Here is a 72,089-nt window from a genome sequence, read left to right on the forward strand (position 1 = left end):
TGATGAAAACACAGACCAAGCTGAGAATGTCACTGAGCTTTGAACGGCGCAGACTGAGCAGGTAGGTAAATAGCTGATACTATCTTGCGAGCGCTGAGCAGAGAAATGGCCTGCAGTGAAAGGAGCGAACAACAAAAAACAAACAACAGACAAGGATGCGGAAATAGTGCTGGGTTAAAGTAGAAAAAAGAGAGATAGACAGGAGGGACAGGCAATAACATACGTGGAGCAGCGCTGGCCATGCCCTAATAATTGACGAGGCGAGCGCTGCATTGTGTGGTTGGCTGGAAATACTAAATGAGGCTGAACTGGGATAAGCTTCCACCCGGAAGAGATCGACGGACGCTACCGGGCAGGACGCCACGGAGGGAAGGTAAGACTTAAAGAAAAGGATTTAGTTAGGATAAGAAAAAAGCAGCGCAAAGCGGGAGAGAGCCCTTTACGTCATCCCCCGGATTACGCCTAAAGGCTAATATATAATCTAAAGTTTCAAGGACATAAACAGAATTTAAGTTTATAAACGGAATTGATTCTATTTAAGTATATTTATAATACTATTATACATAAAAATTATGATAAATAAAAAATAGTAGTAGTAATAGTAGTGGTAGTTAATAACAATATAGAAGATCCAGATATCATAGGGTTGTTTATGCTAAATTACATAGTAATGAACAATTTTAGGTAAATTATATGCAGTGATTATAACAATTATTCAGACAGTGCCACGTTTGCTGTTTTTTGTTGTTGCAATTTTTCATATTAACATCTAAATATTGCATAGAAAAAACTACTAATTTGTATTTAGTATACACAGGGTGTCTCAAAAAATGTATAGACAATTTAATCATCAGAAATACAGACATGTTATCTACTGTACTGATTCTTATTTTATTGGAAAGCAAGAAGCATAACTTACGATGTACACTACTGTAGATGTTCAAAGTGGCCACCATTGATATCGAGGTACTTATTATAGTGGCCAGCAACAGAGCAACACACGTGTGCACATGTGTCGGGTGAGATGGCAGCGCAGGCATCAACAACTCTCAGGCACATGGCATTACTGTTGGCTTTCTAAGGAAACAACAGTCAACACTGTCAAGCAATATCTCTGAATTCTTGATGATTGAATTGTGTATAATTTTGTTTTGAGACATGCTGTATTTAGGCAACCTGCAAAGCAAATATTAACACTTTTTCTCCCATATTAAAGTTTTTAGACAAAGATTTTATGTCCGATGATTTCAAACAATTATTTAGGCAGAAACAGAAAAGTGAGTGCTTCAGATATTGTGCAGGAGCTAGTTGAGGAATATGGTGTTAAGGTGTCAAACAAACAGTAAGAATAGAGTGTAGAGAAGGGATTTAATGGATGGATTGCTAAAAAGAAGCCCTTCATCAGTTCAATCAACAAGAAGAAAATATTTTGCCCAAAGGTATTTTCAGAAGCCAGAAGCTTTTCCAAGCAAAGTAATTCGGTCAGATTAATCCAAATGTAACTTGTATAGAGGAGTATCTGCAACCCACCATGAAACATGGAGCACACAGAATTAACGTTTGGTGTGTACTTGTAATAATAGAAGGCAACATGAATATAGAAATGTACAGGGAAAGTCTACAGAGGAATTTGAAGAAGTCAGCTAGGAATTTAAATGTAAGAAACTTTCTGTTCCAGCAAGACTGGTGTATGAAGCAGAGCAAACTACTGCCACATCTGGCATAACATCTTTGTTTAAACACTTTTTTTTTTTAGGAGAAAGTGTTTATATTGTCTTTACAAGTTGCCTGAATATGTACTAAATACAAATATGTATCTTTTTCTGTGAGGGAGGGGCACCAAGTTATTATTTATTTATTTATTTTTGGGAGTACGTTATGGAAAATGTCCCCCACATCAACCGTTCGCCACTATTACTAGTTACATGAGTGCAAACAAACCAACCAACCAAATAAATACTATTTGCGCGATACTATGAAACACCCACACAGCACGGCTTACTAAGTACATGTATCACATATACTGAATGCTGTTGCCAGAAACGTTTTTCTTATTATCTTAATTTTGAATGAATGAATGAATACAATGAATACAGAGAGAATGCCCTCTGCAGTAAATGCAGTGCAATAAACAAATATCGGCACACCAAACTACTGTAAAGTAACGAATGTGCACATACATTAATGCTTACTTTCAACTGACTGGACAATCTTGTACCAATTCGTATATACCAAATATATATATATATATATATATATATATATTCACCCATAAACAGAAACTTAGACGGTTAGTCCTATACGCTTTTGTGCTCCGTGTATTTACGATCTGTGACATACACATACCAGATCTACAGGGATCGAACGCATTTACAAAAAGCTGCAACTACTGCCTGAACTACAGACGCAAAACTACAATAACGACTCTACAAAGCTGTTAATTGCGAAGACTTCAATAAAGATACCAGTATTCATCATGGGTCACTGTCACATGGCTGGCTGAGTGGTGATGTCAGAACCAGAAGATAAATAACACAGACAGGACAGATGAGGTGAAATGATGAAGGCGCTTGCTTGCGCCGGTTTATTATAAATAAAAAGGTTTGAACAAAACACAGGACGCGGCACTTTAGCCAAAATAAACAGACAAACAAAACGAACAGACACTAACAAACAGGGACGAACAAACACGGTGAGTCCAAACACCACTTCTTCTTCTTATTATTATTCTTTTTTTATCGTTTACCTCCTCTCCACACCCGTTCTCCACTCACCGAACACACAACCCCGAGTGAGTAAAACGTGCATCTATATATACTGTTGTGCCGGGATTCAATTACTAATTAATTATTCACTTGAATCCCAGCACGTGAATTAATTATGTGCAACCTCGTGCTCACATATTATATACTTTAAATGCACGTGAAGTGATGTGCAATCCCGTGCCTAAATACAATTATACATTTTAAATAACTCGTGCTGCACACACCCATTTATATCCCATGCAGCCATATTTATACACCAACATTAACACACCACACGCAACATACAACACAGAATTGCACACAGGGGCGGAGCACATTGCCACAGTCACCCATACATAATACAGAAACAAATGTGTGTTATGAGAAAACCCTAACAAAACCATTTCGGGAATACAGCACATTAAATATCAATAGCAATATGACGAATCATAAGCTTAATTATTATAATAAACACAGTGAATATAATACTATACTATACGTTATTAAAATATATATATATACATCTCAATTTACCCTATGCACCAAGCACGCCTTTAGGAAGGTCTGGGTCAAGATTAGTTACATTATGACGCACTGTATCGAAATCCGTCATGGTTTTAGAGATTATCAGGTACGTGAAATTTATCACGTACGTACGTGAAATTTATCTATTACGTACGTGAAACTATATCGTACGTAGTGAAACTTATCACATACGTACGAGATAATCTGTGTTTTTTTTTTTTCATCTGCGGTTCAGGGCTTCCGTACTTTTTATATAGGTATATAAATGTCAATTGCTGTGGATAAATGCATCAGCCAAATGAATTAATATGACATGTAGTTTTCTAGCTTGCTATTTATTAATTTATTTATACATGTTTATAATATAAACATGTATTCATTTCTAAATTTATTTATTTCTAAATGTATTTATTCCTCTATGCATTTGTTTAAATCATTTATTTATGAATACCAAATAAATTATTCCTTTATTTATTTTTAATTAATTGAGGAACTACAATTTATTAGATAATGAAGCTACATGCCACTCTTGTGTACAATTCCATTCTATGGTATCTACCAAACAAACAGGAAACTAGAAATTTTCAAACAGGAAATCGAAAATTTCTAGAATCAAGCAGAACCTTCAGGTTTTCAGCGAAAGCTGGTCAGGGTTGGATGTAAGCTTAAAAAATGAACGTATTTCAACAACTGCGCAGTGGCGCAGCTGGCTAAGGTCATGTGCTCTTCAAGAACGTTACGTTGCAAGTTCAAACCATGGTATTTTTTTTCCTGCGATACAGACGTGCTCAAATTTGTTGGTACCCCTACACAAAAAACGAAGAATGCACAATCTTCTCTGAAATAACTTGAAACTGACAAAAGTAATTGGCATCCACCATTGTTTATTCCATATTTAATAGAAATCAGACTTTGCTTTTGATTTTTTATTCAATATAATATTGTAAATAAGAAAACAAATGAAAATGGCATGGACAAAAATGATGGGACCGCTAACCTAATATTTTGTTGCACAACCTTTAGAGGCAATCACTGCAATCAAACGTTTTCTGTAGCTCTCAATGAGACTTCTGCACCTGTTAACAGGTAGTTTGGCCCACTCTTCCTGAGCAAACTGCTCCAGCTGTCTCAGGTTTGATGGGTGCCTTCTCCAGACTGCAAGTTTCAGCTCTTTCCATAGATGTTCGATAGGATTCAGATCAGGACTCATAGAAGGCCACTTCAGAATAGTCCAATGTTTTGTTCTTATCCATTCTTGGGTGCTTTTAGCTGTGTGTTTTGGGTCATTATCCTGTTGGAGGACCCATGACCTGCGACTGAGACAGAGCTTTCTGACACTGGGCAGTACGTTTCGCTCCAGAATGCCTTGATAGTCTTGAGATTTCATTGTGCCCTGCACAGATTCAAGGCACCCTGTGCCAGGCGCAGCAAAGCAGCCCCAAAACATAACCGAGCCTCCTCCATGTTTCACTGTAGGTATGGTGTTCTTTTCTTTGAAAGCTTCATTTTTTCGTCTGTGAACATAGAGCTGATATGACTTGCCAAAAAGCTCCAGTTTTGACTCATCTGTCCAAAGGACATTCTCCCAGAAGGATTGTGGCTTGTCAATATACATTTTAGCAAATTCCAGTCTGGCTTTTTTATGTTTTTCTTTCAAAAGTGGAGTCCTCCTGGGTCTTCTTCCATGGAGCCCACTTTCGCTCAAAAAGCGACGGATGGTGCGATCAGAAACTGACGTACCTTCACCTTGGAGTTCAGCTTGTATCTCTTTGGCAGTTACCCTTGGTTCTTTTTCTACCATTCGCACTATCCTTCTGTTCACTCTGGGGTCGATTTTCCTCTTGCGGCCGCGCCCAGGGAGGTTGGCTACAGTTCCATGGACCTTAAACTTCTTAATAATATTTGCAACTGTTGTCACAGGAACATCAAGCTGCTTGGAGATGGTCTGTAGCCTTTACCTTTACCATGCTTGTCTATTATTTTCTTTCTGATCTCCTCAGACAACTCTCTCCTTTGCTTTCTCTGGTCCATGTTCAGTGTGGTGCATACAATGATACCAAACAGCACAGTGACTACTTTTCCCCATTTAAATAGGCTGAATGACTGATTACAAGATTGGAGACATGTGTGATACTAATTAAAGAAACTAATTAGTTTGAAATATCACTATAATTCAATTATTTATTACCTTTTCTAAGGGGTACCAACAAATGTGTCCAGGCCATTTTAGAATATCTTTGTAGAATAAGCAATAATTAATCTCTTTTCACAGCTTCTTTGCTTTATTCTATGACATACCAAAGGCATGCAAGTATACATGATAAAATAGCTTTTAATTTCATCACTTTTCAGGAGGAATGAAGCATTATTTCAATGAGCTGTAAGGGTACCAACAAATTTGAGCACGTCTGTATGTGCTGTTTTAAAACATAAATAAATTGTTTAATATAAATGGTGTGGATATCAAACTGCTTGCATACCCTGGTTTGTTTTGACGTCGATCAACATGTGGAATCACATGATTGGTAGATGTCCAGTTATTTAGCTTTTGTGTTTGAATAGTCGCTACACACCCTTAAAAAGTAGACGGAAGAGGAAGAAGAAGAACAACAACAACAACAATTTTACCTTAGTTTTACAACTTCTATCTCATTGTGTATAAGAGGTATGTACGTTTTTTTTTCACATTTGATGCAAGAAAGTTTCAGACTTTTGATACTGGTACAGAAGGTAATTCTAAGTGATTTAGTTTTGCCGCTGCAACATGGTAAAAACAGCTAAACTCTTTGAGCTGTATAGAGACTCTTGGTAGTTTTTCTCTTTTGTACAAGGAACTACCGTTCCTCTCAATACCGTCAAGCAAGGGTCGCCAACCTGTGACTCCCGGGCCACAGCTGGCTCTTCGAATGAGCAAATAAGACTGTCACTTTCACTAACACACACCAAAAACAATATATATATATACTGAATATATAGACTGAACACGATTATGCCAGCAGGACTCAACAGAAAAGAATGAACTAATTAACTTCAATAAATATATAACATTTAAATAAATAAACAAAATTCATTCAAAAGTTGTGCATACTGATGCGCTGGGGAGGCCAAATCTAGACTGATCCTCAGAGCCAGCATTGCATGATATAATAAAAATATAAGTTTATATAAAGTAGTGTTAATTAGAATTAATACAGATTCAAAGATAGAAGTTAAAATGATGTCACAATATATAGAACACCATTACATCATGTAATAATAAATCATGGATTTGAATGTAAACAATAACAAGTAGTTGTCATGCCGTCAAAAACCTGTAAATACCTCCAATGTTTTGATTCAACATATCGACACGTTGGGCAGCTGGCTCTTTGAGCTAATATATATATATATATATATATATATATATATATATATATATATATATAATATTTTTTTTTTTTTTTTAAGATTGTACTGGTAGCATCCACACAAATTTACCACTGCTTGACTCTGTCATCACATACTACCTCACTGTTCTTTTAGGTCCACTTTGCTCTTACTGGTGTTTCTATTCCTGGAGTCTGTTTTACTGGGTATAGGGTTTGATTTGGTGTAACAAATGGCTCTTCGCAAACCACTTGCTCTAAATTTCTATTCAGTTTGGCTCTCTTGCACTAAAAGATTGGCGACCACTGGTGTAGAGGATCCCTCATAGAAACAAGACACCAAGCTCCCCTATAAACAGAGATGCCAACTTATGAAAGTAGAAAATAGTAGCGGAAATATCGTTTTTAAGGCCAGGGGCTGCTAGCCCTAGAAATTAAAAGGTTCTTAGGGTCTGGCAAGCCAATTACCTCATTTTTGCTGTTCAATCTATAAATTTTGATAATTGTAAACACATGGCATTTAGAAATTAACAACCCCAATATTATTCTGGATTTCAATACTAGAAATGAAGAGTAAGTGCTATCAAACCTGGACTGAAATACTCAACCTCAAAACTTTATAATAACAACACCAAGAAAGATTTAACATCGTTTTTTATTTACATTTTTACTACTCAGCAAATATCAAAACACAAAATGCTGTGTAGTGTACAATAATTAATTAATTATTTAAAGCAAGTTAAACCTCAAAACCCATTTGCGCAAACATACAGTAATGGGAAGTGTCCGATTTTGCTTATTGCTGGTGTTTCTTCGTACCTATGTGAGTGATACAGTCATGACGTCCACCATGTTTCACAGAGAAGTCTGTCCGGCAGTATTCACAGCAGGCGTGAGATTGAGACACTCCACTTCTTTTAATGCATGACCATTCTGTGGTAGATTCCTCTCGATATTTCTGACAAGCCAACCTTGGTCTTTTTAAATGGAGAGTGACATTTTTTTGTACTAAAAATTACGGTGCAGTCATGATAAATTTGTTCAAAATCATGGAGGAAGGGGGAAATGTGTGAAGTCACGGGGATGAAAATTCAACTATGTTTATTTTTTTAATACAATATACATTACCTACATAAACATTCAATTAGTCTGTGTAGAAGTAGGAAAAAGGGAAAATTAATCTAAACATTTATTTATTATGGTTTTCACAACATCAGGTTAAATCCTGTAAATCTTAAGATTCACAGCATACACAACTATAACAAAAACTGTAGGTTTTACATACCTTTAAAAAAAATAACGTTTGAAGTTCAAAAAGACTGTCTCTGCGTGCATCTGTTACTTCTGCTGTGGTAGTTTGCGGTTATTTTATGTTTTGTTTGTTTACATATTCTGATACAGCATGTTGTACATTTGATGTCTTTCCAGAGCGCCGGTCATCCATAAGTACATTTTTGTATGCAGAAAACAATTACAGCAAGAGTTGGGAATCTCGTTTCCATGTTTTTCCAGAACTGGTAAACATTGCATTTCATTTCACTGACAATTTCGTATTAAGCACGGTATTCACGCTGTGCTACACAGTTGTCTTCAAACAATAGAATGGCCTCAAACACTTCTCAGCTATGCTGAGATACTTGGCTTGATTTGAGTCAAAGACCTACAGGCATTGAAAAATGCAGCTGCAGGTTGACAAAAATTGGGCAGTATAGTTGCACCTGCATATATGTTTAAATCAACTGACAGCGCTGACAAAATTGTGAATGGCTACATTGCAAAGCAAGGCAACACCAGCTATAAGCGTTTTACACACATCACAGGATTCCGATATTGCGGATTGGTTTCTATACAGCTGCGGTCAGCCTGCATTTCATTGTAATAGATGCAGGGTTCAGATTAGGTCACAGGGTTGGAAAGACTCCAATTGCAAAGCATTCATTATGAAGGGATTAGCTCAAACTTGACTCTTACTTCAGTTCTGCTACTAAAATGTTTAACCACACTGCTGAAAGTTTAAACTTGAATTCAGATGGCTTTCACCCTGTAGCAGCAGCTCCAATGTCTCCTCTTTCAAAGCAGCCTCTGCAGAATAGAAATGACTAGAAAGACAAACAGATAGATTTGTAAGACACAACAGCTACAATTATGACTGGAACTGTACTTAAGTTTGAGTAACTGAAACTGCCTTTACTAGGTAATAAGATTCCTTTGGCAAAGCAGCTTCACCCATGCCAGACTTTAATCCGAGCTTGATTAGCCACAGTGTATAGGTAACAAGCTCAGGTGTGACTTACTCCTAGTAAAACCAGGAATGGATCTAACTGTGCAACAGGAGTCTTGCTCTCTTTCTATCCCTGATCTGCAAAGAATACCGCAGATAAGATATTGCTTTTAAATAAAGCATATCAAGCAGACAGGATGCCCTCAGACTTCCAGAATAGTGAGCTCACTCCAGACTGGTGTGCAGAGTTTGGGCAGTGTCATTGCAACTCCCCCCCCATGCCCCCCCTCCCCCCGGTGGTCAGACTGCTGATACTTACACAGTAGACCTCCAGGGGGTGCTGTTCACTTTTGGCCTGCCCTTATAGCAAACGAGCCACACTGTGCACCACCTGCCAAGATTTCAGGCCTGTTAGAGAGGGTCACGTGAGAGCTGCCGATACACAGAGCCAATCAGGTCACATTCGCCTTGGAATCAACACCGGGCATGGCTAACATTAACAGGTTACTAGGGGTGCAACGATACACTCATGTCTCAATATGCATCATGACATGTGATGATCCTAATGGGCTACTTGTATGATGCATACTACAATCAAATCCATTTAATGATGGACTATTTTGTTAGAAGACTATTAAATGAGTTAGGGAGGGTATGTATTCATACCAACCATATATATAAAAAAAACTTCATTCAAGAACAACTTGGTGGTCTACAATGAGCCCTGTTCTGCTTTTGGTTTTGTATAAATATACTTTATATCAGGAGACACTGCAGGCTCAACAAGAGACCAACCAACTACTGAGAGGAAATAATGAGAAGCCTGAAAAAGAAGTGAGGGAGAGTCTGAAAACCCTCGCTGAGAACATGGGAACAGCCCGTCCTGCAGAGACCAACGCCATCCGAACAAACCATTATTTGCAGAAGATGAATAAACAAGATGATGTGGAAGCATATTTGACAACCTTTGAAAGAACCGCAGAAAGGGAAAAATGGCCGAAAGCACAACGGGCTGGGTTGCACGCACCATACTTGACGGGCGACACTCAGAAAGCCTATTTTGATCTAGAGTTGATTGAATCCAATGACTATGATAAATTGAAAAATGAGATTCTGACCAGACTCTGTGTTACTCCAGCTGTGAGGGCTCATCGCTTCCACAACTGGATGTACCAACCTGGATTACCACCCCGGACCCAGATGTTCGATCTGATCCACCTCGCCCGGAAGTGGCTACAACCAGAGACCAACACCGCTGCAGGTATTGTGGAGACAGTAGTACTGGACCACTTCCAACGCAGTCTACCCCGAGAAGTTCGACGCTGGGTAGGCCAGAATGAAGCACTTACCGCAGACAGCTTGGTCGGCCTTGTGGAGCGATACTTCACAGCGGAATCAGTCGATCGACTACAAGGTGCCAGTTCCCCAGGGCTTGGCAAGTCAGCGGACAGGGTAAGACTGTTCCGAAGCATATTGGGGTAGTTGAGCAGCCTAGGGCTGTAAAAACATCAAGAGACTGGGGATTTGACAAAAAAACAGCAGTAGAAAGTCCGGGACAATGGCAGAGATATAACTCTTCCCCCCCCCCCCGACCAGTCATTTGCTATAACTGTGATAAACCGGGACATATTGCTGCCCACTGTCTGCTGTTCTGTATTCCTGTCCTGTAATAACTGCTTTTTCAGTGGGGGAGACTCCTGTAAACAAACATATGTGTAAAGTAAGGATTGATGGGACTGAGGTAATGGCTTTACTTGATTCGGGTAGCATGATCACTCTGGTTGCTGCGAAATTAGTGCCGACCTCCAAGTTGGATGAGTCTCCGGGAATCAATATTACGTGCATCCACGGGGACACACGTCAGTACCCAACGGCTATGGTAAACATACATACAGAAGCAGGAACACTTAATTACCAAGTTGCTGTTGTGTCAACATTACCATATGATGTAATATTGGGCCGGTACTTCCCTAATTTCTCGAAGTTAGGTGCAAAATTGGGTAGTTTGGAACCACCCATTCAAACGATAGAGGGAGTAGTCGCCCCTCAAAGTGAAGAGTGTGCTTCCTCAGTCTCATCATCAGGTGTAAAATAGGGTGGGGTTATTGGTGAATCACTTCTGAAGGTTTTACTGGGTGAGGATAATAAACTACAAATGGAAGTGGTGAGGGAGTATCCCCAACCCAGTGTCAGTCAAGAGCCAGAGTTAGAAAACGGTATAACCAATGAGAAACCCAGACCTAGTACTAGTACCGAATGGGTTGAACCAGCTGAGTCTGTAAACCCAGAGTAGACTTGCCTGATTTAGAGGTTTTCCCCACTAATTTCGGAACGGCACAAGTCCAAGACTCCACATTGTATCACGCACGAGAAAACGTAAAAATGATTAACGGGAACCCTGTTCAGAGTGATAACATGCCAGTAGGTTTTCCCTACTTCATGATGAAAAATGATTTACTGTATCGGGTTGATAAGTTGGGGGTAGACGTGATAGAGCAGTTGTTGGTGCCCACCAGTTTTAAACGGACAGTATTGGACTTAGCTCACGGTCATATTTTAGGGGGCCATCTAGGCATGGAAAAGACTCGAGAGAGGGTGTTATGGAGGTTTTACTGGCCAGGCGTATATGCTGATACTACTAACCATTGTAATTCATGTCCTGAATGCCAACACACTGCCCCCAAACCAGCCTTTCAAAATCCCCTAGTTCCCCTACCTAATAGAAATTTCTTTTGAAAGGCTTGCGATGGATTTAGTGGGACTCCTACCTAAGTCTGCGAGGGGGCATCAATACATTTTAGTAGTGCTTGATTATGCCACGAGATATCCTAAAGCCGTTCCGCTATGGACCATGGCATCTAAGGGGATTGCAAAGGAACTTATGCTTATGTTTAGCCGGGTTGGCTTCCCAAAGGAATTACTCACTGACCAGGGAACCCCTTTTATGTCCAGGGTAACGGCAGACTTATGTCGCCTTTTGAAAATTAAACATTTACGAACCTCTGTATACCACCCTCAGATGGACGGTCTTGTTGAGAGGTTCAACAAGACGCTCAAATCTATGCTCAGGAAAGCCATCGACAAAGATGGGAAAAACTTGGACTTTATGCTACCTTATTTAATGTTTGCCATATGTGAGGTACCACAGACATCACTTGGTTTTTCACCTTTTGAGTTACTGTATGGTAGGCACCATCGGGGAATCCTTGACATTGCACGGGAATCCTGGGAACATGAAGCCACCCCCTTCAAAAGTGTAATTGAACATATCACACAGATGCACGATAGGATAGCGGCAGTAATTCCCATAGTGACGGAGCACCTAAGAAAGGCACAAGAACACCAAAGGTTCACTTATAACAGGTCAGCCACTCTACGAATCTTCCAGCCAGGCGATAGGGTGTTGGTGTTAGTACCCACGGTGGAATGTAAGCGAGATAGAGAAGCCTTAGTGTCCATTGAAACCTACCTTACTTCCCCAATAGGGGCTCCAGAGGTGCACATCCCAGACACACTGTCACCCACACAAAAACACGAAGTGACCGAGTTTGTACAGAAGAATAAGAAGGTATTTTCAGGACACAGATGATAACACATGACATTGTCACAGCACCAGGAAAGAGGGTAAACATGAGACCGTATAGGGTTCCTGAGGCATGTAGGGCAGCCATTAAGGAAGAGGATGAGAAGATGTTGAGACTAGGGGTCATAGAAGAGTCCTCAAGTGAGTGGTCCAGCCCCTAGTTTTAGTACCGAAACCTGATGGGTCGTGGAGATTTTGCAACGACTTTTGAAAGTTAAATGAAGTGTCAAAATTTGATGCCTACCCTATGCCCAGGGTAGATGAACTTTTAGAGAAAATAGGGAAGGCCAGGTATATTACCACCCTAGACCTAACATGCAGGCAATAAAAATGTGCATTATAAATATCATATGGGAGATAGTGAAATTGAAGAAGGGAACTATGAAAAAGACCTAGGAGTTTTATGTTGACTCAGAAATGTCTTCATCTAGACAACGTGGGGAAGCTATAAAAAAGGCCAACAAGATGCTCAGATATATTGTGAGAAGTGTTGAATTTAAATCAAGGGAAGTAATGTTAAAACTCTACAATGCAGTAGTAAGACCTCACCTAGAATATTGTGTTCAGTTCTGGTCACCTCGTTACAAAAAGGATATTGCTGCTCTAGAAAGAGTGCAAAGAAGAGCAACCAGAATTATCCCGGGTTTAAAAGGCATGTCATATACAGACAGGCTAAAAGAATTGAATCTATTCAGTCTTGAACAAAGAAGACTACGCGGCGATCTGATTCAAACATTCAAAATCCTAAAAGGTATAGACAATGTCAACCCAGGGGACTTCTTTGACCTGAAAAAAGAAACAAGGACCAGGGGTCACAAATGGAGATTAGATAAAGGGCGTTCAGAACAGAAAATAGGAGGCACTTTTTTACACAGAGAATTGTGAGGGTCTGGAACCAACTCCCCAGTAATGTTGTTGAAGCTGACACCTGGGATCCTTCAAGAAGCTGCTTGATGAGATTCTGGGATCAATAAGCTACTAACAACCAAACGAGCAAGATGGGCTGAATGGCCTCCTCTCGTTTGTAAACTTTCTTATGTTCTTCTTATGTTCTTACTGGCAGAAACCCCTTACCCCTAGAGCCCGGGAGAGAACTGCCTTCTCAACTCCCAATGGTTTGTTCCAATATACAGTGCTACCTTTCGGTCTCCATGGTGCCCCAGCCACATTCCAAAGACTAATGGACAAGATCCTGAGACCCCACCAAAGGTATGCAGCAGCATATCTGGATGATGTGGTGATCCATAGCCCTGATTGTGAAATGCATCTACAGAGAGTTCAGGCTGTCCTCAATAGTATCAGGGAAGCAGGGTTAACAGCCAATCCGGCCAAATGTAGTATTGGTTTGGAAGAGGCAAACTACTTGGGGTACAATATAGGGAGAGGATTGGTAAAACCCCAGATCTCAAAGATGGAAGCTATCAGAAACTGGCCAAAACCAGTTAATAAAAAACAAGTCAGGGCATTTCTGGGTATTACAGGGTACTATCGCAGATTTATCCCTGGTTTTGCCATGATAGCTGCTCCTCTGACAGACATGACCAAGGGTAGAGGGCCGAATATGGTGAGGTGGACTGAAAGTGCTGAGGCCGCTTTCACGACCTTACAAGGGATGCTGTGTAGTGACCCTGTTCTAGTGGTCCCAGATTTCGGTAAGGAATTTATAGTGCAAACGGATGCTTCCGAGGTTGGGCTAGGGGCCGTTTTGTCACAACAAGTGGATGGTGTTGAACACCCGGTTTTGTTTTTGAGCAGGAAGCTGAAAGACAGAGAAAAGAATTATGCAATTGTTGAGAAAGAGTGCCTTGCGATAAAGTGGGCGCTCGAAACTTTGAAATATTATTTGTTGGGTAGGTCTTTCACCATGGTGAGTGATCATGCCCCACTCACCTGGATGCATCGTACAAAAGAGAAAAATGCCCGGGTGATGCGATGGTTCCTCAGCTTCCAGCCTTTTCACTTTAACAGGGAAAGGACTACATATCACAAAATGGCCACCCACAGCACACTACAATTCCCACAATGCAAGGTGCCCAGGGTGTGGTAGCCACACCTGCCCCGAATTAGACATAATCATCCACCTATAAAAGGGCTGGGTCACAGCACAAGGAAAGAGGAGTACAGGGTGTTAGAGAGAGAGAGAGAGAGAGAGAGAGAGAGAGAGAGAGAGAGAGAGAGAGAGAAAAAAAAGTGCTGGTAAGAGTTATTGCTTTAAAACTAAAAGGAAAAAAAAAGAAGACAAAAATTCTGTGTATGACTTGGACTGTTTTGACCACCCTTCTGGCGGATTAACCTGGATTGTATGAGAACCTGAACTGTGTTTGAACCCTATATTGATTATCACCTAAGGATTGTCCAATAAAAATACAGGCACCGCCCTGCTAAATCAAACTGATAGTCTTGTGGTTACTGTTGATCTGGAAGAGGAAGGGAAACAGAGTAAAATATACTACAGCTGAGTGTATTTGTTACTATATATATATATATATATATATATATATATATATATATATATATATATATATATATATATATATATAGTATAGCTAGTATATATATAATATATAGTAACGAAACAGGGTTAATGGACAGACCTTACAAGGACTCCCTGGAAGCAATCACACTACAATGATTTGGCAATAGAGAGAAGAAGCAAACTGACACACTGAAATACTGTTTTATTTGAGATTTTACATAATTTACATTTACACCCATTCATGCATACAGACATACATTTAGTTTTAAAAGCATTTGAAATACATTTAGAAACACCAAGACAATTGTGCTTTGTACAAGGTTAAAAGAGACATAGATTACAATCAACATGATAAAACCTGTGCTGCTTTAAAAGTGACTGGGAAAAAAAGAACCATCTATAAAAAAACAGTGCTTGTGAGGGCCGGGGAGTGCTCCCTTAAAAAGGTTCAAAAGGTGAACATAAAACAGAACAATAAACTATAAAACTAAAACTAAAAGGGACAGGGGCAAAGGGACAGTATATAAAACTGTGTGTTAAAATTCTAAAATTTTAAAACACTTAATGTAACTTTTAATAGTTTACATTAAAAATCTTAAAGATACGTAAAAACAAAACAAAACAAAACAAAACCAAATAAAACATTCAAAATAAATCAAAAACAAAAGGGTACATAAAACTGAAACAAAAAGACATAAAACCAGGGCACCGTTCAAAAAAGGTCATGCCAGCTAAAAAGGGCGGAATGCTGGCATGACCAAATAAATAAAAGGCTTAACCGGTGCCCCGTAGTCCTGCTCCTAGAAGCTAGCGGTTCCAGTCTTTGGTGCTATTCCATCTTCATGTCCTGGAGTCCAACGATCCTCCAATCCGCGCAGGCCTTGTCCTTCCCAAGGGTCCGCATGTCCAGAATTACAAAGTCCTTGATAAGAGTTTGTGCCCTTCTGGTCGTGGTGTCTAGCTCCTGCTTGTGGTAGACACAGACGTTAGGCCCTCCCACAGGATCTGCTTGACAACATTGATGACACGCCAAACGCACTTAGCTGTGCTGGTAGTGATTCCTCCCGCAGGTCCATAGAGCACAGTCTCAGCGGTCATCTTGGTCGTGTCAGCAAACCTGTTTAGGAAGACACAGACAGAGAGCCAGACACTGCCAGCCACATCACACTCCCAGAAGATATGGGCTGGTGTTTCTCTCTTGCGGCACTTTGCATAGGGGCATGTTTCTACTTGGGCTAGTCCCCTCCTGAACATGAACGCTCGAGTGGGGAGTGAACTGCGGACAGTGTTCCATGCTATATACTTCTGGACATTACTGAGGCAGCTGTGAGACACATTCTCACAGATTTTTTGGCTTTGGGTGAGGGAGAAAGTAGCTACTTTAACAATTTTCTGGGAACCGGCAAGATGTTTCGTTACAGCCTTGTATTCCCAGGAGGCTAATTTTGCTTTATCAGCCCAATTTATATAAAATGTCCCTTAAAGTTCTATAATACAATGGCTTCTGAGGGGCCCTGAGCAAGTTACAAGACTTACCTTGTGGGGAGTTGAATTGCCCAAACAACTCAACTTACTGTGAATACAAAGACGGGGTGTGACAGTCTGGCTCGCAGTGGTGTGGTGGATGACGTCACGGACCAGGAAGTAACTGACTCCAAAACAGTGGATGGGCGGGTGAAACTGAGTGCAAAAGCACCCAGCGTATTTAATAATAAACAAACAGAATATTTAAACAAAATACAAACAAAAGGGCACGAGGGCCAAACGAATAAATAAACAAACAAGTAAGTGCCGTGCTGGATTATCCAGCACGTATTAGCAATTGTTTTTTAAATATTATTCCTTCTCTCCGCTCCCCGTACTCTCTACTCCAACACCCCAACCTCAAATGCAGAGAGCTGCAGGTTTATATACTCTGGCCGAGGGATTAACTAGTTGGTAATTATCTTATTATCCCCCGGCCAGAGTCTGCACGCGTTTGGTAAGGATGCATGACTGTCAGCTATTTAAGTAATCAGTAGCTGATCAGCCATGCATCCTCACGGGGTTTTTAAATAATAATAAAAGACGCGGCGCTTTTACCCACGCCGCAAACAAAAATACAAATAATAATAAATAGGGGCGGGACACTCCGCCACACGGGGCCTTCTTGGACGAGGCAGCAGTGAGTACCTTCTCAGGGGTGATGGGAATTGCCAACAAGCCCAAGCCCCCTCATAAGAACATAAGAACATAAGAAGAACATAAGAAAGTTTACAAACGAGAGGAGGCCATTCAGCCCATCTGCTCGTTTGGTTGTTAGTAGCTTATTGATCCCAGAATTTCATCAAGCAGCTTCTTGAAGGATCCCAGGGTGTCAGCTTCAACAACATTACTGGGGAGTTGGTTCCAGACCCTCACAATTCTCTGTGTAAAAAAGTGCCTCCTATTTTCTGTTCTGAATGCCCCTTTATCTAATCTCCATTTGTGACCCCTGGTCCTTGTTTCTTTTTTCAGGTCAAAAAAGTCCCCTGGGTTGTATCCTTTTTGTAACAAGGTGACCAGAACTGAACACAATATTCTAGGTGAGGTCTTACTAATGCATTGTAAAGTTTTAACATTACTTCCCTTGATTTAAATTCAACACTTCTCACAATATATCTGAGCATCGTGTTAGTCTTTTTTATAGCTTCCCCACATTGTCTAGATGAAGACATTTCTGAGTCAACATAAACTCCTAGGTCTTTTTCATAGTTCCCTTCTTCAATTTCACTATCTCCCATATGATATTTATAATGCACATTTTTATTGCCTGCATGCAATACTTTACACTTTTCTCTATTAAATTTCATTTGCCATGTGTCTGCCCAATTCTGAATGCTGTCTAGATCATTTTGAATGACCTTTGCTGCTTCAACAGTGTTTGCCACTTCTCCTATTTTTGTGTCGTCTGCAAATTTAACGAGTTTGCTTACTATACCAGAATCTAAATCATTAATGTAGATTAGGAATAGCAGAGGACCTAATACTGATCCCTGTGGTACACCACTGGTTACCTCACTCCATTTTGAGGTTTCTCCTCTAATCAGTACTTTCTGTTTTGTACATGTTAACCACTCCCTAATCCATGTGCATGCATTTCCTTGAATCCCTACTGCGTTCAGTTTGAGAATGAATCTTTTATGTGGGACTTTGTCAAAAGCTTTCTGGAAATCTAAATAAACCATGTCATATGCTTTGCAGTTGTCCATTTTCAATGTTGCATCCTCAAAAAAGTCAAGTAGGTTAGTTAGACACGATCTCCCTTTCCTAAAACCATGCTGGCTGTCTCCCAGGATATTGTTACCATAAAGGTAATTTTCCATTTTGGATCTTATTACAGTTTCCATAAGTTTACATATAATAGAAGTCAGGCTTATTGGTCTGTAGTTACCTGGTTCGGTTTTGTCTCCCTTTTTGTGGATCGGTATTACATTTGCTATTTTCCAGTCTGTCGGTACAACCCCTGTGTCAAGAGACTGTTGCATGATCTTGGTTAGCGGTTTGTAAATAACTTCTTTCATTTCTTTGAGTACTATTGAGAGGATCTCATCCGGCCCAGGTGATTTGTTTATTTTAAGAGCTCCTAGTCCCTTTAACACTTCTGCCTCTGTTATGCTAAAGTTATTTAAAATTGGATAGGAACAGGTCGACATGTCGGGCATGTTGTCCGTGTCCTCCTTTGTAAAAACCTGTGAAAAGTAATCATTTAATATATTTGCTATTTTTTTTTTCTTCATCTATGATTTTGCCATTTGTGTCTCTTAGACATTTAACCTCCTCTTTGAATGTTCTCTTGCTGTTATAATATTGGAAAAACATTTTGGAATTGGTTTTAGCCCCCATAGCAATATTGATTTCTATCTCTCTCTTGGCCTTTCTAACTTCCTTTTTGACTTGCGTTTGCAGTTCCAAGTACTCTTTCTGTGTACTTTGTTTTTGGTCCCTTTTAAATGCTCTGTAAAGTGCCTTTTTTCACTGAATATTTTTTTTTAATTGATCTATTAAACCATTTTGGCCATTTTGTTTTAGATTTAGATTTGTCTACTTTTGGGATGTAATTGTTTTGTGCCTCTAGTACTACATTTTTACTACTCTTCACCAACCGCCCCCACCTGAAACTTCTCCGACCCCCTCCATTGCCAGCCCTCATTCTTAGCGATCCGACGCTCCCGTTTAGTTTTACGGGGTTTAAATTTATGACAAAACCACTCCGGATCACGAAAGGGAAAAATCTCTCCAATTACTTCCTCTTTCTTAGCCAATAAGGAGGACGGGGCTGTCAGGGCAGCTAACCAATCTTTAAACTGCTCACAGTCCCGTCCCAGAACTACCGGCACTGGCAATTGAGGACATAATCCTACCTGCACCTGCGTCACTTGCTGGCCAATCGTCATATTCACACTGATCTTGGGATAGGAGCGTACATCCCCATGAATACATTTAATATGCACCCGTCCCAGTATATGTTTATGCCCCGGTGAGATTAGGCTCTCCTGTACTAGAGACTGACCACACCCTGAATCCAGGAGAGCCTGGGTTTTTGCACCATCCACGGTCACAGGAATAACAAAACCCTTGTGCTGAAGTGACTGAGGTAATTGAACGTGCTTACCTGGTCGGCCGAGGTCACACTCCATCACCGGACAGTCCCGGGCGAGGTGGCCCACCTCCCTGCACGTCCAACACCTCGGTGGGCTAGTTTCTCTCCCCGAGGCTTCGACAGCAGGTGGAAATACCGGAGCCATAACAGGGGCTCGCCGATAAGGTGTCCGCGCGAGACCCCGGTCCGACACCGCAGCAGCCCGTGGGTAACCCCACCCTGCCCCAGTTCCCGGGCCGGGAGCGCCCGCCGACACCCCCCGACCAAATACTCGATTACCCCGTCCCCCCAGTCCCTTCGCCCTCTCCGGGGCCAGTTGAGGGAACGATCCGGTAGCCCCACTTCGTCCAGACGGTTTCGCTGGCGTTGGCTCCGCCGCCTGGTATTGCTCTGCCAACTCAACCGCCCGGTCCAAAGTGGCAGGGGCCTGCCGCTGTACCCATAGCCGAGGTCCCGGAGCCAAGCACTCCAGAAATCGCTCCACCACGATCACCTCCACCAACCTGGCTTTGGTGGTCGCGTCCGGGTTCAACCAGCCCAGAGCGTAATCCTTTAAGCGGTGGGCTATGGTTCTGGGATGCTCCCCCGCCGAAAACTGCGCCTCCCGGAACTTTCGCCGATATCCCTCTGGCGTGGCCCCCACCCGATTAAGGATGGCCGCTTTTAGGGTGGGGTAATCCAGCATTTGTTCCGGGGACAGCGCCCTCGCGGCTGCCTGTGCCTCTCCCGTCAGCTGGGGTAAGAGGCAGGTAGCCCACTGTGCCTGGTCCCACCCGGCCGAGATCGCCATAGCCTCGAACACCTCCAGGTAGGCTTCAGGGCGATCATCAGCCGTCATTTTGGTGGGTCTCTGCAACCTGGGATCTGGACCTGCGGGTCTAGCAGCCCCCTGCACCGCAGCAGTGAGGGTCTGACGTAACAAGTCCATCATCGCCGCAAATTGTGTGGCATCCATGTTGGCACCTCCTGTGGTTGCACTGCTTTTAATGGGCAATGCCAGTGAATCCCACTTCTGACACCACGTGTGGAAGGGTGGGGGAAATCACTGACACCGGAGACAGAAAGTTTTGGGTTCTAAACACCCCTTGGGTGCACTATTTATTTCTCGCCACCAGGTGGCACTGAGACGCCGTTGTTACCAACGATGGTAAAGGTGTCTCAGTGCTCACCTATGGCGCACACGCCATGGCAATAAATCACAAGAAACAGAAGGCAAACGAAAACAAAAACAAATACTCAAAACCTACAAAATAAAGTACTGCACTCAGCAGCAAAACAAACCCCAACCGTCGCTAGCCGCACGGCCCGGGACTCCGTCCTACACTCCCACTGTTCCCTCGCTACACTATATACTTTGGGGTTCTGCCCATTTATGTTCCCCGCTACACTTATTCTTTCTGTGCGCGGCGTCTTTGTTTTTCTCTTTCAAGATGCGCGCGGCTCTCTTCCAGCCCCGCTCTGTCCGTCCGTAGGGTCTCTGCTGGCCCATTCATTAAAATCTGGCAGACCTGAGGAAACAGTAGAGCATTATCTTATAGGGCCAACAATCCCCCCAAGACCCGCCTCCCAGCCATTCAGAGAGAGGGAGAGTTCACACACACACACACTCCCACCTCCCCGTGTCACGGCCATGACTGACAGGCGGCTGTTGGACGACTGCTGCCCTCTTCCTGCAGCACTGTGAACACGCCAGCAGAGTCAGCACAGGTCTCCCCCTGTTACAGGGTTTTAAAAAATATTTCAAATGAGACCATGTTGTGGTCTGAGTTTGCCAATGGCTCTCTGACCTCTGTTTTAGTTATTCTGTCTTCATTATTTGAAAAGACTAAATCAAGGCATGCCTCCCCTCTAGTCGGTGCCTTGACAAATTGCGTTAGGAAGCAGTCATTTGTCATTTCCACCATTTCAGTTTCGTCCGTCGTGCCCCCCATCGGGTTTTCCCATTTTATATGGGGGAAGTTGAAATCCCCCATTAATATGGCTTCTCCTTTTCTACACGCATTTCGAATGTCATTGTATAACAGATTATTTTGCTCAGCGTCTGAATTTGGCGGTCTATAGCATGCTCCTATTATTATGCCCTTTGAATTTGTGTCCATTATTCTGACCCATATTGATTCTGCATTGTTTTCTTTGTCCAGATTTAACACCTGGGCGTCAAGACTATTTCTTATGTATAGTGCTACCCCTCCGCCTCTTCTGTCCTGCCTGTCTTTCCTATATTAGTACCCACTAATATTATATTCGTCACCATCACTCTCAGACAACCAAGTTTCTGTAACACCTATCACATCGTAGTTACTTGTTAGTGCAGTAGCTTCAAGTTCTAACATTTTGTTTCTGAGACTTCTAGCATTAAGCTAAATACATTTAATAGTGGTCTTACCCGAGTTGTTGCCCTTGTTTTGATGTGGTCTGCCTTCTGTTTTTTTGTTTTCTCCCCCCTTCCTTTCTAGTTTAAATGCTTCTGGACCTCCTGAAGGATCCTTTCTCCGAGTAGATTGGTTCCCTTTCTGTTTAAGTGCAGTCTATCCCACCTGTATAGATAGTCCTTGTTGTAGAATGTGGTCCAATGTTCAAGAAAGGTGACTGTGAAGCAAGCGTAGAGCTAAGAGTAGGAAGAATGTCCCGACCTCCCAATCATAGTCGCTATGGGGTGGACGCAGCGTCTCCTTTTCTCGTTAGTTACCCTGATGGCCCTGATATGTGTGTCTGTTAATGTCAGGAACATCAGGGAGACACAAAAAAGATTTGATGGACTAAACTATCTAACTAACTTGAAAGCAGATATCATCTTTCTGCAGGAGTGTGGTATTTCGTCGAGCCCTGATTATAGGGACCTGAAGGAGAGTTGGACCCTGGGGGACTCCTTCTGGTCGGGCTCCAACATAGCAGAGCCGACGGAGTAGGTATCCTGTTTAAAAACCCATTTATTACCTCCCACAGCAGCAGGGAGGTAGAACCTGGTAGAATCCTGAGCGTGGATGTGACATACAGTAACACTCCCCTCAGACTAGTCAGTGTCTATGCACCCACTAACCAAAATGAAAGAGTTAGATTTTTTCCACAGCTGCGTCCACTCCTGCTGGGGAACGTACCCGTCATCGTGTCAGGTGACTTCAATTGTCTCCCTTTATCTGGGTGAGCTCATCTGGGACCTCCTTCTCCCGCATAGATCTCGTCCTGCATACCAGCTCCCTTACGAAGATGGCAGTAGACACCCAGGCTGTCTTCTTCTCTGACCATAGGCTCCTGCAGGTAACACTGCAGGTCCCTCAGGCCTCCCAGATGGGGTCAGGGGTTTGGAAATTAAACACTTCCTTACTCGACAACCCCTCCATAGCTGCAGCCTATAAGATCAAGCTTGTCAAGTGGACCACTTTGCGTGACCTATTCAACTCCCTATAGAGTGGTGAGAGATGGTCAAAATAAGAACTAAGGGTTATTTCATAGCAGCAGGCAAGAGGAAAGCAAAAGAAAGGAGGGCCAAATATAAACACCTGATGCACTCATTGAATGCTCAAGCACTTTATTAACACAGAGCCCAAAGGGTATCTCCTGAACACAGTAAAAGCAGAGGGGGTCACTACAGGGAAGCGCCCCCCCTCTCATGGTGACCACAGGCCCTCCCCCTCCCCCAAACCACCACCACCGTGTCCCCTATGTTTGCACAAGCATACACCACCCCAGTCCCTCCCCACATTTATAACAGCTCCCCCCCTCAATGTTTAATTACACCTTTTATGCCAGTTACCAGTTACCCATGATCCTATGCGCAATGCAACTAATTTGCATAGCGCCCCTGTGCACATCACAATATATATATATATATAGGTTGTAATTACGTTGTCATATTTGCTGTGTTTTATTTGTTATTCTTTGTTTGTTTATTTAGCAGACGCCTTTATCCAAGGTGACTTACAGAGACAATTATGTCTCGCCCGAAAGACGGAGCACAGGGAGGTTAAGTGACTTGCTCAGGGTCACACAATGAGTCAGTGGCTGAGGTGGAATTTGAACCGGGGACCTCCTGGTTACAAGCCTTTTTCTTTAACCACTGGACCACACAGCCTCCTAATGTATTATTGTTATACAATAAATCAAATAAATGATATATATGTGTGTGTATATTAACAATTACAGTTTTGACAGCGGATTGCGGTTTCAGTATCTACATTTAAATCCCATTCATAATTTCTGTGGGTGTCGCCATCTTTCTGTTGATCAGCTCACCAGCTCTGAGAGTCGGTGAGTTCGTTGTGTCAGCATTGAGCCAACGCTGCGCGTCACCAGCTCTCAACGGTGAGTTTAGGAATGATTTTGAGAGTTGTTGCTTCTCAGCATTGAATTTAGGAACGCAGCCATTCAGAACTTGTTTTGTAGGGATTTGATTTCCTTTGATAAAAACACAATTTATTTTTAAAAACAAATTACAAAACACTCAACTGTGCTTTCTCTGGTGCGCATGTTACATACGTCATCAAGTGCGCCTCGTACCATAAGATATAGGGGGTGCGTTCACGGAGATCATTCTTAGAAGATAATTGGCTAAATTGGTCAGATACTGCACAGAATAATCCCCGTCAAGCATTACCCATAATTATAATCACACATACCTAAAATATTATGGACATGCATTGAAATGTTCAATTGTTCACATGCAATTTAAATCGGTAATGCGCTTGTTTTGTGACTAACTATAATGCAACACAGGATTTATGAAATAGCTCTGTAAAGTATTATGAAAAAAAAACTCAGTCCATGTCACCTCCCGGGCTCCGTAGCAGACAGAGTCCACTGCACCAAAAAATACATAATATCATGAAACAATCAACAACAATATTGTTTACAAAAAAGAGGCACCAACGCTTTATTATTGTACATTGATAACAAATACGGTAACTTACCAGTAGGGATTCTTCAAGGACACAAGCTCTCATGCGTCCCAGGTTGGCAACACTTGCATCCCGCCTTCATTTATTGCATGAGATCTGAGAGGGGCGAGGTAAAGAGCTTCCTAGAGAGGCGTGTTGTGTTGGTAGCCCCGCCTTTTTCATTGGATTTTCTGTCTGGCCACTCCTCTTCCTGCTTCGGGAAGAGTGGCTGGCTTTGTTTGTGATTGCAAGATGGCGGCTGGAATGTACCTAGAACACTATTTGGACAGTAAGTGTAATAAAATACAACTACAAAAATAAAAATAATTAACAAATAAATAAATATTGCTAATCCCCCGACCCCGCAACACATCTTAATTTTTTTGGGGGGTATTTCAAAGTGAAGTATAATATTATTTATTAATAACGAAGGTAAATCAAGGCATTTCAGGCATTTTTTTATGTGGGTTTTTATACTGGCGGAATTGTCTGCACGCGGAATAAATTCTGCATCAGAATAATTAGAACTAAGACAGAGTTTTGTGCCGTTTGTTTTAATATAAAGAGTTGCACGATCAGATGCCATACAAAAATAAAACGCAGCATTGATTCAACTAATCAGGCATATGTTTTACAACATAATAATGTATGTATCAATATTGTGTAACTCTGAGTCGTGCAGGGCAGTGTTGTGTTACACAGTTAATAATACACATGCTAGCACAGTTAGCGATGCATGCTGTATGGGAACTTTATTATACTATAATGCTGGAGTCAAGACGGTGCTTACACGCTAAATAGGATTGTTCAGTTGTCTGCTAAGAATATTCACACCGTCGATGCTTTTTATGATTTGTATTTCAATGGTGTACTATGCTGCTATCAGAATACATACAGCATGAAACGGGTTTCTTTTTACACTTTCCAGTTTGTTTACATTTTACGCTCGACTGTAACCGGGGCGTGACTTTGTGGCAAACGTGTTCCACTGTTTCCATAAAGCAGACTGTTTAGGAACGCGTTTCAGAAATAATAATAATAATAATAATAATAATAATAATAACAACACTTTTTTGAAGAAAGTCGATTTTAAATGTGGCCCTTCTGTTTTGAACGACTGTACTTACAACAGTAGCAGCCGTAGAAATCTTTCTGTATATATTCACTAAAAACACGACCATAAAAACGGTCTGACAAATTCAAATTGTTTCGATTAGGCTCTTTTGAAGTATCCCATTTATCGAATTTATGGATATGAAAAGAATACAACTTAAATCTTAGGTAGAAGCAAGTTTAGTTAAATGCTGCGAAATGAATGCTGTGTTTTAAACATGTAACGTGTTGAATGAGCAGAGAACTGCTGTAAGTCGTTTTGTAGTAATGCATTTTTGTGCATGGTCCTATTAAAGCCACATCCCCATTGGAACCTCAGAATGTCAATGATAAAACATTGGAAACATTTAAAGCACAACAGGTTATATGTAACAAGATTCAATACGTTAATGTCAGCTTTCTGCCTGTACCCTTTTAAAGCACTAAATACTGACTAGGACCAGGATCATATAAATTGTAATGGTTCTATATTGTATGCGTTTATTTTGTGTTACTGTTTTTGATTGTTTTAAGTGTTTTTGTCCTGTTTTGAATAATTTGTTTCATTTAACCATTAATTTTATAATGTTAATATCTTGCCACCTTCTCCTGCTTAAAAATGAGAGCTATATCTCAAAGGTTCTATCCTGGTTAAATAAATTTGAATTATTTTGATTTATGGACTAGGTGTCTCCCTCTAATCAAGTTGAGAGTGTACTTTCTCTTGCACTCTTTATCATCCTCCTGCTCACTGGTAAATCCATGAGTGCATTCACAACACTTTTCTGCTGGCTAGATTGCAGACGGTAGTCTGCGCGCAACGTCACGGTCTGTGCAAACGGAGCATGGACAGCTTTGGTAGATGAACAACAGTTCTGAGCAGAACCAAAATGGAGGTGGTGTTGAGAGAAATTCCTATCGCAGAAGTGGATGCAGTCGAAGTTCCCTTTGTGCTCCACCAGCTTCATAATTTACAGCATGATCAGAAAGTATAGTAGAAACAGTCCCAGCTATAGAGAGATAATATAAACGTATGTTTTGTGATATGAGACAAATTAATGAGTATTATAATGGGCAGGATTCCCTCCTGTCCTCTCACAAAGGGGTTGTTAGACAGTACTGTATTTTGATCTGGGACAAAAATAGTTCAAATACTTGCACATATGGTCACATATCTCACTTCAACTAGCTGTTATTAAAGCTGATTTATTCTCCTTAATTCAAAGTAGGTTATTCCCTGTCCCTGATAGCCTTTCATCAATAAACACCTGCTGAAAATAACAGAGCGGTTTTAGGTTCATTTCAACCTTTTAGCATTATTTTATTATTTTACATGTTTAAACCTTTAGAATAAATATCTGAATATGTGAAAAGTATAATAACTGTGGAAAAAGAGTCAAATCATTTTAATTTGTATTACCAATCATTCATAAGATAATTAATGATATGACTCGAAGGCGATTCACACCCCCTGACTAGGTGGCAGTAGCACATGGAGTGAGGATCTGGTTGCCTTCACACTTCTTTGTCAGCCAACACTCGTCTATTGTTTTGAGCCGCGGCTGCTCCAGTGCTCCTTGAGAAGCTGCGCGGCTGTGCAGTCTTTTAAGCCTGCGGATGCGTGACCTGGTGACGTCTTTTCCGGCTGAGTTCACGCAGACGATGAATTTGGACAGGTTTTCCGCAGAATCTGCACAGACTTAGCAAAGTCTGCGTATCGTGAACGCACCCCATCTGCTACATATCTGAGTAGGAGTATGATGGGAAATGTAGTTCTGAGAGGTCCATGTGGGTACATGTGAAGCCATCTTGAGGCAGGGAATGCAGTTTAAAAGTAAAAAAATGTGGTAAAAATGTAAAATATATATATATATATATATATATATATATATATATATATATATATTTAAACAATACACACACCTTACTTAAACAGTTGTAGCAACGCATGGGAACATGTAACTCAATAAAATAAAAAAGTCCTTATGTACCCTTTAACATTGCAAGATTATTTTACTAGTACATGCAGCAATAGGAGGTTAATGGATGTCACCGACAGCAAGCTCTGCTAACGAAACGGGGGAAAGAAAAGCTAAAAGCTGGCGTGTTCTGCTTGTGTTTGTTTGCAGGTATTGAGAATCTGCCGTTTGAGCTGCAGAGGAACTTCCAACTAATGAGAGATCTGGACCAGAGAACGGAAGGTAAGGAAAATCCACTCCTAATACTGCAAGTGTTGTTTCAGCAGCAGCAGCAGCAGCAACAGCTGTGAATTCAAAATCAGAGCTAGTAACAGTAATATAGTGAAGACCAGGATGTAAATCAACAGTATGATCAGGGATGGAAATAGAACTTCCAGTGAGTACATATTATTATTATTATTATTATTATTATTATTATTTATTTCTTAGCAGACGCCCTTATCCAGGGCGACTTACAATTGTTACAAGATATCACATTATTTTTACATACAATTACCCAATTATACAGTTGGGTTTTTACTGGAGCAATCTAGGTAAAGTACCTTGCTCAAGGGTACAGCAGCAGTGTCCCCCACAAGAGATTGAACCCACAACCCTCCGGTCAGGAGTCCAGAGCCCTAACCACTACTCCACACTGCTGCACACATAGCAATTTGATCCATTCCTGGTTTTACTAGGAGTTTAATAAGACACATCTGAGCTTGTTTCCTTATACATTGGGACTAATCAGGCTTGTATTAAAACCTATACAATTCTATGTATAGAATTGTACAGAATAAGAATTAGCAATGAAATGTTTCATGACAATCAGATAAGTGGTTCTCTAAATACACCTCCACCTAGTATTCCCTCAGACTCTGATACTCTCAATAACATGGTAAGTAATAATATCAAGTTTCATGACAATCAGATAAGCTGTTCTCTAGATCAGTGGTTTTCAAACTTTGTAGACCCCGTACCCCTTTCCAAATAATGTAGTCACCGTGTACCCCCATCTGAGATAGGGTCATAATATACCTATGAAAACAGGAAAAAAGTACGGTATTTTCCAATTACTAAATTAAGTACTTGCAAAACCTCTTAACTCTAGAAGCCAACGACATGTTAGAATGAGGCCAATTAGACCGCAAGCCAATATTTTTGTTTTCAGATTTGTCATGTGTTGCAGGGCAGATTTCAGTAAAACTAAGCCCTGATTAGTAAACAATGCAGCCATACACAGAGGGTATGTAATTCTGTATTTCAAAATTAACCAATAGGACTTTAAGTTACAAAAATCTTTAAAGCGGGTAATTTAAAAAAAGAAAGAAAAAGCACAGCGCACCTCGATTTGCTGGCTCAGAAGGACACAGAGAAGGTGGAGGGGCTAGAGTTCAGCAAAGTACTGTATGTACTATAAATGGGAAAACTGCTGTTAAAAACTAACAAAATAAAATTAGTTAACAACGGTGCAAATGCACCAACTAAAAATGCTGTGTAAAATTATTTCAAAATAATAATTGTGAAAATAAAACAAGTCCAAAGAGTCCAAAAACAGGTTATGTTTCTGAAAAACAAAACAAAGGTTGCATTTAAAACAAATCAGAAAGCAATTCTCAAAAAAGTTATGCATTTCTTCCGACAAATGCAGAAGTGTAGCAAGAAAACAGAGGTGGCAGTTTGCATAAAAACATTTAAAAAAGTTAAAAATACAGTTACGTTTTAATTTTTTTAAATTGAACTCGAATGTTATCATTGAACACTTTTGAGCAGGAACAATGTAAAATGCTATGTGTGTCTTGTGTGGTATCAAATCCAGCCAGAAAAAGCACATTGTTTTGAAGTGAATATTTCCAAAAGCTAATTTGTTGAAAGTAGAAAGGGGATATTTATATCATGCAGTCAACAATGACTTTTAGAAAAATGCTTACATGTTAAAGTGTTTAGTGCAGTAGTCTGCAGCGTTCCTTCTAAGCTTTTTAGATACTGAGAAACTTGCCATTTTGACTGAGAAAGGGTAAATTATCAGTGAGAAACCGTCGGCCGTGCATTAACCCTTTTAATATATTATTTTTGTTGCCATTATACCATTTTGAAACAATATTCCAACACAAGTATCTCTAGAATTTTACAATTTGCGTTAAATTTAAACAAGGCATTTATTGTGGCTCTGCCTGTGATTCTGAATCACCCTCTGGTTATATAAATATAGACTTTTTATGAAGCATATATTTACCTTCAGGGCTTGAATTTCAGCGCGGGATCACGGGAATCGCGCATTTTCCAAGCTGCTTCTGCATATCTGCAACTTTCAGTGCGGGAAAATCCAGCAGAGATATTTTAAGACACTCAGGTACCGTAAAATCCACCTACCTGGTTCATGGCTTGCTTAAAAGTACAGACTCTGGGCTTTCCAAAAACTTTCAGTGTGTGTGCGGTACTCCTAGCCGGAACTACGTCAGCTTGAAGTTAAGTGACAGAGTTCACAGCTTAGGTTTCATTTTGGGCCTATTGCTCCGTCATTGTAGCAGCTAGACTGAAAGGGGCAGTATCGTTGGTAAGCTTAGAAGCTCAGCCCCCCCCAATGTTCATTTCATATTGAGGTTCAATGGTGCAGTGTTTTTTTTTTTAGCCATCTATGATTACAATATAGATATAACAGTGACATATTCTCATCCCTACCACATATAGTATGCCTGAATCTATTGCAACTTACATAATATGAAAGGAAATGTTGTGGCCTTTCATTTGATATGTTACATGCATGCAGTACAAACTATCTAGCCGTTAAACATACATTCATGAAAATGAAAAACAGCTGGAAATAGGGTAAAGAGAAAAGAAATGGAGCGCTGGTTTGAAAGAAAAGCACCTTTTTCTTCTGCTGCAGCAAAAACTTCATGTCAGGCAATGGCAAAAGCAATGGAGAGTGCTCTGTCTCACAGTGATGACCAGCTGTTAGGTCTCCTGAAAGCAGCTTATTGTAAAGCACCAGTGTGAATGATGATGCAGTAAAATGTGTGTGTGTGTATATATATATATATATATATATATATATATATATATATATATATATATATATATATATATATATATATATATATATTCCCCCCCCTAAAAATTTTGGAACCCCCCCCCATTGGCTACAGAATAGGGGGGGAAATCCCCCCAGCACACAAAAATGAAATTCAAGCCCTGACCTTTATCAAGTCTGTCTGAGATCATAAATACAGCCCTATCAGTTAGATATGGACTGCATGCTTAACTGGTAGCCTGTCATAATGTTTACAGACATCACTGGCTCATTTCTGCCATTAAAATAAGCAGGAAAACCTAAGAATTCTATTACAACAGTTCAGAAAACAAATGTCCAGCAGTGTTGTGAGAATCATATTTACAGTCTTCCACTAACAATGTAGTTCAGTCTACAAATGAAGGTCTTTTGAAAAGTCCTGTTTAGTTTATTGCTGAAGTTACAATAACCAGGATACAATATGAAACACTGTTGAAAAAAAAAAAAAGGCGCACTGTTGACTGACTCCGTTGCTTTACACAGGTTCAGTGCTGTGTATCACCCGATTGTAATTTAAGTAGCGCCCCTTTTAATGTAAACACATAATTAATCCTCTCAATTGTTTCTTTGCTGATTCTGCCTTATTTGCTAAATTTAACAAGGAGGTGTGTCTCCGGACAGAATGTCTTTATTAAACAAACGGTGTGTAGTGTAGTGACTATATCCTTTACACATGAGATCAATTTCCTTTAAGGAATTGTGGCAATGTGCCCCGTCCCTGTGTGCATTTGTGTGTTGCGTGCGTGTGTAAATGTTGGTGTATAGTCATTGGTACACGGGATATAAACAGGTCTGTGTTTCACGTGTATTTAAAAAGTGTAGATTTGTATTTAGGCACGAGGAGGTCACAAATCACTTCACGTGCTGGTTAAATGTAATATGTGAGCACGGGGTTGCACAGAATTAATTCACGTGCTGGGATTCAAGTGAATAATTAATTAGTAATTGAATCCCAGCACAACAGTATATATAGATGCACATTTTCATTCAGTCGGGGTTGGGTGTTCGAGAGTGGAGAACGGGTGAGAGAGAAGGAGAAATACGTTTAAATATCAATTGCTATTACGTGCTGGTAGGACCAGCACGATACTTGTTTATTTAAAACTCACCGTGTTTGTTTGTGTGTCTGTCCGTGCACTGTCTGTTTACTGTATAGTCCGTTTTGTTTGTCTCTTTATTTTGGCGTGAAGTGCCGTGTCCCGTGTTTTTGTGTTCAAACCTTTTATTTTCTGTTCTGTTTATTAAATGCTGAGCGAAAGCTTTGAGCTTCTTTCTTCATCGTCAGATAATATAATGTAATTAAGAAACGGCCATGGTTTAATATTGCTAATTACAGCTTTATTAAAGGCAGGTAGCATAAAATAAATAAAAAAAACTAAACAATAATTACATTTTGCAATTAATTTGGCTTACTTACTTAAGGAAAGCCCCGCCTGAGCGTAGTACAGTACCTTCGTTTTTCAGCATAGAAGAATGCAGTGCTCTGCCATAGCTCTGTCTTCTACTGAAACATTGCATTTTTTTGCATTGGTGCAGCTGCCATGTTGAGTTTCAGCAGACACGTGAGTGAAGTCACATGATGAATAAACTCAGCTTGCAAAAAAGAATGCAATGGTATGTCTTCAGTTACTGTATTATGCACTTAAATATTCATTTTCGACTAATATTTTGATTACATTTTTACCAGTTTCAAAATGCTTGAGATAATGATATTTCTGAAATGGTCATTTTTTTAAAAGGGAAACAAAAACTGTCAAAGTATGAGTATTGTGATTTTTATTTATGTTTACCGGAGTATTTATCTTCTAAATAATGCAGAAAGATTGTGCTTCACTGATTCGTATTCAATTATACGACTAATTAAAAACTGCAAAGTTCATGAGCAGCACCGAGCAGCACTCTCCATACAGGCAGAATCACCAGACGCCAGCTTCGCCCACCCTGTACTAATAGATTTGCTGGTGCCCAAGCAAACTCTGCACGAATGTGATGTGCATTTGAGGAAATCAGAGAATCAGCTGCAAGACAGACACAAATGTGGTTATGTTAATGCTTTGCAAGAATGCTCTCAAAAGGTTGATATCTATGATAATAACTTAAAGTTAACTAACTAAAGTTAGTAAACTGAGTGCAGAGGTTGTTGCCAGTTACTGCAAAAAGTGCACGCATTTTAGCCTTGGAGGGAACGCTGGTAGTGTGTTCCTGTTAATCAGCCCTAAGACAATTAAAGCTTGTTTATGGGCACTCGCTGTGAACACTCTCAGTAGGTCTGGAGTAGGGAATCCAATTGAGGACACTTTTCTCAATACCATGATTTCGGGATTGATTTTTTTTTTTTTTTTTTTTTATCCCGGGATTCAATTTTTGTAATAATAATAATATTGTGCTTTTATTAATAATTACCGGTGTGGAGGCGTAGGGTAATGCACTCACACGACAAAGGAGTTCTTCAACGAATTAATTAATAATGAAAAAACACATACAAGCATTGCAAGTAAAGATAACAGTTGTGTCACTCCAGCTCCAGCGCAGAATAAGTGAGCGATTTCACTGACTAAGTGGGGTGGCGGCAGCTGCCTGCTCAACTCAATAATACTGTTATTTAAAAACAGATATGTAGATAAAACACTGAACTGATTAAACTAACACTGTACATTTAAGCAAACATTTCGGAAAGTAAACTTACTTAGTAAATAATAAACATTTTTAAAAGAAGCAACATTGTACAATCTTTTGGGTTTTTTTTATCCTATAGACTGCGGAACCGCCGCCCTGCTACTTAAATATGTAAATTAGCCATGTGTGCGCTTCACTGTCAGCAGCCGGCTGGGTGTTTATAGAGTTAACCTCACCCAAAAAAGGAAACGTACACCAGCAAAGCTGTGGTTTTATTTGAAAGGAGATTCAACATTGTTAATTCGATTGCGAAGTCCTCACATGGGACAATTTGGGAATCCTTAAAAGCCTTTATGAGAGGACACATTGTCATATGGTGCTTATAGACAAAAGAACAAGAGAGAACAGCTTAGCACACTTGAAATGGACATTCGTAAACTGGAAATAGAACACACAAAATCTAAAAACTCGGAAATATTTAATCTACTGTCTCAGAAATGACTGCAATATAATAATCTCTGTACGCAAACAGCAGAGGCTGCTATGGCAAGAACAAATTATCATTATTACGAAAACGGTAATAAAACAGGAAAGTTACTGGCATGGCAGATAAAGAAGAAAATAATAAAATAATACATTCCATTAAAACAAGTAAAGGTACTGTTATACATAAACCAGATGAGATTAATACATGTTTTAAAGAATTCTACAAAGAGTTATATAAATCTGAAATGGGCCCCGACCATACAAAAAGAAAATAATTTCTCAGTAAACTGCCCCTGCCTAGGATTAATGAGGTCCACAAACTTGCACTGGATGCAGAAATCTCAGAAGCCGAAGTTCTTAAAGCAGCTAATGGTTTGCAGGGGGGCAAGGCAACAGGCCCTGATGGATTCCCCACTGAATTCTACAAAGCATTCATGGATAAATTGAGAACACCTTTGACAGAGATGCTGAAGGAATCCCTGCATAAGGGACAACTACCCCCAACTCTAGAATTAGCAACAATTATACTTTTCCCCAAACCTGCTAAAGATAAACAACTATGCAGCTCATATAGACCGTTATCGTTACTTGATGTAGATTTTAAAATCCTGTCCAAATTTATTGCCTTGAGGCTTGAATCTGTTGTATCCACAGTTATACATGAAGACCAAACAGGGTTCTTACAACACAGATTGGGAGCTGACAATCTTCGTAGATTATTCCACATTATACATCAGTCACAGACTGCAATAGATCCTAGGTTTGTGGTGTCGATGGATGCAGAAAAAGCATTCGACCGCATAGAATGGGAATTTTTATTCCAAGTCCTGGATTATATGAATTTTGGCCAAAATTTTATTAATTATATTAAAACACTGTATAAATGCCCCAAAGCCCAAATTTTGACAAACGGAATCATCTCTGAGCCTTTTCTTCTAGGGAGGGGCACGAGGCAGGGATGCCCCCTCTCCCCAATCTTGTTCGCTGTGGCTATTGAGCCTCTTGCAGTTGCAATTCGATCCAACCCACAAATCAGGGGAATAATGTACGGTCCAATAGAATACAAACTATCTTTATACGCAGATGATCTCCTTCTGTATGTGTCTGACCTGGATACTTCATTGCCTAATGTATTTCAAACCCTTGCTGAGTATAGTGCAGTATCTGGTTATAAATTAAACTATGATAAGTGAAGTGATGCCCCTAAACAATAGCATTAACAGCAAAACTCTGCAGTTGGTTCGATCTTTTAGGTGAGTCCAAATGGTTTTAAATATTTGGGGGTCCAAATAACTAACTCCATAGATAAAGTTTACCAGGCTAATTACTTACCACTACTAGATAAAATAAAGAATGCTCTACAAAGATGGACTGATCTACCCTTATCCCTAATTGGCAGAGTGAATATCATAAAAATGAATGTTTTGCCTAAATTCTTATATTTATTTCAAACAATTCCCTTAAAAATTCCAAAATTGTTCTATATTAAAGTTCAAGAAGTTGTTTCTAAATTCCTGTGGCATGATAAACATGTTAGAGTAAAGGCTTCAACACTTCAGGCACCATTTATCAAGGGGGGGGGGGAATGACCCTTCCTAATTTTAAACTATATTATCTCGCATCACAGCTTTGTGGTATATGGGTATGGCTTAATTTAGACAAAGTTAATGCAACTTGGTCATCCATAGAACAACATATTGCTGACCCCAGAGTGCACTCCCATTTATAGGCTCTAGAAAAATGTTGTCAACAATAACTAATAACCCTGTCAGACTGTATACATTCAATTGCTGGCTGGAGAGCCACATACTTCTTGGGCTCCAGCATAAATTATTTAAATACACTCCACTTAAAGAGAACCCCTTTATTCCCAAGGCTATAGCAGACGGGATTTATGGAATTTGGAGAAAAAAGGGTATTGAACATATTGGAGACCTGTATAGGGACAATATATTTTTAAGCTTCACACAGATAACTGAGGTATTTGGAATACCAAAAACACATTTCTTTAAATACCTACAAATTAGAAATTGGGTGAGAACAAACTCAAAACATTTTTTTCCAAAATCTCCTGAATCCCCCTTAGAAAAAAGAAATATTCAACACTTTATCTTCTAAGGGGTTAATTTCTCTTATGTACAATGTTTTGAATAATAATCTGAAACATAACCACACTGGGATTAAAGTGAAATGGGAAAAGGACTTGCAGTGAGAATATACATTGCAGGAGTGGGAAAGACTACTGGAAAATTCTCAGCGATTATTAACAAGCACTAAACATAGACTGATACAGTTTAACATACTGCACCGTACTTACTACACACCGCACAGACTGCATCAGTTAATAAAAATAGCACTGCAACCTGCCCCAGATGTAAAGTGGAGACGGGGAATCTCTTGCATATGGCTATGGAGTTGTCCAGTCTTAAGGACCTACTGGGATAGTATACATCTCAATATATCAAAGGTGCTGAAAACCCATATCCCACCAGATCCCAGAATTTCAGTTATGGGGGACGATTGGGAGTTATTACATCTGAGCACTTGCCAAAGAAAATGTGTACTACTTGCAATGACAGTAGCCAAAAAGTGTATTCTTGTGAACTGGAAGTCTGAACATTCTCCTTCTCTAAACCAGTGGTGGAGAGAATTAACATCGTACTGTACCCCAGAAAAAATCCTGTACAGTGTAAGAAAAACTCCTAGGGTGTTTGAAAAAATATGGGGTCCTTTTATTAACTACATTCCCAAAATCGACTTTCCCCCAGATAACGGGGGATACATCCAATAGTTGATCATAGGCTAGTTTGTGTGTATGTGTATGTATGTGTATATATGTGTATGTGTATATGTGTATGGGGGTATGTGTATATGTGTATGTATGTATGTGTGTATGTGTATGTATGTGCATATATATATTTAAATGTGTGTGTATATGTATGTATGTATGTATGTGTGTGTATATATATATATATATATATATATATATATATATATATATAATTTTTTTTTTGGTTGTATGTATATACTTGTGTATATGTATGTGTATGTGTGTATATATGCCTTTGTATGCATTTTGTGTATAGTGGCTAACAATGCAGGGTAAATGCAGGAATGTAAAGTATACTGTTGAGGTATGGATGAGTAAGCAGGGGGTAAATGTGTATTAGCAAAATCTGTAACCCAGGATGTAACAAAGATGTATTGTTAGAGAAGCTGTTTTACTAAATAAGACTGTAATTTTTCTTTTTTTTTTAATATCTCACTGTAGGGAGGGGGAGGCGGGGGTTAGTTGGCCTGTATTTTTACTCATGTTTTTGACTTAAAAAACAATAAATATCATTAAAAAAAAAAAAAAAAAAAAAAAAGGGTGCACAACTAATCTAATATTACAGAAAGGAAAGGCTTTTGGTTAGATATATGCGTCAACAGTACCCAGTTCATTGATTCCATAATCAAACGATTACAACGACCATACATCATTAGCATACATGGTTAATAGACTAAGATTAAGTATGGTTTATCACACAAAGTGTCTACTTTGCATTAGTATTTTCAATACCCGTTTCTTGTTGTAATCATTAATGTCAATATGCATGAGAATTAATTCAGCTTCCTATTCGGAACGGAATCCAAAATACCAGTACAGATCGCCGCGTAGTCTTCTTTGTTCAAGACTGAATAGATTCAATTCTTTTAGCCTGTCTGCATACGACATGCCTTTTATTATTATTATTATTATTATTATTATTATTATTATTATTATTATTATTATTTATTATTATTTATTTCTTAGCAGACGCACTTATCCAGGGCGACTTACAATTGGTACAAGATTTCACATTATACAGATATCACATTATTTTTACATACAATTACCCATTTATACAGTTGGGTTTTTACTGGAGCAATCTAGGTAAAGTACCTTGCTCAAGGGTACAACAGCAGTGTCCCCCACTGGGGATTGAACCCACAACCCTCCGGTCAAGAGTCCAGAGCCCTAACCACTACTCCACACTGCTGCCTTTTTAAACCCGGGATAATTCTGGTTGCTCTTCTTTGCACTCTTTCTAGAGCAGCAATATCCTTTTTGTAACGAGGTGACCAGAACTGAACACAATATTCTAGGTGAGGTCTTACTAATGCATTGTAAAGTTTTAACATTACTTCCCTTGATTTAAATTCAACACTTCCCACAATATATCTGAGTGTCTTGTTGGCCTTTTCTATAGCTTCCCCACATTGTCTAGATGAAGACATTTCTGAGTCAACATAAACTCCTAGGTCTTTTTCATAGATTTATTCTTAAATTTCAGTATCTCCCATATGATATTTATAATGCACATTTTTATTGCCTGCGTGCAGTACCTTACACTTTTCTCTATTAAATGTTATTTACCATGTGTCTGCCCAGTTCTGAATGCTGTCCAGATTATTTTGAATTACCTTTGCTGCTACAACAGTGTTTGCCACTCCTCCTATTTTTGTGTCGTCTGCAAATTTAACGAGTTTGCTTACTATACCAGAATCTAAATCATTAATGTAGATTAGGAATAGCAGAGGACCTAAAACTGATCCCTGTGGTACACCACTGGTTACCTCGCTCCATTTTGAGGTTTCTCCTCTAATCAGTACTTTCTGTTTTCTACATGTTAACCACTCCCTAATCCATGTGCATGCATTTCCTTGAATCCCTACTGCGTTCAGTTTGAGAATTAATCTTTTATGCAGGACTTTGTCAAAAGCCTTCTGGAAATCTAAATAAACCATGTTGTATGCTTTGCAATTATCCATTGTCAATGTTGCATCCTCAAAAAAGTCTAGCAGATTAGTTAGACACGTTCTCCCTTTCCTAAAACCACGCTGACTGTCTCCCAGGATATTGTTACCATATAGGTAATTTTCCATTTTAGATCTTATTATAGTTTCCATAAGTTTACATATAATAGAAGGCAGGCTTATTGGTCTGTAGTTACCTGGTTTGGTTTTGTCTCTCTTTTTGTGGATTGGTATTACGTTTGCTATTTTCCAGTCTGTCGGTACAACCCCTGTGTCAAGAGACTGTTGCATGATCTTGGTTAGCGGTTTGTAAATAACTTCTTTCTTTTCTTTGAGTACTATTGGGAGGATATCATCCTGCCCAGGGGATTTGTTTATTTTAAGAGCTCGTAGTCCCTTTAACACTTCTGCCTCTGTTATGCTAAAGTTATTTAAAATTGGATAGGAACAGGTCGACATGTCAGGCATGTTGTCCGTGTCCTCCTTTGTAAAAACCTGTGAAAAGTAATCATTTAATATATTTACTATTTTTTTTTTCTTCATCTATGAATTTGCCATTTGTGTCTCTTAGACATTTAACCTCCTCTTTGAATGTTCTCTTGCTGTTATAATATTGGAAAAACATTTTGGAATTGGTTTTAGCCCCCTTAGCAATATTGATTTCTATCTCTCTCTTGGCCTTTCTAACTTCCTTTTTGACTTGCGTTTGCAGTTCCAAGTACTCTTTCTGTGTACTTTGTTTTTGGTCCCTTTTAAACGCTCTGTAAAGTGCTTTTTTTCGCGGAATATTTTTTTTAATTGATCTATTAAACCATTTTGGCCATTTTGTTTTAGATTTAGATTTGTTTACTTTTGGGATGTAATTGTTTTGCGCCTCTAGTACTACATTTTAAAAAAACAGCCATCCCTTTTCTGTGGATGTTTTCTCTATTTAACTCCAATCTACTTCTGTTAGTCTCTGTTTCATACCTTCATAGTTTGCTCTTCTAAAATTGTAAACCTTAGCTTTAGTCATTACTTTTGGGGTTTTAAAAAATACTTCAAATGAGACCATGTTGTGGTCTGAGTTTGCCAATGGCTCTCTGACCTCTGTTTTAGTTATTCTGTCTTCGTTATTTGAAAAGATTAAATCAAGTCATGTCTCCCCTCTAGTCGGTGCCTTGACAAATTGCGTTAGGAAGCAGTCATTTGTCATTTCCACCATTTCAATTTCGTCCGTCGTGCTCCCCACTCGGTTCTCCCATTTTATACGGGGGAAGTTGAAATCCCCCATTATTATGGCTTCTCCTTTTCTACACGCATTTCGAATGTCATTGTATAACAGATTATTTTGCTCAGCGTCTGAATTTGGCGGTCTATAGCATGCTCCTATTATTATGCCCTTTGAATTTTTGTCCATTATTCTGACCCATATTGATTCTGCATTGTTTTCTTTGTCCTGATGTTAATCTCAGAGACACGTTACTAATCTCAGATAGACACTTCTTACCTCACTGAGACACTTTACTAATCTCACTAAGACACTTTATTAATATCAGCGATACATTTCACTAATCTTACTGAGACACAATTCATCTCGGAGAAGAACTTTACTAATCTCAGAGAGACACCACTAATCCCACAGAGGCACTTTACTAATTTCACTGATACGCTTTACTGGACTTTAGTAATCTCACTGTGACACTTTGCTAATCTCAGAGAGAAACAACTAATCTCAGAGAGACAATTTACTAATTTTACTGAGACACTATCTCAGAGACACTACTAATCTCAGAGAGACACTTTACTAATCTCACTTTACTGACTTTACTAATCTCACTGATACACTTTACTGGATTTTACTAATCTCACCGAGACACAACTAATCACAGAGATACGCTTTACCAATCTCACAGAGACACTTTTCTGACTTTACTAATCTCACTGATACACTTTACTGGACTTTATTAATCTCACTGAGACAAAACTAATCTCAGAGATACACTTTACTAATCTCTCAGAGACATGTTACTAATCTCACAGAGACACGTTACTAATATCTGAGATACACGTTACTAATCTCAGAGAGACACTTTACTAATCTCACTTTACTGACTTTACTAATCTTACTGAGACACAACTAATCTCAGAAATACACTTTACTAATCTCACTGAGACACAACTAATCTCAGAGATGCACTTTACTAATCTCAATGAGACACAATTAATCTCAGAGACACTTTACTAATCTCAGAGAGACACGTTACTAATATCTGAGATACACGTTACTAATATCTGAGAGACACGTTACTAATATCTGAGAGACACGTTACTAATATCTGAGAGACACGTTACTAATATCTGAGAGACACGTTACTAATATCTGAGATCCACGTTACTAATATCTGAGATACACGTTACTAATATCTGAGATCCACGTTACTAATATCTGAGATACACGTTACTAATATCTGAGATACACGTTACTAATCTCTGAGAGACACTTTACTAATCTCTGAGAGACACTTTACTTATCTCACTTTACTGACTTTACTCACTTTAAATATACAGTATTTAATATTAGATATGTTGAATAATACTTCTCCATTTCCATATAAAGAAGTCAATCTTTGTAGATGAATACTGCAGCTCTTTGGATCTGAAGTCCCAATGAAGACAGTACTTTGTTGTACGCATTGTATTGCGTAGGCTTGCAATAAACAAATAGTTCCTTTCAAATGGAGATTAGCTTGTTCTCCAAGTCTTGCATCATTATAGTTGTTGGAATTCTCTCTGGATCTTCCAAAACATAACTGCTGGCTTTGCTTCAGTTTGTTTTGTTAGTGACATAAAACAAAGACCCGCTTTCCGATTAATGCAGTATCCCGTTATCTGGTTCAGTCTCTCGTAGGACGGAAGGCAGGGCCCTTCCTTAGAAGATGATTTTAGTCATTACTCAGAACATTGGTTCTTTCATGAATTCGACCACTTATGCTCCCATGACTTAAGTAACTTTCTTCAGAACAGTTCAGCTTCCATTTATTTCCTCCGAACTCCAAAACCCTTCCTCTCAGCATGACTTTCTTTCTCTTGCCTGGAGCGCTGTTCCTTCTACGGGGAACTTGCTTAGTGTGGGATGCGCTGCGTTTAGGAAGCTCTTGGTTTGAGGAGCGCACTCTCTTGCCTGGAGTCCTGTTTGAAAGTCACGCTGGTGCTTTTTGTTGACCTGATTTCCACCCTATGATTGGTTAGTTTGGTTGTTTTGGGCTGTGCCAGAGTCCATGTGGGGTGTTTCTCATTGGTTGTTCTCGTTCAGAGACAGGCCATTGTTCTCAATTGGTCCGTGGTTTCGACCCCTGTCGGATGTATTTATGAGGGGTACTGTTCTTTGTCCGAGGTGTCAAAGCACCCAAAACTGTCTGGCGTGCCTTCTGCAAGATACTGCTGGCGCCTAAATGATTCATCCAATGATAAGAAAAGATAAAACACTTGTCCAGCAGTTAGTTCGCAACTCTTTCTAAAAGCATTCTTTGTCAGTGGGGGAGTTTGTGAGCAGAGACCAAGTAGATACAGAGAATGGCTTAAGGTCCCGCTCTGAATATTTCAATTATGTTACTTTCATACACAGAATGATATTGTGACCCACTCTGACGCTACATACGTACGACCGCCTCCACCAGTGGAGGACGGTAAGAAATAGGCATTACTAATAGGAATCCACATGAGGTCTTCATGTTTGAATATTCTTCAAAATTTAAACACATATTCAAATTGTCTTTAAATTATATATAAGTGTAATTTGTACCATATTACAGTAAAATAAATGATTGTATCCCATCTAATCACTTGTCAAAGAAGGGAGAGTTAAACACTCTTCTGTACAGTAGAACATTCCTGGTTTTACTACGAGTTTAATAAGACACCCTGTGGCTAATCAAGCTCATCGTAAAACCTGGGACTGGTGAAACTGCTGTGCAAAAGGAGTCATGTCCATCCCTGTAGAATGCAGTGGTTTTTTTAAAAACTTTTTGATCCAGTCTCTTTTAAATTGTGTTATATGAATGAATATGAATATGGGCATTTTAGCCATTTAATAAATTTCAAGCACTGTATGTTCAAATACTTGAATATTTACCCCTCTCCTAATTTATATAATGTGATCTGAGTGTGTGTGTATGCGCCTCTGCATTAGTGCTGCACAAACTGATTATTTGAGCTCTCAACAGAAATCAGGTGGTGACAATAGGGTGAAACGGATTTACAATTCACATTAAAACAAGTAAAGAAGCAGCTACTTTTCTCAGACTGTGGAGAACAGCAATCCACACAAACCCAAGCAGCTGTTTCTTCACTTGTTTTCATGTGAAACGTAAATCAGCCCGATCAACAGCAGTGACCCTTGCCTGCGGAGAGCTCAATCCGGACAGTCTCAGGTGCGTGCAGCTCTACTCTGGGCTGCTGGAATGGCTGTGGGTTGTAGTCTGTGGTGTTCTCTGACGGATCCATGCCCCCTGCAGATCTGAAGGGCGAGATCGATGGGCTGGCCACGGAGTACACAGCCAACGCGCGCACGCTGTCCTCCGAGCAGAAGCTCTCCCTTCTGCGGCAGATCCAGGAGTCCTACACCAAGTGCAAGGAGTTCGGAGACGACAAGGTGCAGCTCGCCATGCAGACCTACGAGATGGTGAGAGGAACCTGAGAGCAGGACAGCACTGCTGGGATGAAAATGAGACTCCCAGTGCACAGCAGTGTAAGCCATTCCTGGTTTTACTAGGAGTTTAGTAAGACACACTTGAGCTTGTTAGCTTTACACACTGTGGATAATCAAGCTCATAGTGAAAATTGGAATGGGTGAAGCTGCTGTGCAATAGGAGTCTTATTTCCATCCCAGTATTCTGTATTAAGGTCACCGTCAGCAGTCACATTCTATCTTTTTTCTTTTTGTTTTTCTGTGTCTGCTTACTTTGTTAAAATAAGTAATTTTCCAATGCCCAATTTAATTCTCTTTCTGTCTGTGTCTGCCTGTCCGTCAGGTTGATAAGCACATCCGGCGGCTGGACACAGACCTGGCTCGGTTCGAAGCCGATCTGAAGGAGAAGCAGATTGAATCCACGGACTATGACTCCTCATCCAGCAAGGGCAAGAAGAGTGAGAGTGAGAGTGAGATAGCGAGAGAGAGAGAGAGACACACACACACACACACACACACACACAGACTACGACTCCTCATCCAGCAAGGGGAGAGAGAGAGAGAGAGAGAGACACACACACACACACACACACACACACACACACACACACAGACTACGACTCCTCATCCAGCAAGGAGAGAGACAGACACACACACGCACACAGATTACGACTCCTCATCCAACAAGGGCAAGGAGAGAGACACATACTGCATTCTTATCTATTAGCCAACTTGATTTCATTTCTGCTAAGTTTTAATTCAGATTTATTCAGACAGACCCTATGTATAAGTAATTAACACAGCCCTCTAGATTCATGAGTACCAAACTATATTTAAATTAAAAAACAATCCAAAACAAGAAATATTCCTTTAGATTACTCCTGACTTAAGCTCAATTAATTGGGGCATTTTTGCTACCATGATCACCGGACATTATTGCCCCACTGTAACCCACTGCAGACATTCACACCATCACAGGGCAGCAGTGTGGAGTAGTGGTTACCGGAGGGTTGTGGGTTCAATCCCTGGTGGGGGACACTGTTGCTGTACCCTTGAGCTAGGTATTTTACCTAGATTGCTCCAGTAAAACCCCAACTGTATAAATGGGTAATTGTATGTAAAATAATAATTTGATATCTGTATAATGTGAAATAATGTGAAATCTTGTACCAATTGTAAGTCGCCCTGATAAGGTCGTCTGCTAAGAAATAAATAATGATAATAATAATAATCACACATTCACAGAGTCCGATCAGACCAAGCAAACAGCATTTTGGCTCCAATATAGTGTTAGAATCCAGTGGTTTGTTGCATAAAATGCCTTTGATATTAAGTTTAACACTAAAATAAATGTTTTCCCTGATCTGGGGTATTGACTGAAGTGGGTTTGATTGCTTTCTGGGCTGCCCTTAAACTCAAGCAATGGGAAAGCGAAAGAGGTAATGAAGTATTGTGAAGTGGTAGATGATGTGAAGTATTGCTTTAACGGCCTGTGTATCTCTTTGTTTCTTATCTCACTGTGTCTCAGCAGGAAAGAAAGCCTCTGAGCTGCAGCACGTCAAGTACAGCTCTGAGCTGGTGATGTCAGCGACGCCCGGTTAGTGCAGCTCCAGCGCGACACAGAAACACATCCAACACAAGGAGAAAATATCACACAGAAACACATCCAACACAAGGAGAAAATATCACACAGAAACACATCCAACACAAGGAGAAAATATCACACAGAAACACATCCAACACAAGGAGAAAATATCACACAGAAACACATCCAACACAAGGAGAAAATATCACACAGAAACACATCCAACACAAGGAGAAAATATCACACAGAAACACATCCAACACAAGGAGAAAATATCACACAGAAACACATCCAACACAAGGAGAAAATATCACACAGAAACACATCCAACACAAGGAGAAAATATCACACAGAAACACATCCAACACAAGGAGAAAATATCACACAGAAACACATCTCTGACTCAGGAGGGGCGAAGACGAACACACGCTGTCCTCCGAAGCGTGCACATACACACTTTCACACGCAGACATGCACTTGTGCACACACACACAAGCATACACATGCACGCTCACACACTCTAATACAGACACACACACACTCACTCCAACATACGCAAACGAACACACAGCACACACAAACGAATAGACACACTCACACACACACAAATTAACACAGACACATGCTAACTAACACATTAACACACGCACACACTATTACAAACAAGTGTACAAACATACACTGAGTCGTGCATGTTGACTTTAGTATCTTAGTGAGGACATTGCATTCTCCCATTAAATAACACCTCTCTCTCCCTCTCAGCAGAGGTCAGGGGTCAGAAAGATAAGAAGGTCGCCCGCACCAGGTCAAAGGTGAAGAATTCGGACGATGACAGCAGTCCTAAGAATGGACAGAAAAAACTAAAACTGCACTCGTGAGTACAGAGCTGTCCATACAAAACATCTAGAGTGGAGATGCAGCCCTTAAAGAAGCACTGACCATCTTTCAAGTCTGATCTCTGATCTCCTATTAGCTGTATTAACATGATCACATATCCCCCTTTTTAAAGGAGTGCTAACTATCTTTCAAATCCAATCTTTTGCCTCGTAACTTTATTAACATTAACACTGCCCACTTTTTAAAGGAATGCATATTAACAGTTTATGATCAATTTCCTCACCTCTTATTAGCTTTACTAGCCAAGGACAGCTTTAGTAAGTAACACCAGTGTAAAATTAATGTCCTACCTCCTATCACTAGCAATGGAATGCTAACCAAGGCTTCTTTAAGATCCATTTCAGGAATGGAAATAAGACTCCTATTGCATTGCAGTTTCACCCATTCCAGGCTTTACTACAAGCTTGATTTGCCCAGTGTGTCAGCAACAAGTTCAGCTTCTTATTAAACTCATTGTATTATAATTAATTATTATTTATTTACTCTGCAGATGCCTTTATCCAATGTGACTTACAGGTGTCACAGGTCAGTACAGGGTTACAATGCAAGCTGAATATTTAAATATTGTTTAGTTTACAGTAAGTGCAATAATATTACTAGAGTACAATGTGAACTAGGATTAAAACAAGTTAAATCTACATTGACAAAACTGTGAAAGGATTAGCTGTGGATCCAGTAACGTGGTGCTTAGGTCAGGCAAGTCCAGTGTAAAACCAGCAATTGCTCAAACTGCTCTACACAGTCTCATTTCCATCCCTGTATTTTGCATTAAGGTTATGAACTTTTGGTTATAAACCTGACCGATCACTTCATTAATCTCCTCCCCCAGGACGGAGTATAGTGCCCCCGCTGTTACCTTTGGGAACGTGCACCCCTCTGATGTGCTGGACATGCCGGTGGACCCCAATGAACCCACATACTGCCTGTGTCACCAGGTCTCATATGGGGAAATGATCGGCTGTGACAACCCTGACGTGAGTGTGGGGGGCAGGGGTAGAGGGAGAGGGAGAGAGGGGGTACTGGAGGGTAGATGGTTACAACGGGGAAAAGAGTACAAGTGAGGAAGAGAAAGGGATGCAGGGGAGGAGGGGTACAGGGGATGGAGCATGTGAAAATACAGATAGTGCTCCCTCGCTATAAGGCTCTCGGTTATAACACGCCTCGGATAGAACGCTCCTACAGCATGTCCCCCAATTCCCTATACTGTTATACTACTACTACTAATAATAATAATAATAATAATAATAATAATAATAATAATAATAATAATAATAATATTTATTTCTTAGCAGACGCCCTTACCCAGAGCGACTTACAGTAAATACATATCAAGAATTACAGTGCAATTAAGAGCAAGATACAAAATACGACTTCAGTCCTATACTAGTGATTCATGCAATATTTCTACAGTAAATACAGTACCGGTGTTCAAACTGTACACAAGTTCTCAGTCTAACTTCCGTTTCTGTCTCTCCCTTTGTGATACAGTATCTGAACTGGAGAAAAGCTGCGCTGGCACTTTATAACACAGACATCTTATTCAGCATTCATTCTATAACTAAATAAATATTAGGTCTATTACGTGGTTATCTTTCCTAATTTATTTACTTTTTTGCTGCGAGAGGAGCTGCAGCTTTTACTGGGAGACGAGACACTTCTGCTACGCTTCAGCCCCGCTCCGGCAGCTGAACCTGGGGCGAGCCCATTCCCTCTTCCTTTCTCCCAACCAGCTCTCCTTCTCGCACTTGGTTTGCTTGTCTGTTGCTTCAAACTGAACTCCCAACCGCCGTTTAACCAGGCTATTTATAGTTTAAAAACGGCTCATTAAAATGATCCACGAGTGGGAATGCTAGTTTTTTTTTAAAAAAAATATAGCATTGATTACATGGTGCTTTATGCACGGTTAATTCACAGAAAGTTCAATTTTTGTTTCACTATATGTGCATTATAGAGAGGGAGTTATTTTATTTTAGATGTGTGTTATGTGTCCCACGACTCCCCCACCCCCTCTCCCGTTATAACGCTCATATTGTGTGTCCCCCGAGACCCGCGTTATAGCGAGGGAGTACTGTATTGTAATTAAAGTCGGGGAGTAAGAGGACACAGGAGATGGAAGAGAGAAGGAAAGAGAGAGGGAGCCAGTGTCCTATCCTGATGTCTTGTTATTGGTGTCTTGGGGTCTGTCTTGTGAATTTGCAGTGCTCCATCGAGTGGTTTCATTTCGCCTGCGTCGGACTCACGACTAAACCGCGAGGAAAGTGGTGAGTAGAAACTTCACACTGCTGGGAATAAGACTTCTATTGCATACAGTTTCACCCATTCCAGGTTTTACTACAAGCTTGATTAGCCACAGTGTATAGGCAACAAGCTCGTCTGTGTCTTATTAATCTCATAGTAAAACTAGGAATGGATCAAACTGCTATGCAGTGGGAGTCTTATTGCCATCCCTGTATATACAGTGCCTATAGTAAGTATTCACCACCCTTGGACGTTTTCACAGTTTGTTGTGTTACAACCTGAAATTTTGATGCATTTAAATAGGATTTTTTTCCCTTTGATTACCTACTCAACAATTTAAATGTGTGAAAAAATGGGGGGGGGGGGGGGTGAAAAAACAAATCAAGTAAAAATAAAAACCTGTAAAGTTAATTAAGTATTCACTCCCTTTGCTATGACACTCCTAAATAAGCTCAGGTGCAACCAATTGCCTTCAGAATTCACACAATAAGTTAAATGGAGTCCCTCTGTGTGCAATAAAAGTGGTTTACATGATTTCAGATTAAATACACCTGTCTCTCTAAGGTCCCACAGTTGGGTAATGCATTCAAAGCAAAGATACTACCATGATGACCAAGGAGCTTTCAGAACAACTCCGGGATAAAGTTGTGGAAAGGCACAGATCGGGAGGGGAATAAAAAGATTTCAAAGGCATTAAATATCCCTTGGAGCACAGTCAAGTCGATCATTAAGAAGTGGAAGGTATATGGGACCACCCTGAATCTGCTCAGAGCAGGCCGTTTTCCCAAACTGAGCAGCAGGGTAAGAAGAGCATTAGTGAGAGAAGCCAGCAAGAGGCCAGTGACAACTCTGAAAGACCTACAGCGTTCCATGGCTGAGATGGAAGAAACGGTCCATTTGACAAATCCTGGCCTGTATGGACGAGTGGCAAGAAGGAAGCCATTTCTGAAAAAAGTCCATGTAAAATCCCGCTTGGAATTTGCAAAAAGGCATGTGGGAGACTGAAAAGATGTGGCAAAAGATTCTGTGGTCCGATGAAACAAAAATTGAACTATTTGGCCTAAATGCAAAGCGTTATGTCTGGCACAAACCCAACACAGCACATCACCCAGGTAACACCATCCCTACTGTGAAGCATGGTGGTGGCAGCATCATGCTATGGGGATGCTTTTCATCGGCAGGGACTGGGAATCTTGTCAGGGTAGAGGCAAACTGGATGGAGATAAATACAGGCAAATCCTTGCGGAAAACCTGCTTCAGTCTGCAAAAGACCTAATACTGGGACGGAGATTCACCTTTCAGCAGGACAATGACCCCAAGTACACAGCCAAAGCGACACTGGAGTGGCTTAAAAACAAGGAGGCTGTGTGGTCCAGTGGTTAAAGAAAAGGGCTTGTAACCAGGAAGTCCCCGGTTCAAATCCCACCTCAGCCACTGACTCATTGTGTGACCCTGAGCAAGTCTCTTAACCTCCTTGTGCTCCGTCTTTCGGGTGAGACGTAGCTGTAAGTGACTCTGCAGCTGATGCATAGTTCACACACCCTAGTCTCTGTAAGTCGCCTTGGATAAAGGCGTCTGCTGAATAAACAAATAATACAAGAAAGTGAATGTCCTAGAGTGGCCCAGTCAAAATCTGGACTTGAATCCGATTGAGAATCTGTGGCAAGACCTGAAGATTGCTGTCCACCAACGATCCCCATCCAACTTGACAGAGCTTGAACAATTTTGCCAAGAAGAATGGGCGAATAGTGCATGATCCAGAGTATTGACTCGGGGGGTGAATTCTTATCTAACCAAGTGTAGCAGGGCGATTGCCCTGCATGTGTGTAAATTAGTGTGGGTATAATTTGTATGGGGAAATGGGTTTATTGTGTGTCGTTTTGGAGTTGATTTGTGTGATTACATTATTGTTTACAGACGGGCTCTCGATTGAAACTTGTTACCTGCTAGGCTTGGTTGAGGGGAAGGGCAGCGAATGATTGGCTGTGCTGGACCTCAATCAGCAGGTGGGCGGGTCTTGACCGAGTGTCCGTCAGTTTAAAAACATCCGTGGGAGATGGCTCGGGGCGACTGCAACGCCATGCCAGAGGGGAGCGGCGTATACTCGGGAGGAGAGGGTCTGCTCTGCAGGATCGACAGCTACGCAACCCTGAGACTGCAAGCGGTGCTTGTGAAGGCAGTGCCCAGCCAAGGCCGTATGAAGCAGCAGGAGTCATTGTATGAATACTGGCTCATCAGTAGGTTAGTTTAGGGGATAGTAATCCCATGTGATGTATAGCGAGGGTTACGTAGTGGAGCGGGACGCCTCGTTTATAAGGCTAGTGCTCGCCCTCTGGGGCACCTTTTATTTGTAGTTTTTGTACTGTGTTTTATTTTGCCTTTTGTACAGCTTGCTGTATGTGTCCTCTGTGCGTTACCATGGCTGGTAATGTCACATGACCATCTTTATTTACGTTCTGTTTTGTTAATAAATCCTGCGCACCGGTGCCGGCGTTTCAACTCCACCCCCAGTTGTCTCTCTGTGTTGCTTAAACAGCGGCTACCCACACATGTGACGTGAGACCCTGTCACACCGACATTACAGTTTTTTTTTTTTTTTTTCTTTCATTAACTGTTGTTTCACAATATAAAAATTCTCTTGTCTCTTCAAAGTGTTGAGTAGGTTGTGTAAATCAAAGGAAAAAAAATGCCATTTAAATGCATCAAGATTTCAGGGTGTAACACAACATACTGAAAACGTCCAAGGGGGGTGAATACTTACTATAGGCACTGTATTAAACTGAATCTAACAGTAAGCTTTGCTACCTGCAACAGACAAGTTATTCTGAATGGAACAGTACCCTTCACTGATACCTAATATGGCTGTATGTATCAATGTTACTATCATTGAATGTGTTTTTATAAATATATCATTATACAAATGAAAAAATATGAATTACGATAAAAGTAGGAATATACCAAGAACAATAAAATATATAAACTGAACCAAGCTTACTAAAATCTTTCTTTCTTTATTTCTTTTTCTTTCTTTCTTTGTTCCTTTTTCATTTAGGTACTGCCCTCGATGCACACAAGACAGAAAGAAGAAGTGAGCAGTTTGAGAAGCAGTCAGTCCTCACCATGAACACAAATATTTGTTTTGTTATTTTGTTTTTGAGGCGGGTGGCCCCCTGTAATGCATTCAAATTGAAACTACCACACTGCAACGGAAAACTAGTTCAAAAGAGCAACAAAATAGTGTAGCAGTGATTCAAACTAGTCTTATTAGCATCAAACTAGACTAGACTGCACTGGAATTACATTGTAACTGCATTTGAGATCACTATAGCACCTTTTAGACCAGTTTTCCTCTTAATTTAAGCTGCGTTTGTTTTGGTATTATTTCATAGTAAACCCCTGACAGCATTAATCTAAAAATCTGACTCATAACATTTTCCATGATAGCTAGCATTTTACTTTCTGAGTAAAACTGCAGAGCTATTTTTTCTTGTGAGCGGGATAGTTTGTTACCAAATCATGATATAAAATGTTTTTTGTTAATTAAATAATCCCCTAACTTTTGACCGGCCGTGCACTTCCACCTGCTCACTATTTTTGTGTCAGTGTGCAGTTTTTAGCAAAACTTTTTTTTTTTTTTTATTAATTTTTTAACATTTCAAATGTGGTACTGTACTGGTTTTAAAGAGAACTCCCAGTTTGTATCATTCATCTTTTTACTTTCAGGTAGACTTTCCTTTTTGATTTGTGAAATTGTCCCCACCTCCTCAGTGCCTTCTTTCTTGTCAGTAACCAATCATCTGTTTCCTCTCATGACTGACATGCTTTGCAACCAGCCAGTAACACGATATGACCCCTAAGACACTGCTGAGGTGAAATGAAGTGCATCTTAGGCCAGGGGTTACCAAGCGAATGCAAAAAGACCAATGGAGATTACTTTTTTTTTTTTTTTTTTTACAGTACAACAGGCTTAAAAGTGTTTTTCAGTTGTCATATTTTCTAAGAAGTGCTAATGGTGGGCCACAGTGCCTACTGCAGCTGAACAGGTGGGCCTCAGGTAAAGAAAAAATGTGATCCTCTGTCATGGACCATCTGAAAGCAAGGCATGCAAACTGGTAACTTTCTTCAACCTATTTTCTTCTACAAGTGAAAATGCAAGTTTGCTGTAATGTGCTTCTTTAAAAACTGCATTACAGAGACCCACACACTGACTGGAGGCAAGCGCAGCACAGGAAACATTTAGGGAACTGTTTCATCAGCCACAGAGCCTTTTCATTATTATTATTATTATTATTATTATTATTATTATTATTATTATTATTATTTTTAAACTGAAAGGTATTGAAGTTGGACATTCTCTGAATAGTAGAGCAACAAAGTCTGCCCAGCAGATTCCATTCACAAAAAACTCAAAGAAAAACCCCAGCTTTTTATTATTTGTTTCCCCGAGTTGAATGGAATTGTATTAAGTCAGTTCAGGGCATGGAACTCATGAAATTCTCTTTTAAACAGTTAATTAAATGGGTGTCATCTCTAGGGTGTAATAATACCCCAATGGTACTATACATGTGATGGGCCTTCACATATAAAATGAAAGTGAATTTTATATAATGCATAATAAGATCTAATAATAATTTAACAGCTAACTTATGTTAAAAAAACTAAAATGAAACGAGACAGGGAGTGTATGTATTCATACCAGCTATACAGCACACTTATTTATTAAAGAATCACTTGGTGAACTGCAATGAGTCTTGTATCACGATACATGTAATACCTGTATTACAGTACGATATATCATGTACAGAAAGCATCCTGATGCATCTATATGCGATGAATCATTACACTTAGTTATTCACTTCAAGCATTGGTTTACAGGGTATCTTTCTGATACAGTCCTTTATTAAACTTACAAACCAATACTCTAAATACAATTCAAGCAGCCTTTGGTTCCATTAAATCCTGATTAAAGTATTTGGAAACCTGTGTAATATCCTATTTAAAGACAAGTGGAGTGTCTTTCACTTTCACTGGGGTGCAAATCATGTTATCCTGCCATTGTAACAGGACACAATAGTTTGGATGAAAAAACGGCACAAAGGCTCCCAGATGCACAGCACAGCCTGCTGCTAAGTGACCGATGTGATTTATTTCACTATATTTCTATTGTTTCTTGTGTTGTTACTTGTGGCCGTTATCTTTATTAACGGGATGTCTGGTGCTTAAACATTTCATCTGTTACTGTATCATATTAGGAAGAGAGCACTTTGTATAAAAACAAAAAAAAAAACATGTAAAAATGAAAACAAGATTTGTATAACTTGACAGCATTAAGCAAGAATAAACATCAGAAAATGAATTGTCTTTATTTTTCTGTACATTCAAACACAGTGTTATTGAAGTGAAACTAGAAAGAGAAAAGGAGGCTTTTATACTCTCTCAACAGCCTACCTTTGCTGTGTGCCAGTGGAGCAGAGCAACATACCATATTTTACACACCGTACATTAGGAAGTGGAGAACATGACTGATTTATTTTCAGAAACAATGCAGTTAGCCTCATGTTTCTGCTGGAGCAGTTTTAATTCCAGTAAACGTGGTGGTAAAGCGGTCAATGTTCGTCTCACACAAAACAATTTACTTATCATTTAAATGCAATGAGGCTTCTTATGGTATTGTAAAACCACATGGGATTGTGTCAATAGGGTGTACACCATGGGGCCGATTCATCTGCCAAAGCACACACACACACATATATATATATATATATATATATATATATATATATATATATATATATAAATTACAGAACACAGAATGCCACAGATGTAATTTGCATATCAAATTAATTAGGGACTTCACATTTACACCAAGAAAGTATGTCAGATACGGCAGGTGCCTGCCACTGTTCTTCATGTTTTAAATCAGGCACTCCCTAACGAAATATTGGGAAATTTCAACAGGACTAAGAAAGTTCAACAAACGCTTTACAAAAAGTTAAACTTTTAAGAAACACAGAGGTCAGTTTGATCAGCCTGCACACACTCCAATGAGCCACTGCTGGATTACATTAGAGCATTTTATAGCACTTCAGCAGAACCCCTCTATTGAATCAACTCATTTGTTAAATCTTGGGACAGTCACTGCTCGGTGGTTAAAGAAATCCAAGGGGATACACTTGCAGTACTGTAAAATTCTCTAATGAACCCTGAAGTCCAGTAGACAAAGGAGGCTGTGTGGTCCAGTGGTTAAAGAAAAGGGCTTGTAACCAGGAGGTCCCCAGTTCAAATCCCACCTCAGCCACTGACTCATTGTGTGACCCTGAGCAAGTCATTTAATCTCCTTGTGCTCTGTCTTTCGGGTGAGACCTAATTGTAAGTGACTGCAGCTGATGCATAGTTCACACACCCTGGTCTCTGTAAGTCGCCTTGGATAAAGGCGTCTGCTAAATAAACACATAATAATAAAAACAAAGAACAGTGCCTTTATCAGTGTAAAACACATTGACCACGGTGTCTAGTTGAAACGTTGGTCTGCTTGACTTGGACACACACACACACACACTCTAAACAAGGGGTATGAGGTGGTGGATGCGGTACAGCTGCTCAATTGCTAGAAAGTCACAAGTTTTAGTGAACACTACAAACAACACAAGACCCTAGTGTTTACATTAGCAAACATGAGCGCCATCTAGTGCACTTCTAGTGTATTGCCAAACAAAACTGGTGACCTGATCCAGATCACTAGATGGCGTAGGCTCTCACTTTTAAACAGACACTTTGGCTGATCTTGCCTATGTTACATAAGTCTGGCAGACAGTTGGAACCGAAGAGCAGCTCCTGAACTCAGTCAAAGCAAAAAAACAATTAACAACTAATGACCTGAGAAAGCCTTTTTGTGGAAGCTTTTCTCATTGAAGTTATACTGAAGACATGAGAAAGTCTTCTCATAGAAGCGTTCCTTTTTGAATTTCAGTTTCTTTAGTATTTCTATTCCAGCTCTTTTCCTGGAAGACTGATCACACTGTCTTCAGCTTCTGAACTTGTTCTTTCCCAGCCTGCCGTTGTGCTTATTTTTCTCGAACTTCTACTTCTACTTCTTCTTCGTCACACCGCTCTTTGCTTTCTTCTCCTTCGTTTCTCAGTTTCCTTCCTCCTTGGCTTTGGTGGCCTTTGCTCCCTGACCTCTGGCTGCAGTGGCGGTGGTGGGTTTGGAATTGGTCTGTCTGGGTTTTTTTTAGTACTTTGTGTTTTTGTCAGTTGTGTATTTTTTCTCTGTGGCCTCCACTTCACCCTCCTGAGGATCTTTCTCGCCTTCTGAAGTTACACAATAAAAAACAAACAGTGTTTAGAAAATATATCAAGTTAGCAGAATTGATTTCAAAGCGCCAGACAGACAGACAGACAGACAGACAGAGCCCTGCAATTCTGTGTAGTTTGAAACCACAGTATAATTACTTCTTGGTATCCGTGTTCGTTTACTACATTCTCCCAAAGTTTACTTTCATTAAAGCCGCATACAGACAGACAGGCAATCCTGTTCAGTTTGATACTACAATATATAATTTCTTGGTGTTTTGTTACTTTATTACATTCTTCTAGTTTAGTTTCAATAAAGCAGACTGCCAGGCAGGTAGGCAGTCAGACAGACTCACACTAATACAGTCCAGTTTGACATTAACACAGGCATCAAGAAGGATAACATACTGTAGTTTACTATATTTTAAGAGTTTAGTTTCATTAAAGCTGTAGACAGAGAGCGAGCCACCCTACACTACCCTACAGTGGTGTCTGTGTTAGTTCACTACATTCTTCCACAGTCGAATAAACCTTCCCCCCTCCCCGTGTTTCTCACCCTTGACGGGTTTGGGAACGGTGTTGGAAAACTTCTTGAATTTGGCCACGAAGAAGCCGTCCATGTTGTGAGTGTGAGGATAGAACCTGCGAGTCAGCTTGAGAGAGGAGTGGAAATGATGCTCCTTAAACCTGACAGAGGGAGAGAGGTAGAGAGGGGGTGGAAGATAGAAAGCACACTTAATCTATTTATAAACAAGTTATGGAATAAATAAAATAAATGAAAAAGTATCGTTGAATGCTGCAACTCCACAGGCTCCCATCAAAAAAAATCAAGAGATCGAAAATTATAAAATTAGGGTTTTGCATTAAACACTACCGGTATACTACTAGTAATTTGTTTAGTTTTTTCATAATAAATACAGTGCAAGCACATGGTCTTTATAAGCACAATGTGCAATATAATGATGTAATATATAAATTTGGTACTATAAAAACAATTGTTTAGTGTTTTGTGCGGCAGTTTCAGTTTCTAAATCGGTTACTAAGCAACCCGGCTCAGAGATTTTAGTATGTCAATGCCACAATAAACTGTCAGTGAAATACAGCATACGAACCATTAATTCATTAAAAAAATAAAGAAAACAAAACAAAACAAAACATGGTATTGAAATAACATTTCATAAACGTTCAGTGAGTATCCATCATGTATTTATTTATTTAAAATCGTAGTATTATACATACCCCTTCAACGTAGCGCCGAAGCAGTACCTCCAAAAAATTGTAGCTGCTACGGCCAAATCGTTATGATTTGCAAATCCTTAATATACTGTACATATGTATATAGAGAGAGATATGTTAAATACATGCCAGTAGCAATCCACAGCATTAAGTTATTCTGCTAGTATCAATGATTCATGTATCAATATTGTTAACTAAAGGACTGACATAACTATACAATTATGGGTAATATGAAATATTTTAAGTATCAATCTATGTTAAATGTAAGGGTTTTTATTAACCATTCCGTGTTGCCAAGACGCTGATTCTCCGCGGACATCTGCTGTCCCACTGGTCCGTCTGCGCTGGTGTTGTCGGAGTCTGTCCGAGTTTGACCCTTCTGATTCGGAGGCATACGGCTCGAATTGATACGGCAGACAATCCCTGTTTTCTCTCTCTACATCAGATCCATCACTACATAATTCACAATCATAAGAGGTGTCTGAAACTGATGAAATTAGGCTACTCTCACTTTCACTGTCGCTGTCCATACTGGCAGATGCAAGGAGCCTGAGGTCACAGTCTCCTGGCCCCACACCAGGAAATGGAGATCGTCCTCTGTGTATTTCCGGGTATTGTTTGATTCATTGTAGCACGATTAAACATAATTTGGTAAAATTAATGTGATTGTATGTTCAAGTGAGACCTGTTAATATTATTTTGTATGTTTATGGTAACAGTCAAGTTTCATGTCATTGGCTCTGATTTTAAAGACTTTTAAAGAGGGGGGAAATAAACCCTCTTCCTGTCTGCTGGTGGCAGAGTAGTCCCATTTCTTCCCATTTCCGGAAGCTTAAATCCCGTTCTTGCTTATCCTGAGAGGTTTATTTGTTTTATTTCCCGTTCCAATGAGTTTCACTCCTGTACCATCCCATCCCGCAAAATTTAACACAATTTTTTTCCCATACCACGGGAATCCTGTGGATCCCGCGGGAGTCCCGTCTTCATGTCACTCTCTACTCTGAAACAATAATATCCATCTCTCCTCTCCTTATTAGTGTTATATAGTGCCGTCCCGCAAGCATTGCCCTGTGTACAGTACAGTGAGACTCTGCCCAGCATTGCCCTAGTATCCCGTATAGCTGTGTACGATTGTACAATAATGCAGTGAGGTGTGCATGTTGTAAAGTAATTGAAGTGTGCTCTCACCATGACAGAGCAGGTACAGTACACCATGTAGCCCCCCGTCTCTGAGGAAGCGTCCAGGGAGTCGATGGCAGAGAGGATCAGCTCCTTTTGTAAGTGAGCACAGCGGAGGATATCTTTATCATCCTGAGGAGCACAAAAAACAAACATTCTCATCTTCATAACCTCTTATTAGAAAAAACAATCACTGGCACGACTTTAAAGGAGTGCTAACCATGTTTAAAATCCATTCTCTTACCTTGTAGTAGCACTAGCTGCAGTACCACTGGTCCCATTATAACATTATGAAGACACTTGTTAGGCGTATCTATGGCTGACAGCTGGATCTGAAGAGCAGCTCCCCATCTTGTAGTCAAAGCAAGACACACTTATACAACCAAAACTGTGATAAGACCAAAACTGTGGTATTTTCTGGGATACTGCCGGCACCTTGCAAAGGACCATATGGACAGCTGGAAATACAAAATCAAAATGCATGGCTGAAATCGTGGTGCACACAGGAAGGCTTCAGCTTTCTTGAACACTGGAGCACATTCTACAACAAGGACTATCTATACAGGTGGGACGGACTGCACTTAAACAAAAAGGGAACCGATCGACTCGAAGAAAGGATCCTTGAGGAGGTCCAGAAGCATTTAAACTAGAAAGGAAGGGGGAGAAAACAAAAAAAAACAGAAGGGAGACCACATCAAAACAAAGGCAACAACTCAGGTAAGACAGCTATTAAATGTATTTATCTTAATGCTAGAAGTCTCAGAAACAAAATGTTAGAACTTGAAGCTACTGCACTATGTGATAGGTGTTACAGAAACTTGGTTGTCAGAGTGATGGATACGAATATAATATTAGTGGGTACACACTGTATAGGAAAGACGGGAGAGAAGAAGCGGAGGGGTAGCGCTATACATAAGAAATAGTCTTGAAGCCCAGGTGTTAAATCTGGACAAAGCCTAATCAATATGGGTCAGAATAATGGACAAAAATTCAAAGGGCATAATAATAGGAGCATGCTATAGACCACCAAATTCAGACGCCGAACAAAATAATCTGTTATACAATGACATTCGAAATGCGTGTAGAAAAGGAGAAGCCATACTAATGGGGGATTTCAACTTCCCCCTTATAAAATGGGAGAACCCGGTGGGGAGCACTAGCGGGGAGCCATGCCTTGATTTACTCTTTTCAAATAACAAAGACAGAATAACTAGTAACTATTGGCAAACTCAGACCACAACATGGTCTCATTTGAAGTGTTTTTAAAACCCCAAAAGTAATGACTAAAGCTAAGGTTTAACTAACAGAAGTAGATTGGAGTAAAATAGAGAAAACATCCACAGAAAAAGGATGGCTGTTTTTTAAAAATGTAGTACTAGATGTCAAAACAATTACATCCCAAAAGTAGACAAATCTAAATCTAAAACAAAATGGCCAAAATGGTTTAATAGATCAATTAAAAAAAATATTCAGTGAAAAAAGGCACTTTTCAGAGCGTTTAACAGGGACCAAAAACAAAGTACACAGAAAGAGTACCTGGAACTGCAAACACAAGTCAAAAAGGAAGTTAGAAAGGCCAAGAGAGAGATAGAAATCAATATTGCTAAAGGGGCTAAAACCAATTCCAAAATGTTTTTGCAATATTATAACAGCAAGAGAACATTCAAAGAGGTTAAATGTCTAAGAGACACAAATGGCAAAATCATAGACGAAGAACAAAAAATAGCAAATATATTAAATGATTACTTTTCACAGGTTTTTACAAAGGAGGAAACAGACAACATGCCCCACATGTCAACCTGTTCCTATCCAGTTTTAAATAACTTTAGCATAACAGAGGCAGAAGTGTTAAAGGGACTAGGAGCTCTTAAAATAAACAAATCCCCTGGGCCGGATGAGATCCTCTCAATAGTACTCAAAGAAATGAAAGAAGTTATTTACAAACCGCTAACCAAGATCATGCAACAGTCTCTTGACACAGGGGTTGTACCGACAGACTGGAAAATTGCAAACGTAATACCGATCCACAAAAAGGGAGACAAAACCGAACCAGGTAACTACAGACCAATAAGCCTGACTTCTATTATATGTAAACTTATGGAAACTATAATAAGATCTAAAATGGAAAATTACCTATATGGTAACAATATCCTGGGAGACAGTCAGCATGGTTTTAGGAAAGGGAGATCGTGTCTAACTAACCTTCTTGATTTTTTTGAGGATGCAACATCGACAGTGGATAATTGCAAAGCATACGACATGGTTTATTCAGGTTTCCAGAATGCTTTTGTTAAATTTGCAGACGACACAAAAATAGGAGGCGTGGCAAACGCTGTTGCAGCAGCAAAGGTCATTCAAAATGATCTAGACAGCATTCAGAACTGGGCAAACACATGGCAAATGACATTTAATAGAGAAAAGTGTAAAGTATTGCATGCGGGCAATAAAAATGTGCATTATAAATATCATATGGGAGATAGTGAAATTGAAGAAGGGAACTATGAAAAAGACCTAGGAGTTCATGTTGACTCGACACTAGACAATGTGGGGAAGCTATAAAAAAAGCCAACAAGATGCTCGGATATATTGTGAGAAGTGTTGAATTTAAATCAAGGGAAGTAATGTTAAAATTTACAATGCATTAGTAAGACCTCACCTAGAATATTGTGTTCAGTTCTGGTCACTTCGTTACAAAAAGGATATTGCTGCTCTAGAAAGAGTGCAAAGAAGAGCAACCAGAATTATCCCAGGTTTAAAAGGCATGTCGTATGCAGACAGACTAAAAGAATTGAATATATTCAGTCTTGAACAAAGAAGGCTACGCGGTGATCCTATTCAAGCATTCAAAATTCTAAAAGATATAGACAATGTCGACCCAGGGGACTTTTTTGACCTGAAAAAAGAAACAAGGACCACGGGTCACAAATGGAGATTAGATAAAGGGGAATTCAGAACAGAAAATAGGAGGCACTTTTTTACACAGAGAATTGCGAGGGTATGGAAACGTTTCGGCTTGTGCCTCTTGAGTCTTGAGTGACTTCAGAAACATTCTTTCTTTCTGTTCATGTTTTATTTGCCTTACTGGTTTCTTACCTTACTGGTTTTGACGGTCGGGTCCTTTATTATTATTATTATTATTATTATTATTATTATTATTATTATTAATTTCTTAGCAGACGCCCTTATCCAGGGCGACTTACAGTCATAAACAAAAATACATTTCAAGAATCACAGTACAAGTAGTAATACAATTAAGAGCAAGATAAAATACAATGACTTTGGTTCAGCAAGTATAAGTATATAACAGAGCAGATAACAGTGTCAGTGCTAGTTACATCAGGATATAATGAAATACAAAATACTACAGATTAAATAACACTTGACAGATTACAGTACTCTAAAGTACAGGATTAAATGCAGTAAAATAGAGGAGTTCTACAGGTGCTGTCTGAAGAGGTGAGTCTTGAGGAGGCGCCAGAAAATGGTCAGAGACTGGGCAGTCCTGACATCTGTAGGAAGGTCATTCCACCACTGCAGGGTGAGAGTGGAGAAGGAGTGGACTCTGGAGGCAGGGGAGCGTAGAGGAGGTAGAGCCAGTCTTCTAGTGCAGGAGGAGCGGAGAGGTTGAGTTTGGGTGTAGGGAGAGATGAGGGTCTGGAGGTAGCTGGGTGCAGTCTGGTCAAGGCATCTGTAGGCGAATACAAGAGTCTTGAACTGGATGCGAGCGGTGATCGGGAGCCAGTGGAGTGAGCGGAGCAGTGGAGTTGCATGGGAGAAGCTGACCCTTGGGGGACTCCTGTTGAGAGAGGGCGAGGTGTGGAGGTTGCTCCACGCCAGGTTACCTGGTAAGTGCGGTTGGAGAGGTAGGAGGAGAACCGGGCCAGAGCAGTGCCAGTGATTCCCAGGTCAGCGAGAGAGGATAGTAGAATAGAGTGATCGACAGTGTCAAAGGCAGCAGAGAGGTCGAGGAGAATTAGGACAGAGGAGAGAGAGGCAGCTCGGGCAGAGTTTACTGAGTTAGTGACAGACAGGAGGGCGGTTTCAGTGGAGTGACCAGAGCGGAAGCCAGATTGGAGAGGGTCGAGCAGAGAGTGGTTGGACAGGAAAGCAGAGAGCTGGCGGTGTACAGCCCGCTCAAGGGTTTTGGAGAGGAAGGGTAGGAGGGAGACAGGACGGTAGCTCTGGAGGGAGGTGGGGTTGAGGGTAGGTTTTTTGAGGAGAGGAGTGATAGAGGCTTGTTTGAAGGCAAAGGGAAAGAGACCAGAAAGGAGAGAGGTGTTGAGAAGGGAGGAGATGGAGGGAAGTAGAGCAGGAGCAGCAGCTTGAAAGAGGTGAGTGGGGAGGGGTTCCAGAACACATAGTGGGTTTGTGACCCTGGAGCAGGGAGGAGAGGTCAGAGTCTGAGAGGGGCGAGAAGGTGGAGAAGGAGGGTGAGTTAGTAGGGGATGCACTGGGTGTAGGGGTTGGAGCGGGACGGGGTGGGGGGGGGGGGGGCGGGAGAGGTGTTAAAGAGTTTGCGGATATCTGAGATTTTAGAAGAGAAGTAAAGGCAAAGTCATCAGAGGAGATAGAGGAGGGAGGAGGAGGGGAGGGTTAAGGAGGGAGGAGAAGGCAGAGAATAGCTTATGTGGGTTGTTAGTGGAGGCTTGGATTATAGATTGGAAATAAGAACATTTAGCAGAGGAGAGAGTAGAGGAGAAGGAGGAGAGGAGAGAGCGGTAGAGGTCTAGGGCAGGAGGGAGTTTGGTTCTCTTCCATTTCTTTTCAGCAGATCGCAGTGTGGTTCTTGCTGATCGGAGCACAGAGGAGAGCCAGGGTTGGGGAGCGGAGGGGCGAGCAGGTCAGGAGGTGAGGGGACAGAGGGAGTCGAGGGAGGAGGTGAGGGAGGAGGAGAGGGTGAAGGTAGCAGAGTCTACAGAGAGTTGGGAGAAGGAGTCGATAGGAGGGAGGTGAGAAAGCGGTGGAGGGAAGGACAGAGGGGAGAGAGAGCGGAGGTTACGGCAAGAAGTGACAGTGGGGGTAGGAGGAGCAGGGAGAGAGGGGAGAGACAGAGAAAAAGATATGAAATAGTGATCAGAGAGTTCCAGGGGGGTGACAGAGATGGTGGAGGGGCAGCAGGCCCTGGAGAAGGTGAGGTCCAGTTGACGGCCAGCTTTGTGGCTAGGGGGGATGGAGAGAGACAGAAGTCGAAGGAGTGAAGGAGAGGGAGGAATCCGGCAGAGTGGCTAGGGTTGGAGAGATGAATATTGAAATCACCTAACAGGACAGTTGGGGTAGAAAGAGAGGGGAGGGAGGAGAATAGATAGTCGAGTTCATCTAGAAAGTGAGCGAGAGGTCCAGGGGGACGGTACAGTACAATTAGCAGGAGTTGACAGGGAGAGGTTAGGGGAGAGGACAGCATGAAATTCAAAGGTGTTAACAGAGAGTGAGGAGAGGTCGGAGGGCACAGAAAAGAGTAAGGAGGGAGAGAGGAGAAGACCAGTCCCACCTCCCGTCCAGTGAGATGCGAGCTATGGGACAGGACGTAGAGAGAGGACAGGGCGGCAGGAGCTGTCAGGGGACAGGGCGACAGTGTTATCAGGGGACAGCCAGGTTTCAGAGAGAGCAAGGAATTCAAGAGAGAGGTGGGAGGCAAAGGCAGAGATGAAATTAGCTTTGTTAGCAGAAGAGTGACAGTTCCAGAGTGCACCAGACAGTGCGAGATGGGAGAGGGGGAGAGGGGGGAGAGGCAGAGGGATGAGGTTAGAGGGGTTGCAGGAGCAGCGGCGGAGAGAGGGCAGAGGACGAGAGCGAGAGGACAGAACAGGGATGTGAGAGACAGTCATAGCAGGACAGGTGAGACAAATAGGCACAGTGGTGGGGGGGGGGGGGGGGTACAGACCTGACTAGTAGATGACATCTTCCAGAGTGCTGCTAGGTTCGGATCTATTCCAACAGAGTCTCGGCGCAGGCCTCCCCGCGCTGCACTCCCACAGCTAGACTCCTGGCTCTTTTGTTGTGAGGCTCTTCATTTGCTGGCACACAAAATAGCCTGCCTGACTAATATAACAGCTGGATGGAAAAAAAAAACTAAACTGTGTGGAAACCAATCAAATAGCAAATCAACCTCTATTCAATTTAACCACACTCACCTGGTACTAATCACACACTACCTCACCTAATTCAAACACCACCTTACAATGTAACTTAATGTAAGTTACTTGAAGCAGAAACACTTACCTATCTGCCTCAGACACTTGTTACCTGTAGACTGACCACTAGTAGATTCACTCAGCTTAAATAGGCTCCAACCTCACTTTGCAAGGGAACTGGTAACAGTGCTACAGACAGTACTACAGCAATACAATACTTTCACACACTTCAATGGGATCACACCACTACAGGAAGCTGTGTGGAGACCAATCAAATTGCAAATCAACCTCTATTCAAATTCACCACGCTCCCTGGTACTAATCACACACTATCTCACCTAATTGAAACACCAACTTTATAATGTTACTTTTGAAATGACTCCAGTTCCACTGCAAGGAGCATCCAAAAGAACTCGATCGAAACCTCCCATCACCTGAACAGAACCAGAACATCCCAGTTTAACACCAGCACTTAAACACACCACACACCCTCCCATCCTTTTATTGGATGATCTGACGTCTTCAACACCAGGGATGGAAATAAGACACAGCAGCTTCACCCATTCCAGGTTTTACTACGAGCTTGATTAACCGCAGTGTGTATAGGTAACAAGCTCAGGTGGGTCTTACTTAGTAAAAGCACCTTGGGATGCGCTCCTCATCAATCCAGTAATAGACTTGATTGAGGGGAGCTGTGAACCCCAGGACTGGGTGCAGCAGCAGGGCTAATGTGAGTTTCCAGCCCTGCTCTGGGTGAAGGCTGCTCTGTACCTTGGGGAATTCACTCCCGTCGTAGTTACCCTTTAATTAATGTCTACATTTTTATACTGTGTATCTATGTTTGCACCATGCCTTTTAGCACCATAAAAAGGGCCTGGATACACCAGCGCCTCGCGTCGCATCGCTTATTATTTATTTTTTATTTTTTTGACATGCAGTAGACAGTGCCACACCAGCGTGTCTGTACCCAGCATCACTTACCTTTACCGGGTAAAGAAAATAATAATTCTTTATACTAAGCATTACATAGCGCGGAAATCTCCTCCCTCCCCTGTTGCTCTTGCCTAATATACAAAGAAAATATGGCTGTGTTTAGGAAGACATCAACAGAAGAGGAGGAAGAAGATAATAACAAACTTAAGTACCGTGCCTATCTAAACTTAGATAGATAATCACAGTATGTGCTTATGTGTATGTGTACGTGGGTGTTTGTGTGTGGGGGGGTTTTATGTGTGTGCGGTGTACTTTATCTGCATTTTGTGTCTAAACTATCAATAATATTAGTTGACCTGTTTTACAGCACTGATTATGCATTAAAAGATCTGACCAGTACATCTTGTAACTCACATAGTGATATTTTTCTTTTAATAAAGACTGAATCAGCAAAACAAAGCACTTAAAAATAAAATTAATCGGTCATATTCATTAATTGTGCAATGCAAATATTGTTTCCTGAATTAATTGTATATGCTAGGTTTCAGGCTGATCTTCTAAGTCAAAGTGTTACAGGTGTCTGCACTGTAGTATTGATTTTATTTTTATTTTGAAGAAGTTTGCTTGTGTATAGTTATATATATATACAGACGTGCTCAAATTTGTTGGTACCCTTACAGCTCATTGAAATAATGCTTCATTCCTCCTGAAAAGTGATGAAATTAAAAGCTATTTTATCATGTATACTTGCATGCCTTTGGTATGTCATAGAATAAAGCAAAGAAGCTGTGAAAAGAGATGAATTATTGCTTATTCTACAAAGATATTCTAAAATGGCCTGGACACATTTGTTGGTACCCCTTAGAAAAGATAATAAATAATTGGATTATAGTGATATTTCAAACTAATTAGTTTCTTTAATTAGTATCACACATGTCTCCAATCTTGTAATCAGTCATTGAGCCTATTTAAATGGAGAAAAGTAGTCACTGTGCTGTTTGGTATCATTGTGTGCACCACACTGAACATGGACCAGAGAAAGCAAAGGAGAAAGTTGTCTGAGGAGATCAGAAAGAAAATAATAGACAAGCACGGTAAAGGTAAAGGCTACAAGACCATCTCCAAGCAGCTTGATGTTCCTGTGACAACAGTTGCAAATATTATTAAGAAGTTCAAGGTCCATGGAACTGTAGCCAACCTCCCTGGGCGCGGCCGCAAGAGGAAAATCGACCCCAGATTGAACAGAAGGATAGTGCGAATGGCAGAAAAAGAACCAAGGATAACTGCCAAAGAGATACAAGCTGAACTCAAAGGTGAAGGTACGTCAGTTTCTGATCGCACCATCCGTCGCTTTTTGAGCGAAAGTGGGCTCCATGGAAGAAGACCCAGGAGGACTCCACTTTTGACAGAAAAACATAAAAAAGCCAGACTAGAATTTGCTAAAATGCATATTGACAAGCCACAATCCTTCTGGGAGAATGTTCTTTGGACAGATGAGTCAAAACTGGAGCTTTTTGGCAAGTCACATCAGCTCTATGTTCACAGACGAAAAAATGAAGCTTTCAAAGAAAAGAACACCATACCTACAGTGAAACATGGAGGAGGCTCGGTTATGTTTTGGGGCTGCTTTGCTGCCTTGAATCTGTGCAGGGCACAATGAAATCTCAAGACTATCAAGGCATTCTGGAGCGAAACGTACTGCCCAGTGTCAGAAAGCTCTGTCTCAGTCGCAGGTCATGGGTCCTCCAACAGGATAATGACCCAAAACACACAGCTAAAAGCACCCAAGAATGGATAAGAACAAAACATTGGACTATTCTGAAGTGGCCTTCTATGAGTCCTGATCTGAATCCTATCGAACATCTATGGAAAGAGCTGAAACTTGCAGTCTGGAGAAGGCACCCATCAAACCTGAGACAGCTGGAGCAGTTTGCTCAGGAAGAGTGGGCCAAAATCTCATTGAGAGCTACAGAAAACGTTTGATTGCAGTGATTGCCTCTAAAGGTTGTGCAACAAAATATTAGGTTAGGGGTCCCATCATTTTTGTCCATGCCATTTTCATTTGTTTTATTATTTACAATATTATGTTGAATAAAAAATCAAAAGCAAAGTCTGATTTCTATTAAATATGGAATAAACAATGGTGGATGCCAATTACTTTTGTCAGTTTCAAGTTATTTCAGAGAAAATTGTGCATTCTTCATTTTTTGTGGAGGGGTACCGACAAATTTGAGCACGTCTGTATATATATATATATATATATATATATATATATATATATATATATATATATATATATATATATATATATATTTTTTTCTTTAAATCACTTAGTTTTATTTTTACGGCGCACTCTTATGTAGAATTGATTTGTATGATATGTTTTTGTATTTATTTGCACTAATGTTTTATAATCACAGACTTTGCTGGACACCCAAACCCCCTGAAAAATAAGTTTTTCTTATTTTTCAAAAACATAACTATAGTCTCTATAGTTTTGATTTTTGCAAATCTGGCGCTCAAATGCCGTCAGGATATTAAAGTCATGTATTTAGGAAAAGTCAAGAACGCACATGCACATGTGATTCACAACATGATTTCCATTACACGAGAGTAGATGTTAAAACTTCATGCTGATTTGAACTCGGCTCTCGCCAAGATATGCACCAACTAAGACGTAGCTTTACAGTAAACTAATGTGATTCATATGTGTCTCCATCCATTTGCACTTCCTTCCATATGATGATGTAGATATCCTTCTGCCTGTTGTTGTTGGCTGAAGTGTAACGCTGGCTCCAGGGAACAGCTTATTGCCTCCCTAGCGCATCAGCACACACAACGGCTGCGATGCTGGCTCCGGGGATCAACCACAGTGCGGTCTCCACAGCGCATCAGCATGACAACCGTCTGGATTGAGTTAAGTAGGGTACATCTCTGGGGTCTTCAAGTGGGCACCTTCCATCCTCAGTGTTTCGTTGACTAGCCCACGACACATCAAGAGGGCTCGACGGTGATTCTGGTGTCCCAGCATTACTCCCCTCCGTCCCCCATTCAACTCAGCACAGCTTACTTACCCATACATCAGCGTTTCTTTCTTCCTATTGTGCTTGAGATCCCCAGCCAGAATCTTTCCGTCTCAACCACAGCCAGTTGCTGCTCCTCTCTGCTGCTTCAGATAAGTTCTTCACTGTGCGACGCAACTCTTGGCCACTAAATCCGATGTCTCTGAGAAACCGGGTTGTAGAGTGTGCCACAAATCCTCGACAACCCACCTCCACTGGGTAAACCCGGACTCTCCATCCTCGCTGTTCCGCTTCAGTGGGTAGTTGAACATACCAAAGTTTTTTAATCTCATACGCCTCATCTACAGCATCCTCCCATGGCACTGTTAACTTTGCCAGATGAACAAGGCGTGCTGATCCAGACCACAAGACAATATTTGGTTGAAGGTTAGTGGTGGCAATCTCAGGTGGAAAAATAAGCCATTGACCAACATCTGCCAGCATTTTCCAGTCTCTAGCAGCTTCCAGTTGTCCTGGGCGAGGATTGGTTTTAACACCTTTTCTTGGTGGTTGCTCTCCTGGGCGGAGGAATGTTGTCTTTTGTGTGTAATGTTTTGATGGAACAGGTGGCAACTTATTGGTCATGTTACGCTTGTCTTCCAATGCTAAGGCCAAACATTGCAGCACCTGGTCATGGCGCCAAGTAAACCGTCCTTGGCTAAGAGCCACCTTACATCCTGTCAAAATGTGCCTTAATGTTGTAGGTGATGAACACAAAGGACATGAGGGATCCTCTCCTACCCAGAGGTTTAGGTTCTGTGGTGATGGGAGAACATCATATGTTGACCTGATGAGGAAACTGAGGAAAATCCTGCTCTGTTCCATTGACCATAGGTCTTGCCAGCCAATCCTGCGTTGTTCCACACTCTCCCATCTCATCCATTCTCCCTGCTTGGCCTGGGAAATGGCCTTTATACACCTCATCCTCTCCTCCTGCTTTTGCACCTCGTTGACTACCAGCTTCCTCCGTTGAGCTGGGGCTGCCTTGTGCCATGTAGGAGGAGCTGAACTGAGACCAAGACCACCTCTTCCATGATGAACTTGCCCCATGATATCACCAATTCGAAGGGCAGCCTTTGCATCCTCCACAGCTTTCTTTGCCATCCACTTTCTTCCAGTTTTCAACACAGGTGCTGCCTCCCATACGCATTTGTCGCGTGACTCTACTAATGTCATTGCCAGTCTGACCTTGGCGCACAGACTCCTCGGTTAGAGCGGAGACTGGTAGCTGCAGTATTCCTTTACCATAAAGTCCCACTCTGCTGAGGCAGCGTGGAACTCCCAACCATTTCCTGATGTATGAACTGATTAAAGCTTCCAGCTTCTCTACTGTTGTCAAAGAAACCTCGTACACAGTCAGTGGCCACAGCAACCTCGGCAGTAGACCAAACTGAAAGCACCAGACTTTTAGTTTGCCTGGTAAAGCGCTGCTGTCTATGCTCTTCAACCCTTCCACTGCTTGTTGTCTAACTTCTCCCACACGAACTGTGTCCTTTAGATCCCTGTCGTACCATCTCCCAAGACTCTTCACTGGCTTCTCAGACACTGTTGGTATTGCCTCACCATTAATGAAGAACGTTTTATCTACTACTTTACCTTTAATTATAGAGATGCTCCTTGATTTAGTGGGCTTGAATTGCATTCGTGCCCATTCAATGTTATTGATTAATTTGCCCAATAACCGATTAGTGCAGGCTACTGTTGTAGTCATGGTTGTCATGTCATCCATGTATGCTGGAATTGGTGGTAGTCGCATTCCAGAAGCCAAGCGCTCTCCTCCCACTACCCATTTTGATGCCCTAATGATTACTTCCATTGCCATGGTAAAAGCAAGTGGAGAAATGGTGCATCCTGCCATTATTCCAACCTCCAGGCATTGCCATGTAGTGCTGAATACTGAAGTTGAAAAACTAAATTGAAAATCTCCAAAGTAGGCTTTCACTAAATTTGTTATTGTCATCGCTACACTGAAAAAATCAAATGCTGCCGAAAGAAGTTCATGTGGCACTGAACCATATGCATTAGCCAAATCCAGGGAGAGTGGCATGGAGTTGAGTCTGATTGAGCCGCACAGGAGAATCGAGCAACAGCTACCACGGAGAGATCCCGGCTCGGATACTGACAGTGAACGGGATCTACTGTTCCAGGCGGGTTGAGCATTTAGAGGGGAAGAGGTAGTGGTGGGAAAAGTGAAGCCTCTTGAACCACTGAACCCTCTGAACCATTTGCTTCATAAAAGATTCACTGAGCCGAATCAATTGAAGCGCTTCGTGCTCCATAGTGATATCTATTGGTAGAGCCGTGCCATTGAACATACTTGAACTTGAACATACGAGTTACACACAGGCTGCTATTGCCTGGAACTTGGCATTTAGAAATAATGATCTGTAGCCTAATGTACACGATAGACACCGTAAAGCACGCTTTTTACAGGCTCTGTCAGTGTCATTTGTGACTTACAAAATGAAGTTACATTTTATAATTTCTCTGTTATCTGGTTATATATCAACCACACATGTGATTACCCAACAAAAAAGCCAGTCACGCATACGCATTATCATACTTGAAATTTAAAATGGTTGCACAATCGAAAACACGATAATGTTGCTTTAGAAACGTAGGCATTTCTGACCTCAGGAAATGTCTGACCTCGGCTGGGGAATTAGTGTTGAAACAAGTAAGATATTTGATATTTCAGTTGTTAGCCAGTTTCCCGGTGGCGCAACAAGTTAGTAAGTTGTGTAATTAAAAATGCTTATCAATGCAGGATCGAATCCCTGCTCCTGTTAAGTGTGCGTGTAAAGAACTTGTTTCAGATTTTAAAAAATAATAAGAATTACATTTTCCAAAATGCATAACTAAAAGAATCACATTTGCTGATATTTTTTTAAATAAACAAATTGAAATAAAAGAGAAAGAAATAATAAATGCTTCCTTCCAGGAGTAATCTAGGCTATATTTCAAAAAGCATTGTATTGATTCTGGTTCAGTCAGATCACGTGATGTGTTGCTTCATGCGGAACACTGTTTGCTTCAGATGGTTTGAGGCGGGTTCCGTCATTTGTTTGCTTCACATGAAGCAGTGGTCATTTGAATTCCCTGAAGTAGTGAATCACTGAATCATGTGACTGATCCGAAGCCTCATTGAGCTCCTGTGAGCGATTTGAAGCCTCATGAGGCAATGAACCCTGTGTATTATTTGAAGCCTCATTGAGGCAATGAACCCCGTATATGTTTTGAAGCCTCAGTGAAGCAATGAACCTTGTGAATGATGTGAAGCTCCGCACTAACGTAGTTGAATCAGTTGAAGCCCCTCTCCAAAACTCATAGGCATTCTAGTATTAGGCATAGCATTAATGGGTCAATTAGTTCAGTGTCTCATCTGTGTCTCTCGGATGGCTAGATTATTACAGGTTATTTTTAAGCATAAACATACTTGAAGCATAACACCAAGTCAATTAAAGCCTATTGGACATTTTAAAAAAGTGTTTTTAAAGTGCATAATATATATATAAGCATAACATAATAATGTTTATTTTAATACTTTTCAGTAAAACATACTTGCATGCAAAGATTTCTACATATACATCCATATATATTTTCATTAAAAAAAAAAAAAAATGCATATTACATACTGTATATGACTTGGCTGACGCGAACCCGGCCCTCTGGATTGAGGTTGTTTACTTCATTTCACTAAACTCATAGAGTCACCACGGATCCCACAGTCATAACACAAACATCAACAAGATATGGTGCTTTAAGGTGTGTAATATAGCGGGTTGTGAGAGACGGCAGGGAGGGGGTTAACCTCCCTGCAAGAAAAAAAAAACATGTGGGAATGCACCTTTTGGTTAATTGTTTGATTTGTATTGCTTTATTGTTTTATTTAATTTGCTTATTGTTTAGTTTAATTGTTTTATTATTAATTATTATCCGCACCTGGGCATTATTAAAATTTAGATCCAGGTGCGGAAGTTTAAAAGGAGAGCAAGCAGTCTGCTCGGGGCTGCTGAGTGGAAGGAGGCAGTAGAGGTGCGCTGTCTCCAAGTAGCCAGAGGAAGAGAGAATAGTAAGTGCGGTGTTAAACCTGTGTTTTGTGAAGACGGGAAAACAGCGTAGCTGTCCCGCGTTAGTCAGGGTGTTCCTGAAAGTCGAGTTAGTGCTCCAGAGGAGCTAGGTGTTTATTTTGTGTGCTTTGTATTTATTTTGTTTCCTGTTTATTAAAAAAATAGCGTAAACGCGCTTGAAAAAATCCGCTTCTGTGTGCTGGGTCAAGTTCTTAAAGGGGCAACGAACCCAAGTGGGTGCGAATCTTTTACAGGTGTAATGGTGTTTTTTCAATAGTATAGCAATTTGATATTTATAAATTATATTTGTTGATGTATCACAATGAAATAATATTTAATTCAAGACTTCTTTGACAAAGGTTTCAAAACAAATTTTATTAACA

At 40.5% G+C, this 72,089-nt stretch overlaps 1 protein-coding gene and 1 non-coding gene across 14 annotated transcripts; one reads left to right on the plus strand and one right to left on the minus strand.

The window, feature by feature from the left end:
• Positions 1-9,053: 9,053 nt before the first annotated feature.
• On the minus strand, positions 9,054-9,341 carry LOC117424859 (small nucleolar RNA U85). Its single transcript, XR_004547941.3, has one exon. It is a non-coding gene; the product is annotated as a small nucleolar RNA U85 (small nucleolar RNA).
• Positions 9,342-24,535: 15,194 nt separating this feature from the next.
• LOC117424608 (inhibitor of growth protein 4-like) lies at positions 24,536-53,158 on the plus strand. Of its 13 annotated transcripts, none has more exons than XM_058992527.1 (10): positions 24,536-24,698; positions 27,631-27,702; positions 29,702-29,812; positions 42,910-43,076; positions 43,426-43,552; positions 44,611-44,679; positions 45,430-45,541; positions 46,394-46,538; positions 47,764-47,825; positions 50,855-53,158. In XM_058992527.1, exons 1-10 carry the CDS (start codon positions 24,662-24,664, stop codon positions 50,892-50,894), a joined length of 942 nt encoding a protein of 313 aa, XP_058848510.1. In that variant the 5' UTR covers positions 24,536-24,661; the 3' UTR covers positions 50,895-53,158. The 13 variants fall into 13 exon arrangements, with proteins under 13 accessions (XP_058848510.1, XP_058848512.1, XP_058848511.1 ...); XM_058992529.1 differs by having other exon boundaries at positions 45,433-45,541; XM_058992528.1 differs by having other exon boundaries at positions 44,614-44,679.
• The last annotated feature ends 18,931 nt before the right edge of the window (positions 53,159-72,089 follow it).

Source organism: Acipenser ruthenus, chromosome 19 (assembly GCF_902713425.1).
Source record: "Acipenser ruthenus chromosome 19, fAciRut3.2 maternal haplotype, whole genome shotgun sequence".
Taxonomy (NCBI): Eukaryota; Metazoa; Chordata; class Actinopteri; order Acipenseriformes; family Acipenseridae; genus Acipenser; species Acipenser ruthenus.

Bases quoted from the DNA above. Each gene is read 5' to 3' on its own strand.
- LOC117424608 (XM_058992527.1), top strand. From the start codon at position 24,662: ATGGCGGCTGGAATGTACCTAGAACACTATTTGGACA. The intron at 43,077-43,425 runs GTGAGAGGAACC...CCTGTCCGTCAG, and splicing joins CCATGCAGACCTACGAGATG to GTTGATAAGCACATCCGGCG. The intron at 47,826-50,854 runs GTGAGTAGAAAC...TTTTTCATTTAG, and splicing joins ACTAAACCGCGAGGAAAGTG to GTACTGCCCTCGATGCACAC.